Raw genomic sequence first — 72,089 nt, forward strand, 5'->3', positions numbered from 1 at the left:
TAAGAAGAAGGTAATAGATGCAAAATTGGGAACAGCACTAGAAATTGAAAATTCCTGTGTCCCACCAAAAACTATATCATTTCTAGAGTTTTGTCTCAGCAAGCTTTTAGGTCAAAATGTCTGAATGTTCTTTATTTCATGATAAATATGTCTTCATAATTCTTTACGTGATTTAAAGGGATACAAACATTAGAAAGATAGAGAACTAGTAGAATCAGATGATTTTGTCTTCTGTAGTATCTTGAAGTACAGGAGTCATAAAGCAGGATGGCAAAAAGACATTTTTCTACTCTTAATAGCAGCTGGCTTTTCTGGAGGCAATCCCCGGTGGATCCTTAACCCCTATCTTTCCCGACAATTTTTAAAAAGCTTAGTAAAGGGTTGCTTTAAGTTTCTCGGAGTACGAACCACAAAGTAACACAGCCAGATTGTTAAGAGACACCTCATTTACCCCGTTTACAACATATGCATCCATCTCATTTCTTAGCACAATTTGTCAGAAGCATTTACAATGCTGTAGAAAAGCCTTACTGTGCTTTACGTTGGCATAGGCTGCTTCCCTCCCTTGTTTCTGTGGCAACATCACCCCTTGTATACATGGGAAAAGTCACGTTCTCACATTATTTGCTGTACTTTCAGCCAGTATCTGAACACACTTCACTCACTGGCTGGAAACATGGAGGAGAGACTCAGCATCAGGTCAACAGCCAGATCTCCACAGGCCATGATGTCTCTACCATTGAAAGTCTGCCTTCAAACACAAGCAAAGCTGGAGAGGGGCACCACAGCCAGCACCAGCTGTCCTACAGCAGGTTCTCTCATTTCCACAGATGTAAGGCCAGGGAGCTACTTGGATACAGTTCTTTCAGTAATTATAGATGAGATGTTTTATCTCCAGAAAAGTGATTCACAGTGTAGGCAATACTGATGGCCAACCACATCAGCCTTTTCCTGGCAGGCAGCAACCTACTGGGAGAATCAAGGGCCAAAGGCAAATCCAGCCAGGCCCCAACTGTTAGGAGACGTCCATCGCAGACATCATAAATGTCACTACAAATCAAGACAAATTATTTGCTGAAAAATTTTACCATAATTGCTGTCTTATCCCATTTCTTTCCCTTTATGTTTTTCTAAGTCATCTCCTAGCTACTAAAGATTGACCTAGTAATCGCTGACAAAACAAAGCACAGTCCACATACTGTAATACAGATTAAATTTTCAGCCTGCCATGCAGTTACTATCCTTCTCTTGGACGACAGCAGTTTTCAGTATCAAGGCTTTAGTGTGCCATCTGGTGGATTTTCAGCATCTGGTACATTTTGTTTGTGTACAAACCCAGTCATACAGCGATGCCTGATATACTGACAGGAGTATCTACCTTCTTTGGCCAATGCCTTTGTTAAAGAAAAAACAATATTCATCTTATCATCCCATATTTGCTCAAAATAGGTTTTTGCCTGAGCGTAATAACTTAATTCCTCTCATATTTCCAGTCAAATAAGTTTTTTACTTTACCTTTAGCTAGTCTTTTACATTGATTGATTTTATAGGTAATTGAATGGTGGCACTCTTAAAAAAATTCCACAAAACTAGCCTAACAGAATTCCATATTTAGGGCCACAAGTTGAGACCCTCAGTGACATTCAGATGTTTAATTCTCACTGACCAAACGTGCTAGCATTAGACTATTTGGGATGAGGGTCAAAGATACTGAAGCAAACCTATTACCATACAACTTCAACCAAAACTGAGAGTTTGAGTACTGATTCTTCATCCTAAGTACCACAGCAACAACTGCCATTAAAAATCCTGCAGGTTTTTAAGATGCCACATGAAAAATGTGAAGTCAGCTGAAATATCTGGAAAAAAATCAGAGCACGAGTTTTCTACTGTAGCCACCTTTTCTTTGTAACTGTGAGGCATTTCTTCATTTCTCTTTTTTTATAGAGCACGAGTTGTGTGATGGGGAACCTGGGATGGATTCAATTTCAAAATGCACAAAGTCCTTTGAGCGCATGGCCCTAAGAGGGAGCGTAACCTCTACTCCAGCACAGCACCACAGGCACTGTTCCACTCTGCACGAGACGCAGTGTATTCCATTGCAGCTAAGGCTTCCAGGATTTCAATGCTGGATGGAGGCTGCCCTCTGAATGAATGAGTTGCAAGTGCCACAAAAGAGCATGAATGGGCAGTTGGACAAGGCTTCTACCCAACATATGATGTCAATTCAGAAACCTGGATTGAAGACGGCAATGACTGTGTGGGAATAAAAGAAAAGACCAGCTGAGAGGTGCTGGATATGTGGCTGTTAAGGAATCTGCTTACAGGAGTCTGGCCTTCTTTCCATAAAGAGAAAACAAGACAAACACAGATAAAACAGAAAGGAAAAGAACAGCAGTGATTGAAAATGCAGCTTTTGTTTTTGGTCCCAATTGTTACTGGCAACCTGACCGCTAGAGGAAAACAGGCTCAGCACAGATTTATCAGCCACTGTGAGACCTGGCAAACATACCAACGCTGTGCTGTTTTAGACATTGATTTTAGCTGCCTTTTTGGACACAGGCTCGCTGTAGTGCTGCTAAAAGGTCAGCTGAGACAGACTGTTTCTAAAATGAAAGCTAACATCAAGAAGTGAAAAGAAGATATACAACTAGGGAAGAAAAAGAAGACAAGAAATGAATGTGAGGATATCAGGATTTAAGTGTTACAGCCAGGTGGTTTTCAGAACTGAACTGCAACTGGGGGAGGTGGCAGTTGGACTGAGATTCCTGTCTTTGGTCAGGACATCTTTTACAATCAGGGAATGAATGAAAGCCCAAGTCATACGATGGGGCTGAAGTCTCCAGGAGAATGCAAAACAATGCCACTTTTGGTACAGACGGGTTATGTTGCATCAGCAAGCAGTGTGACCTGACAGATGTAGATTTGCAGAGAAAAACGGCTGTGCTGGGATCAGGTATCTATACTACAAGTTTAAAGGAGGTTATTCTGAATTAGCTCTGGCCTGACCCTACAGGCTTAATGACCATTAGGATTTAAAGTTCATTCTCCAGATCACTTTAGCCTGAGAGGAAACCTGGAAGTCCCAAGAGCACTTGCAATGATAATCAAAGCAGAGTATCAGGGATAAATGGAGATTCAATCAGAAAGTGCAGACCTGATCCCAGCTGAAGTACCTACACAAGGCCATAGCCCCATCTGCCTTGGGGAACAATTCTTGGCTTCAATTCAGGCCAAGTGGTGGCACAGCTGCTAAAACACAACTTTCTTTAAAGACTACTGGCCTTGTCCATGTAGTTTAGGGTTTAGCCCAGCCCAGTGTAGGTCCCATAGAGTATCTCTAGGCTTTAAGACATTATTATTTTGCTGTAGGTTTTCAATTTAGAGTGCCTGATATAAAGCAAAAAAAATTTTGCAGCCTGCCAGAGTGAGATTTTCGCTAGGCTGCGAAAAAGTGCATGTGCTGCAGGCTCCGGGGCACAGCACACACGAGTAGGCAGTCTTCTGGGGACAGAATTCCGCGGGGATAACCCCAGACTGCTGCAGGAGCAGAGGGAGGGAGCCCTTCTGGCACCATCTTGTCCAACATGCCTACAGGGAGAAAGAGAAAAGTCCACATTTTTGTTCATGCTGCCTTTCCACCTTACTCTGTGCTCTTAAAGGGGCAGAGTTAGGTTTTTATTACCCCGGTTAATGCTGGGCGCATTCCTCTGTCCGTTATATGTTCTCACTGCAAACAAAATCCAATCATAAATAAAAGTTATAAAATGTATGTTTCATTTAGGAATAGAAGTAGATGTAGTTATTGTCTACAATAATTATTGTCTACAATGTCTATTGGTTAAGGTCTTTAACCAAGACTGAAAGCACACTGCTAGAATTAAATATGATCTGAATTGATGAAACAAAAAATAGAGATATTTCATCCAGAAAGCTGAGAGCATATAACATACAATTAATTTCAACAGACATTAAATACCTCACAGAATTAAAGCCACAAGAGAATACAGATTACAGTAGTCCAAGACATTTTCTCTTTCAATATTGCAAGTTCAGTCTGACATCTGAAAGCCGTTTTTATGTCCGTTCTTTCACACTAATCCGACTTTACTTGCAGTAAAGTACTGCAAATTATACCATTTGTTTTACCTGTGAAAACTTACAACATTCTGCTTTAGCAGTACGTTCAGACAAAGAAAAAATTCTGGTGATGTAACAGTTTAGTAGCTTTGAAGGCTTTTGCATCATGGGAGTTCAAGGATTTCTGATACATGATGTAAGGTTGTTTTCATAAAAGAACAGCGTTTCTGAGGCCCCACAGCATAAACAGAATTTCAATACCTTTAATGAAATTGAGATCTCAAAAATTTATTTTTACAACTCTCCGTGTGGATTCAATCAGTTTGAAAGTGTACATTTACTAAAACAAGTTAAGCTGATATAAATTATATTTAAATCAAAGAAGGAATACTTTTTTCAAGGTTTTGCACCAGCTCAGTTAAATCAGTTTAAAATCAGCTCTTAAGGCAATACTACGCAACTTTGTGCTCATTGGAAGTCTGACTTTTCTGAACAAAGTCTTTACTAACAGCCACAAGTTCCACTGGTTGCAACAAAATAAGCCTTTTTTTTTTTTTTTTTTTTGCTATTACTGAGTCTCACTTTGTAGGTGATTTGCAATGTACAGTGCACCCGCATCCCTTCTAATGATTTTTGTAATTTTATCTTTCTTTTTAACTTTTAACATGTGCTTAATGAAGTGTTACGAAATTTCTCATGTACAAAATAGACTCAGGCCCTAGCAACAGAAAACAAATTCAAGTCTTATCGTTGCCATACAGAGGGAACACCATTCAAGGTAATTTGACACCATAACGGTATCTTTTGTCTAAATGACGAAATGTTCGATTTAAGTTCACGATGACATCGTAACACAGCGCTTTATGTAAACTACCAGATGTTTGGTTTAGGTTCACGGGGCAACTGGAGGCAGGAGGGGGACATTCCATGCAAAACCAGTTGGAAAGCGAAAATGAATCATGCCGGTATCATCTGAAGAGGAAGGAAACGGTGCGCCTGAGCGGCGGACACGACGGGTTACGGAGACAAACCGCTGCTCGCAGGTGCTGCCACAGGCCGCCCCATCCGCCCAGGGCTGCCGCCAGAGGGGAGAAAGGCGCCGCTGGGCGGCGGGAACCCGGGGGGCCGCAACCCCGGCCCGCGGGCCCTGGGACACGGGGATACCCCGGCACCCGCACGGCCCCCCGCTACTGGCGTACTGGACCAGCCAACGCGCTCCGCCGCCGGGGCACCCGCCATGACGGCCCCTCACGCCGCACTCGGAAGCGCGTCACTCCCGGCGGCCGCGACCCCGCCACTCCGCGCCCCCGCCCCACCGGATGGTGCGTGACGCCATCGCGCCGCGCCGCGCGCTGCCGCCGCCGCCCGCAACATGGCCGTGGCGGGGGAGCTGCCGCCGCCGCTCGCCGCGCCGCTGCCGGCGGCCGCCGCCATCCCCTCCTTCGCCGTGGCCCGCGGCCTGGTGGGGCGCCGCTACTCGTGCCTGGTGGTGGCGCCGCACCGCAGGCACGTCGCGCTGGCGCCGCGCTACCTGGGCCGCAAGCGCACCGGCATCCGCGCCCAGCTGGACGCCGAGCTCCTGCGCTACTCGGAGAGGTGCGGCCGGGGAGGGGGCGCGGCCCGGCTCGGGGACGCCTCAGCCCGCCCGGGGCCCCGCCTGGGCCCGCCGCGGCCGGCGGGAGCGACCCCCGCCCCGCCGGTGGCCCTCCCCGGCCTGGCAGCTAACGGGGGCGGTGTGGGGTTGTGTGTGTCCTTTCTCCTCCTTCCAGCCTTCAGGGAGTGCCGGTGGCGTACGACAACATCAAAGTGGTGGGCGAGCTCGGGGACATCTATGACGACCAAGGGTTCATCCACCTGAACATCGAGGCGGACTTCGTCATCTTCAGCCCCAAGAAAGGGAAAAAACTGAAGGTATGTGAACGCGCTGACGCCTCACGGCGCGGCTTTCTCATGAAGTAATCACGGCTTGTCTTATCTCCGTCATCAGCGGGGGTCTGGGACTTAGGTGTAGTTATATTTTAGTTTATATTAGTAGTTTGCTCCTGTAGGAGTAGTTTAGTAGCGGTTTGTAGCAGTAGTTTTTATTTTCATTTATCTGTTCTCTCCGTCCTTATGTTTGTTAAATTTATATATAACGTTTGCTTATTAAAACATTGCATTATAAGTGTTACATATTGTTAAATACTATATCATAATTTTGTATATCATATATATTGATGCTTCTTTCTGAAGAGCAGATAATTCTCAAACAGGAGTGTTTGTTCTTCTTTAATAGTGGCAGAAATGTTTAGGATGTTCACGTGAGTTTATTTCCTTCCAGTACAAGAGCAGTACATCGAGTTGAAGCCTGCCTTTTAGTCAAAGGAAATGTCTGACAGACAAAACACCTCGGAGCTTGTTAACACCCTTGCATCATACTTGCGGGAAAAATAAGTTGAGAGTTGGCTTACATTCGTTGTTGTGCCATACCTTTTGCAGTGTAGCTTGTGTCTTTCTAAATGTGATTAGGAAATGGGTGGCTCCTCTTGCTAGGAAGAGAATGGAAAAGCGCTCAGTATCTTTCAATCATCATTGGGAAAAACAAAGGTGAATAACGTTTGGCGTGCGAATGTGTCAGAACCGGACTGAGTGGAGTACTTAAGAGCTTTTTATGTGTCATCTGTCTCTGTAGCAGCTAAGTAGTGCTGTGCCAGCATGAAGGCCGTTTTAGGCAAGTGAATCAGACTTAAAATGGCTTTAAAGCAAAGTTGATGGCTGTAATGTGAGGTAAGAGTTACCCGTTCTATTCAGGTACTCACTGTGGCTAAAAATCATGTTTTGACACTCTTTCTCTTGCAGATAGAGGTTCATTTCTATTTTGGGAGGAACTGTAGGAAGAATGGCTTAGATTGTAGTGAAGAAGAGTTAATTTATTTGCTAGATAAACTGACCTTTTAAGTCTTGTCGAAAAGTGTCCATATATGAAATCAAATATATATCATGTATGCATATAAAGGAATGATCTCTCCTGTACTTAATATAACATTCTTTTTCCTTTTTAGGGTATAATTAATAAAGTGGCCCCTAGTCATATTGGCTGCCTGATACATGGATGCTTCAATGCTTCTATCCCTAAACCTGAACAAATGTCGATTGTACAGTGGCAAGAACTGGGTTTAAAAATAGGGGATGAACTGAAATTTCAAGTATTGCACTTGGATTCTGATGCAGCTGGGGTGTTCTTCATTCGAGGAGGACTCACTAAAAGCAGGTGCTGTGCCATACTAGAGAATATTTTAACTGTTTTAATGGGCTTGTTACAAGCTAAATGATTTGAATTAACATCTTAATCTTTCAGCTTTCTCTGTCTATATATAGGCTTTGTTAGTTATCTTAAGCTAAACTTTCTGGTGTTAAGGACTTGCATGGAGATTTTTTCTGGAAGAATAAAAATAGTTTGGTTTTTCTTAGCTTTAAAAATCTAAGTGTGCTGACCTGTAAATTGGTGATTGCATGAATAGTACATGTTCACGAAATGTATAGAATGGTTGTGTTTATGAATGTGCGTAGGCTTTTCAAGTGAAAAACACTCAATTCCTGAACACAAAGTTTATATTTGTATTTACACACAGACGTGTTATATAACCACAAAGGGCTCTATGAGGATGGCATAAATGCTTGCTGAAACATGAGGATATACTTGGTCTCAACAATGATACAAGAAAATGCATCACCTTCCTTTCGCTTATACCTCTAAATTTTTAGAGCAGCTTTCTAAAAATCTTAATAGTGATATCTTTAAAAAAGTTCATTCAGATTTTTTTTTAAATGGTCATTTTCTGAGCAACTTTTTTTTGTCAACATGGCTATGTTTGTAATTAAACGTGAAATATTACTACTGCTGACAAAATCATAAGATTTTGGGTGTTGTTTGGTTTTTGGTGGTTTTTTTCTTTTTTTTTTTTTAATCTGGAAGGATGCCCTGGATTGTTTCAGTGAACTTACAATGAAACTTAACGATTTTGTCCTCAGTGCCTCTGGAGTCATCTCCTCCTCCATGATTTTTAACTGCATTATTTCCACATTTGTCTTCCTAGACATTTTCTCCAGCAGTCTCAGTTGCAAGGTACCTGCTGGGTTTTTGGATTTTGTTTGCTTTTCTTTTTTTTTCCTTCTTTTTTTTTGGCTCTTCTGGCATCACCTTTGTTTTAACTGTATAGACTTCAACAAGGCAGATGCTTGGTAAAAACAGCAGTGTGTCTCATGTGTGATTAAACAAGCTGTTGGCTGTGCGTCCTTGTGAATAACTTAAAAAAAAGGTTTACTACACAATGTGCAATTGTGAGTTAGTGGATGAAGGAGTACCAGAACAGAGGAAGTATCAGAATGGTCTGTAGAGCATTTTAGAGAAGAAATTTAGGCTAAGATTTGAAAGATAATATTGATTCTGTGGTAAGAAGGAAGCTAGTCAGGTAATAGAAATAACTCGAAAGTATTAAATTGGCTTTATGACTTTCTGAAACTTCAGTATCATGTTCTCTATTTTTTTTGTTTTTAGCAAATGCTTATCTTTTACCTACTTGGTATAAATACTGTGTTTTAGCCAATTTTGACATTTCACTGTGTGAGATGCACTTCAGTGTCTCCACTTCAGCTTAGTTAGTATATTTCTTTACAGCATGCAGCCCAGACAATCTGAGACCATCACTGACAGTACAAATGGAGGTGAAATTCAAAACCTTGACCACCAGGAAAATGGCTTCAATGACTCTGGGGGAAATAATGTCACAGAGGAGCCTCAAGGTGAGATGGATAACGCTGGGGGGGAAAATGCAGAAGAGCAAAGTGTTGATGCTGTGAATGGAGTATGTGATGATAAAAACAAGAAGAAGAAGAAAAAGAAAAAACATAAGCAAGAAGAACAGGAGCATGTATTGCCTACCAGTGACTCCAGTGGTTACCAAAGTGACCATAAAAAGTCAAAGAAAAAGAAGAGAAAGCATTCTGATGAAACTGAAGAAAGTGAATTATCTCAGCCGTCACAAAAACCCAAAGCTAAAAAGAAAAGGGTCTAAAGTTTGAAGTACCTTTTCTGAATAAGATTTCAGACATTTTTTATGAGCTTCCAATAAAATCCCATTTTCAAAATGTATATGTATATTTCTTTACTAAACAGTCTGCTGTGCTAGGTGGGATGATGTTTGTGTGTGTATGCACACCAACAGCTTTAAAGGCAGGAGCTTTTAAAAAAGTGATAGAAGAAACAGGATAGAAGCAATACGTGCCTGTTTTATTTAGTGGAAAATAAAGCACAGAGGAGCAGTGGAATGTAATTACAGGAACACATGCATCATCTCTGTGTCTGCTTCCCCGGTTCCATGCAGTAACCAGTAGCTAGTTGTGATCTTTGCTACTCTAATTCCATCTTTGCTGCTCAGTGTCTTGATTTTATAAGAGTAGATTGGGCTTACCTTTGGGGTTCTGGGAAATAAACCTTAATTCCCAGGGGATGAGAAGAAGGTTCTTTTTGTTTTTAAATTGTACTAAGGGCTCATGAATGCCTGTGAATGAAACTCTGCAGCCTGAGTTAAAGGTTAAGCAAACTTTTGAGTGTCTTGGATCTTTCAAAACACTTTTTGCAGTACTGTGGGAAAAGCAGTATGATCAGTTGATTTAGAGCAAGCAGGGAAGACAGGAGATTAATGTAATCTACTGTAATGAAGTACCGCTTACGGGTTAGAATACCACTTAGATATAGGCTCATAAAGCAGTTGGTAATGGGACATACTTTGTTAAAGTTCATTTGTATGCATCAAGGTCATTGAATTCAGTTTTCTTTAAAAAAAAAGTGCAACTCCAGACCTTTTGTGCTAATTGTAACTTTGAAGCACTGCTGTGGAATAGCAGGTACCTGCTGTCAGTATTTTCCAAGCTGTTGGAATTAATGTTAGTGGAAATTTCTGACAATGGAAGGATGACAGACAAATGCTAACAAGCATGCCTTTATTAAGTAATTTTCCTGTATGATAATTTTTTATCAGTATTTTTGGTTGCAGCTCTTTTTTATTGTGGGGGGGTTCTGGGGACAGCTCCAAACTTGCCAAGACAAATCTAAGTTTCTGCTTTCCAGGCTTGATGGCATGGCAGTACATCATAGGCATTTTAAAGTTATTGTAACACCATAAAGAGCCAAGTTAAAGAGTTTTTGAAGACCTATAAGGTGAGCAGAAGACCTATAAGGGCAGCAGAAACTTCCGTATATCCTCTCTTGCATTCTCTTCAGCATACTTGATCTTGAAACCAGTTTCTGGACAGTCCTGAGATGAAGATGAATTGTCCCTGTTGTGTTTCTACATGTGACAATGCTGACACATGAATTACATACAATTTCATGGATGCTGTCGGTCTGTCCGTTCTTTGTGTACTGAGTGTTGCAGAGATTAAACACAACAAGTTCCACCCTAACGTGCTTAAAATTTAACTACAAGGGACAGGCTGAAGGTTGGGGTATAATTTATAGTCAGAAATTATCTGTTAGCTCCCCCTCCTCCCTGTTTTTTTTTTAATGGATTGATGTAGAGGGAAGAAGGAAGATAGCTAGGTATGGATGATATATCAGAGAGGAGGATGGCAAGTGCAGGTATATTTTGTTGATGCCCATGGGAATAGAAGGATGGAGGAAGTTGTTACTGCATATGAACCGAAGACTGAGAGTCGTGACTTCATCTGTTAGTCCTTAATAATCATTGTAGCTCACTTTCCCATTTAGGGAAGGGAAGCACATCTCCAGCAGATGTGCTGTTGGTGACTGCGGCATGAGCCAAGCCCCACCAATTCACAGAACCAGCTTGTAGCACCAAGATTTTGTCTTGCTCTGTTCTAGCTTTTCCTCAGTGTGAAGAGAAGGGAGATGTTCAGGGAGGAAAAACTGAAGTTGCAGCTAACGAACGTCCCTGCCCATTGCAGGGGGGGTTGGACTAGATGACCTTTGAAGGTCCCTTCCAGCCCAAACTGTTCTTTGATTCTGTGAATCAATTAACATATAGTATAAATGCTTTCAGCGCTTTGCAAGCTCTTTTTTTGACTTTTGCTGCTTTACCATTCTCATACTGAAAGAGAATTGCCTACTGTAATTCAACAAACTATGCAAGCTAGCTTTTTGAGGATATTAAGCAGCTTTTCTGAAAGCCTAATGTAATCTGTCTCAGTTCTGGGCCTTATTTAGAGGCAGGATTTTTTTGGCACACAAGTGTGGCCAGCACCCTCTTGTACCATATTTTTTGGGTTTCTTCCTTGACTTACAACAGAAGAGAGCAATTAAAAAATAAATTAAATGCAGAAGCTGGCAACTTATGATTGTTGAACAAGTTGTTGCTCCAATGTTGCAAATGCTATAACATGTTACATTAAATTCTTGCTAGGTTAATATGGCAATAGCAACTGTGGTACAAAAGAAAATTGTAGATTCCTTTGCCTGACAATTGTACAAAGCAGTTGACTTTCTGCTGCTTTGTGTCTCTGGAAGGGGAGAAGTGAAGAAAAGACTTGAAAAGGGAAAAAAAATGCTTTTCGGAGTTGGAGCCAGCATTGGCAGCCTCACAGCTGCACTTTTGATGTTGCTGTGGACACTGTTTCAGCATTAACTAAATATGGCAAGAAAACTTGGATTTTCAGAAGTGAATTATCTCTCTGTTTGTGACTGTAAATCACTTGTCTTTGTTTTTTGTCCACTTAAAAAAACCCTAAGATTTTCCAGTGCTTGAAATTAACAAAGGGAAGAAGCTGAACCTGACACTTTCCATAAAAGTTTCTCTGAAGTTTGATCATTATAAATGTTTAGCTTTCTGCGGTCCCTTGGACTACAGAGGAAGAGTTGTATTGAATTTTGAGTTGAGCCAAGATTTTTGAGTATCGAGAACAAACATTTGTAAAGCTTCCAGTGAGGCCAGGTGACTTCGTATTTGTTTGCACAGCCCTTCTGTTCCTTTTTTTCAGAGTGCATTCTAGTACAACTCACTTCTGTCACACAGCGAAGAGAAGGTTAGAAGGTAAAATTGTATTTTGTTCTGTAACTATATTGAGAGTTACACCAAGGTAATTATCAGGTGATCTAGAGAAAACATACACTGTTTTTCCTGTTGTAACATTGAGTTGGCAACAAAGCTAGTATTCACTGCTGCCTGTGGTTGATATTCTTTTGTCTGTATTATGAAAAATGTAGTTCCAACTTAACCAGCTATAATAAGTTTCTAAAGCAGGGACTGCTTCTTTGTAGTATTATAAATATTTTGATTCTGCAGACATGTTTCTCAGTGTATTGCGTGTCTTTGGCAGAAGAGCAAGCGGTCTTAGAAGAAAGTATTTTTAGCTCTCTTTACAACAATTGTTTTGTAGTCTCCGAAACTTGCAATGATCTGCAGTGTTAACTTTTGCTCTTTGTCTTTTCCTTGTGTCTCTTAGAAACAAGATCTGTGCTTTTGACTTGGCAGTTTTCTGCTGCTTAAAATACGCAGCCCAGACAGCCCAGTGGATGAGCTCTAGGGAAAGGATTTTTAAAAGGGCCTAAGTAAGCTAGCTGCCTTTTGGAAAACATAAGCCCTGATCAAATCTGCCTCTGAATAAACAGCTTGTCTTTGGAAGCATCCCAACTTTTGGTAGCCCTCAGACAGTGCAGACCTTTCCTGTAAAAAGCAAGAGGGTAGTTAAATACCCAGACTGTTGGTGCTGTATTTTTTCCCATATACCTACGAATAAGTTATGTGATCTGATGCTCTCGGGATTATTAGGGTTGACTATGAAAAGTCTGAAACAGTTTCATTCTAATAAGGCATATATTTTTCTTACCATATTGTTGATTCTATTCTGCTATTTAGCTTTCAGAAGTTCTGTAATTTCAATAAAGCCTGAAGAACTTCAGTAACCAGTAGACTTAGTCTGTTTATAGGGAGAAGATACTTAGTCTTCTGGATTCATGTGAACAAAAATAGGGCTGAAAATCAAGCTTTGCGCTTCTCCAACATGGTCAGTAAAGATTTTTCTGTCCTTTATCATGACTAAGTTAGAGGGTTATCATTTTTTCATAACTAAGTTAGAGGGTTAAATTCAGCTCTTAAGTCTTGTAGCAAGCTGATCTGATGTTAAGCAATTAGGAGCAATTTCAGCCTGGCAATGGCTTCAAGTTCCCTGAAGCCAACTGTCCCAGGCAGAGAGTAGAGATGGGTAAGAAGGAATGAGTTTTCCCACATTAAGGATCCCTGCTCCGAGTCATTGAATACATAGATGATCTCCTCCCATTTCCCAAACTGATACGTCTATAGTGTATCATTGCTGCTGGAACTTTTCTGTTTTGGCCAAAGACAGTTCAACTCGACAAATACTTCTTTGAGAAATCTACCTACAGAAACAGCTAACCTGAACTTTCTGTACAGAAGGTGAGTGAACTGCAGCATTTCTTAGTACCTAGCAAAGAAACCTTATGAATAGAGGAAAGAATTTGGGTACAAGGCTCATTATCAATACCTTCCTCTTCTGTGGGTTATGTTAGTGTATTTTGTATGACTAGAAGGTTGAGCTGTGACCTTTGATCTCTGAAGCTATATGATATTTATTAAGAATGGAAGTACCAAGATATGACTGACTATTGCACTTCAGAGCTTCCTTGCTCCTTACGCCCTGTGCTGCTGCTTCCTTTGTGCTTTCTTTCACTGGTGCCTTTGGTGTATGGGAACTTCTCTAAGAATATTTGTACTACACCTGAAATATGATTCCCCATTCAAGAGCAGGATTTCATTGTGCTGCATAAACTGATTGAGGAGAACCGTGTGTTTAAGAAGCTTTGCTAAGAGCCAGTCTGTAAGTACTGTGTTGCTTAGAAGTTCACATTAGGTATGGTCGATCCACTAGAAGTTTGGGCACTGAAAGAAGCAGATCTTTGTCAAATGCCTTGACTTGAGTTGCAATTAAGGTTGCATTCAGAAATGATATTGCAGTTCTGTCTGCAGTGACCAGTGGGCATGACCTCATTGCGATACATACAAACACAGCGCGCACAACTTCTGCTGAAGACTTGGGACCGCAGCGATTAGTGGAATGCAGGCTGTGCAAGTATGGTCCCAGATTTCATTGGAAGCATTTTGTCAAAAGTGATGTGGAATAACTCCCAGTAATTCAGGAACATGGCTGAAGTCAGTCTCGTCTTGTTTTCAAGGAGAGTTGGACTGAGCTACAGTTGGCCTTGATAAAGTCAACCGGTTAGGCTTGTTTATTACTGTGTATGAAGACACAGTCTGTGCTTTTATTTTCTCACAATAAAAGCGTTAGTGTATGGATAAATTAAAAATTTTTTATGGATCAGTCAAACCAACATTTAAAAGCTGAACTAAAAAGAAAGGCAAATTTATGCTGCAAGAGTAATCATTAATACCAACGTCAGGAGAAATAAAACAGAGTCTTAGAGGACTATTAAGGTTTTGCATCAGCTCCTTTCGTGTTTCAGATAACAAACCAGTGCCATCTGACCCTCTTTTATGACAATGCCACTTTATTACATTTGTGCTTGAGGACTTGTTTGTTCTCCAGGGATTTGGTCAGCTCTCCATGGACTCAAAGATGACCAGTATTTTGAAGCACTTTCCTAGAAGGGCAGCTATTTGTCTCCCTGCTGGAATAAAAAAAACAACCACCCCAAGAACAAAACAAAAAGTGCACAGATGGTGTAGGTATTTGTAGTTTCTTCATGGACCTTGTTGACGTTAGCTTGTGGCTTTGTGAAGGGGGCACACCTTTGCCTCTGGTGTGTCTGCATTCTACACAGAGAAGCAGTTGAGGACCTCTGCCTTTCAAAGAAATTCCATATATTGCGGCTAAAAATACATATATGGAACATCTGCACTGGTGATGAATGGGATGTGCTGATAACTTGTTTTGTTGTGATTTTCTCATTTTTAAGCTGAATTTAGCATAAGCTTTATGTCTGTTATTCCTAAATCCCATGTTTTCCAAGTTTTCTCAGAGAGAGGATAATTCCCATTTCATATGCATGATTTCAAAATTAATCTTTTCATTTAGGATAGACATCAGTTAAACTTGAACTCTTAGTTTCCTTGGGCAAAGTGAATGATATTATGGACACTTGTAAGGTTTCTGAAGTAAAGTGTAAATGTATTATAGATTTAAGTGCTTTTGCAAATTCATATTTTACTTACCAAAATATGCAGATGCTCACAGATTAGTTCTGTAGTCATTTGTATTGTGGTTATTTCTACCTCATTTCAATGCCTCGTTTGCAAAAACTTTGTCAGAAATTATCCCGAAATAGAGCCCAGCATCATCATTGTTCACTGCTGATTTATATTTTTCCTGTAAATCTGTGGTTGTGCAATATTATGATGACAAATGTAAGGACAAGCTGTTGCAAATAACTTTATATCTTCCTATTAACTAAGTGTAGCAAATGTCTTTTTTCAGGCAAAACAAATTTCCCAAAGGCTGTTTTCTCGTTTTATGAACAAGTGTTAGAAATAGAAGAGTAATTATTGTATTTGTGGGACAGGTGTTCAAATTTCTGAATTGTACGTGAAAGAAGAGGTAGTTGAAAGATGTTGACAAACTGGATTGAATTCAAATACCAATATCAGCAATAGGAGAGAGCTCTGTTGCATAAAGGAAGAATAAAAAGATTGCCAATTTTTAGCCAAATAGTAGCTGTGGATGTAAAGTGGAAAAAAAAAAAAGACTGAATACCTCTGCAGTGTCTTGCCGCGAGAGTTCTTACTGGGCTTGAGGTAGGTGGCAGTCTGAAACACTGTCCGGCTGCAGTGCAGCAAGGCACTTCAACATCATCAGTGAGGGACCATAGACACCAGCAGCGTTTCTTCATATCATAAGGATTATGTGAAAACTTGTGAAGGATTCTTTCTCTCAGTATTTTTACATTGAAAGCTTCTAATACTATAATGACAAATGCAAGAAAGGAAAAAAACCATTTTCACTTCCTGTAGCATTTTTAGTTTGGTGATGTTGTTTTTTTTTCTTGCCTCTGAGCAGAAACTGTTCTGTAAATAATTTTTGTAGTGGTTAGGAAAACTTGAGTACAGAGAGTTCTGATACTTCAGGTTTTGTTTGGGTTTTATTACTATTACGTCTATTTATGGCTACCCTTTCTTTGTTTCTTTACTGCAGCACACTTTGGAAAATGGTCTTAGAAAATTAAATGAATTTATGGAAAACTGACTAGGCAAGCAGGATTTAAAAAAAGAGCAGACACTCAGGATTTCTTCATAAACCCAAAGTACAAAGGGTAAAATTTCAGTTCAAGAAAGTTTTTAAAATTTCAGAATCTGTCCTGAGAATAGAAGGAAACTTGAAGACTTCTCTTTAAAGGCATTTCTCTCTCCTCTCCACTAAGCATTTTCAGTCCATTCAAATGCTTCTGTAGTTTTTGGAAATGTAACATGACGTATTTAAAATGTGTGAATAGTCATTTCAAATAGAGAACTGTACCATTCTGGGCATATGAATTACATTGTTAGGTAGGGAACCAAATGGGTTTTTTCCTCCCAATTAATATTCTGGTGAAATTGGCTGAATTTGTTGTTTGGGTTTTTTTTTTAATGTGTCAGAATATGATTCCAAGAAAACTACTCTGATCCACTATGAAATTGCACTGGGTACATCAAATCAATGTAGGACGTGGAGAAGTCTGGCTTGCAGAAGGGTTCTGCTTGTTCTCATGCAATGCCACATGGTGGAGTATTGCTTTTTCTGTCGGGCTTTTTCTCCGCATCTGTCATCTAAAGGACTCAAAACTTCTGTGAACTGGTATTTGATGAGAGGAAGTTTCTGGTGAACGTTTTACCTTCAGAGCATGACTCTCTATTAGTGCTGTGCTACTGGAGCAATTACAAAGCCCCTTGTCAAAAACGCTAAATGTTCTGAATGATGAAGGACGCCTCTGCACTTTGTTGTACTTTCTGATTGCTACTGTTCCATCCTTGGACTACATTCATAAAGCCTCTTTTAAATTAATAAAGTCAGTGAGAGCCTGCAGACCTGTTCCATTCCCTCCTTTGTGACTTAGCAGAGTACTTCTGTATTACAGTTGACTGTAAAGAAAACTTGTTTGTTTGGGTGGAAAGTGAACTAATATGTAAAGCTGCATTTTCTTATCTATATGATATTTCAGCAGGATAAAATATAATACAGCCACAACAGAGAGAGCTAGTGAGCTAATTGAAATAAGACTGGAAGAAACAAACAGAATTTGTATGCGTTCTGTGTTTCAGCATCAAAACCTTTGCATCTACCTTAGCTGCTGCGACCATGTTAGTGTAGTTAATTTTCTAGTTTTCATTTATCTTGAAGTGCATATTTCATATTTCAGATTCTTTACTTAATTTGGTTGTACAGGAAAAGAGACTTAGGTGACCATGCTGTGAATACAAGCTCATGCAAATATGATGATCTGTAGGTGCATTTCTTTGTCCTTCCTTAGTAAACTTGTAGTTATTGGCCAGTTTACAGACTTCTGTCTACTTAGCTGAAATACTGAATTCCTATAAGTTTAATGGAAATGAGTTGTTGCGCAGAGGACAGAAACCATATTAGTTCCCCTGTTTGAAGAAAAAGCAACCTGAGTTCAGCTGTGGTGAGCCCTAATCATCTGGACTCCATGGCAGTGGGAAAAGCTTCTGGCAGAATTTTGCACGTTATTAGGCATGAGGGGATGGGGAGGGAGGCATCCTTAGCTCTGGTGCTGAGGAAACAACTTGGTTTTTGTCTTTACTGCACTTGGGTTTTTTTAAAACTTGTAATTATTTTGTGTTTATTCACACCTCTGTTCTGGGTTTGCTGGACAGTAATCTGTTCTCCTTTGCTTACGTGGGACAAAGAGGCTGAAAAGTCCGTGTTAGTTCATCAGGGCACTTTAATTTTCATGTAAGGCTGCTGTTAACCAGCAAAAGCTCAGTATTGATCATGTAAAGTCTCAGTGGCTGAATGTAAGACCTGGACTTAATATTTTAAAGAGTTAATTGAAGGTGGGGGAATTTTTCTGTGTACTGCCAACCTACATAGGCTGCTGTGCTGTAACAATGCCACCTGTAGGCACATTTGAATTAAATTAATGTAAAAAGGGTGACATGAGATTACACATTTAGCCCTGTGCACTATACCAATCACAAAGTTCTGGCAGTTGAGATCATAACCCATTTGACTGCACTGAACTACATTAATGTGCTTAGTTATGCTTTTTCTTGTTCTGGGTAAGGGCGTCTTAAGTGCATCTCTGTAGAGCTTCACTGGGAAGGTTAAAAGGCATCTTAATCCTGCTTGGCATGTTGAGTGGTGTTCCCACTATACCTGAACGTAAACCCATGTGTTTTACATGTAAGCAACGTACCCGTTACAGTCTTGCGGAAAAGGTGAATAATGAAATCTTTACCTCTAGTAAAGAATGACATTTTGAGAGCAAAGTGAGTTCTGCTTATGGAATGGTTGTGGGGATTTGTCTTTGGGGGAGATTTCAGGCTTGCATCCTTTCTTCATGTGGGGACTCAAAAGCATCATAGACTCTGCCATGTGTGTGGATCTTGGGGATAGAAAATGCCTCTATGCTTATGGTATGTCTGTACTCTGGAGTGGATGTTTATTGCTACATCTGGCTCGGATTGCTTCAGACTTAGTAATGAAAAGTATCCATTGACTTAATTTGGGAATTGCATGATTTTTAAGGTTAACTATAGAGTGGAATTAAGGGGATTTTCTAAAATTTCAAATATAAAAAGGCTAATTTATAACTTTAGAGGCAGCATTGAAATAATAGCTTTCCGCTATGAAAGAGAGCTAATGGCAAGTAATGGAACTGTGCACTAGACTATGGAAGGCATTCACAGTGCTTTCTATTTGGATGGGATATTAAAATTAGTGTAGGACTCTATGAAGAAAGGCAGTCTGTGTGGGACCAGTGTTCATGCAAATCTATTTATTAAAACCCTAAAAAATAGCAGCTTTTCTTTGACAGATACCATTCGGGCTTAAAGACTTTGATTGTGTTGGTCTCTTAAAAAGTGCCTTTTACCACTGAGCCATTTCATCTGCTCTTAGTTTTGTAAATAGTCTTTAGTGCTAGCAAATTGGCAGTGTTCATTTATTTTCAGGTACAAAATTTAATCCAAACCACTTCTTTTTCCCTTTGTCTGAGTTGGCAGATATTGTGTTTGGAAAAGCTTTGCACACAAATTAAAAGGAGAGTAGTATCTTCACTATTTCAATATAAAATTAATAGACCATTTGTGAGATCAGTATGAAAATATTGTTTAAGTGTCAAAAAAAGCAATTTCTTAGCTTTGCGTGTCTGTGCAATTCATGTAGTATGATTCATAGGACTATGCAGCAAGGCCAAGATGGGGAATAGCAGAGCTTCTCATGAAGGCCTGAAGCTTAAGACAGGAGGGTATGGTTAGGAGGTCACAGGAGAGTAAAACTTTGATCTCAGTCTGCTCTTTTTACCATAACAGATCAATCTTATCAGTTTTGGAAGAAAAAGAAATGGTGTCATCTTAATATTTTCTGCTAATTTAGACTGAATGTCCTACAGCATTATTTTGGCACTGTGCTAGTGGTGTGTCAGCTGTCTCCAGGGGCCCTCGTCAAAAGCAGAGGAAAGTCTCCTGCTGTGCCAATACTGTAAAATAAATAACATTCTCAGAAGATTCATACAGAGCTGGAGCACGGAGTGTTACTAGTTGTCATAAAACAGACAGAAAAAGGGTTGCATTCTGAAAGGCAAGACTTAGGCAATGACTGATCCCAGGGAAGGATAAGTTTGTTGATCTGGAAACATCATTTGAGAAAGAAATGATGAGCAAGTGTCCAACAGTTTGGAAGTTATGAAGGGACGCGTGTCCAAAATGCAGAATTTCCAAGCACATTTAACCTTGTTTGGTCTGGAAATCTCATTAATCTGAATTGTGTTTCGAACTTACACTTACCAGTATTGGTTTTGCTTAGGCTGGATAGTAAATAAATGCTCTCTGAAGAGCCTTTTCCCCCTGTATAGAAATTCTCATTTGTAGCTGAAACTAGTAAAAGAAGTAGTGCATTACTTTCAAAAATAAATAAAGGCAAACCCCACATGTACGCATTCAGGGGCGACAACTAAAGTCCTATCTAGTTTCCCTGTAAGTTAATTTTTGCTACCCATTTCCGAACTGTCATGTCTCCCTCCATCCCTCTCCACCACCCCTCGTAAATCAGAGTGCAATCAGCAGCTCCAAACTGCTTACTGTGTGCCCACAGATATTGTAAGTGTTGCTCAACAAGAAGTCAAACAGCTAATCGTAGTCACACACACTGTAAGTAATTTATGGCTATGCCGGGGGCTTTGCCACATGCTCCACCAGCTGGATCCCACTGTGGAGGATCCGGGGAGAGTCGGGCTTTGCTGCTGCCCCTGTCCAGCCTGCACCCCAGCTTTCCTCTCCCTGGGATAGAAGTGTACACCTAATCCCATCACAATTCAATGAATGATTTTAGCTGGAGGAATGTACACTATCCAAGAACTGAGTATATTCTGAAGTAATTAAAATTCTGGAATAATTTAACAAAACAAAGAAAGAAAAACTTAGAACTGTCATGAATTGGGCTGGCTCTTTCATGTCCTTCTTCATATCATGCTAAACGTGTATGTCTCAGTAACTCCATGTCTCAGTAACTTAAATGGTATTTCGTCATGTTGCAGACATTAACAGCCATTCCTGAGATAGGAGTTGGATGAGGCAAAACACATTTTTGAGAATTTTGAGAATTTTAAGGAAGGTTCTTACGTAGGCCAGGCCAAGGGCAGGCTATCAGGGCAAGCCAGAGGGTCACAGACATACAAGCATCTTGTGTGCAAGAAAATCACATCTTGGACTCTGCCCCACCTTTGTGAGTCTCATGCAGGTTTTGGTCAGTGAGTGTTAGCTTTAGGAGGATTTGACAGTGATACATATTATACTTTTTTCTTCTCTTATTCAGTTTTAAAATTGCTGTTTACAGCACAGTATGTTATAATTGATTTATTGTATTAGTATTATGGCTTTTTTCTAGAACTGTTTCTTAGCTTTCTGTGTATTGGTTTGTCTGTGCTTCAGGAGTTAGCACCACACCCAACTCTCATTTTTGGTCCTATTCACTCTGTGCTCTTTCTGTCACTATTTTTCTCAACATGACCCCAACAAATTAATCCTAGCCCTTGCAGTCATCAAAGAATCACAGATTTCCTTTACTTTTCTAATCACAAACGCCTGGTTTCTGCAGCTGAAACAGAAGTTAAATGGAAATCCCTTTTATTGTATTTAATGTGCACTTGGTACAATGCCTCTGTGATTTCTTAAAAATTATTTCTCCCTTTCAAAAGCCAACATTGAAAGTCCGGCCTTGATCGAGTCAATAGGATTTTTGCCATAAAGTAGTGGGGCTACAGAAATCCACCCCAGAATCCCAGCAGGTTCATTTTTATTGTGCATTTTCATCTATGAACACCAGGTTGCCTCTTCTCCTTGATTCCTTCATTTTTGTTTCCTTAACAGTACTGAATTTTAATCTTAGAAAATAGGCTTAAGGTGTTCGGTCAGTTACCAGAGGTGGAAATAAAGCTCATGGAAGCCAGCTTATTTTAATTTCTTCTTTTTAGGCTTAAAGAGTTTTTTATCTTTCTGCGTAACTGAGAAAATGCCTCTTCTACATCCTCCATTTTTTTCCCTCTAGATCTCAGTATCAACTTTTTGTAAGAGAAGCCTTTCCAATTTTCTATATTTACAGTGTAGATCTATCAGTCTCATTCTGCATGCTTTTTCTGTTCCTTTTCATAATTAACAAATGTGTTTACGTAAGAAAGTTGTTTTTCACATTCTCTAATCCTTGTAGCTGATTGTGCCTGAATGACAGTGATGCTGTCTGAGGTAATAAGAACCTAAATAGCAGATTTTGAGGTGAAAAGCAAGCTTATGAACCTGAGGATCCAGCAAATAGAGGAAAATGGCCATAATCTTCATTAGAAAGTATCAAGAGAGTCAACTGCTCTGTAACAGGGAGTGTCATTTTCATTGTGGGCAACTGGAGACAGTAAAAGGTCAGTCTATTATGATTCCCTATTTGAAGATGTTGGCTGGGTAGAAGAATGAAATCAATTCTTCTCTTTCTCCTGAGTAGTAGAAAGTATCTCCATTCCCCTTTATGAACATGTAATCAGTAGCATCAAGCTGCTAAAATGCTCAGCACAAAAAAGACTCTGCATCCCTATTCTGGTGTAACATGACATCCTTTATTCCTACGCGGTAACAGATGGCATGTTACTTGTCTTTTGCTGAAGTTCTTGCTCTTGGAGAAGGTTGGATGTTGGTAAAGGGAACTTTCTTCCCACAAAATGATGTAATTTTATTTAAAATTACTTCAAGTACACATCAGAAAAAAGATGCATATTTTTCCTGCCTGTATCACCAAGTGGTACACTTTGACAGGCATTTCTGATGCTCAGCTTTCTCTCACAGTAACCTTCTCATTATTTCCATGTACTGAATGCAAAGGAAGTTACCGTTTAATCTCTGGCTGACTTCTCAACATCATGTCTCATACAGCTTTCCCATCCCCAGGGATCTGTTCTGAACCAGAACATCGTCGCTCTAATAAAAACAGCCCTGTCCCCCCTCCCACCCCCCTCCCCCCTCTATTTTGGTCTTGATTTTTCATTCATACTTGAGTTCGGTGTGATTTTGACCATGCAGAATCAAGCCAGTTGTTTGTACACCACACAATAAAACCCACTGAGCTCTGCATCTTCATGTAACCCTGGCTACTATGAAGGAAGGACTAGGCAATGGAAGTACTCCAAATTCAGTGCCAGCGTTCAAACAGGGCATGTGCCAGAAAAGGTGACCATGAACCTGAGAGCCCATAGCAGGCTCCCGTGCAGCTCATGGTCTTGTCTCTAAGGCAGTTTGAGCATCTTGGCAAGCTTGCTGAGAAACCTGCCAGTCCTGCTGTGAGGTTAGCAAGCACATCAGACACCAGTTCTGTTTTTTGAAAAAGTGAGGCAAATGCTCAAGAGCTCAGTTGCATGAATTATCTCAGAGGAGCATGGGGTAAGAAAAGAAAAGCAGATGAATACAAAATACTCAACCTAGAAAAAAACCTGACACTAAACTCACCTTCAATATTTTTTCCTTACAGCTTGATTTGTTATATCGTTCTTGTACCAGCTTTCTCTTTTAATTCCATTTCCCCCTTCAAATTTTGAGGTTTGTTCCTTATTTTCTATCACATTTTTCTTTTTTTTTTTCCTTTTCTTTCTTTTTTTCTTCTCATTTTCTGTCTTTCTGGGGATCTGGAGAAAGTCAGTTGTGAATACCTACAGAGCTCCTAGGTATGATGGTGACTTATATTAGCACTGAGTTAAATTAAGGAGGAAGCTTAATAACACTTGTGGGATGCCAGCTGCTGTAGCAGAGAGGAGATCATACTGGCCTCTCCCTTATATCATCCTCTCTCTTTGATCATACGTGTCATTTAGGAGGCCACTACACTATCAAAAGTTCTTTTTAATGTGACATTTTGTGCCTCTTTTAAACAGAAGGGCTTCTGGGAGCAAAGTGTAGAAGAGGAAGAAGTAGGAGAAAAAGGATTTCATTGCAGACATCTGGACTTCTAACATTTCTATTCCATGTTCCTAAAGAAGATGTAAATAACAATACCTGAAAGCTTTCTTTATCTGAAAGATAACCCTAATCTTAATGTAGAAACACTGTGAGCTTTGACCAGCTCTTCAATTTGCTCCACAGCAGGTATTTAGTACCTATATGCTAGTAAAAATCTAGTGTATTTTAATGGTCCTCCAGGCTGCCTTTTGTGCCTGCACAGCATTTGTAATTGAATTTGATCCAGAAAACTGGCATCTTCTTGTCACTGAGTTCTCCAAAATATATAGCAAACAGAGGAATTCCCAAGTGATTATAACTGAAATATTTTTTGCTAAATGTCAGCATGGTCTCTCATGAAACCAACAATTTGATGTGGTTTTCCATACTTGCAGGCTTCAGCCATTTGGTGTGGTAATAAACATCCCCAAATCTTATGTCATTGATTGTTTGGCTTCAGCAATGATGAAATATAGAAAACAAAATGAAGGAACATAAACCTTGTCTGAGATTTATTTGGAGACCATGTGTGAAGCATACCTGGCTTTTCATACTTATCATAGCACCTGACAGAAGGGACACATTCAGCCTTAGCCATGTCTAGTTTATCTTGTCAGTGTCTGAAACAGACAGGGGAAACCTTTCAAGGTTGTACTCCATAAAATTGTAACCAGACTGATAAATCTGTTTATTTTTCCTTTAAATGTGCCCTGGTTTCCATAACAGAGACAGCTTGCATGTATGCTGATGAATGGTTACTCTCCCATCACAGACCTTTATGGACACTTTGCCAAGAAACTTGTTTTGTGAATTCCTCAGCTGGTTTCCACCCCCACCCCCCCCCCGCCTTTTCCAGCACCTGAAAACTTGCAACTGGCCTGGCTTGAAAGCTGCCTTGGCAATTTTACTAAGGCACTTACTTTGATAGCTAAAAATGACCTTGAAGAATGATTAATACTGTGTGGGGGTTGATGACATAAATCTGTTAAAGTGTGCCTGATGTACAGCTTCACAGGCAAGAATGTTATAGCCACATTCCTGTACTAACACAGTGACATTGAACAGACTGTAGCAGATATAAAATCTGCAAAAAATGCCCCCCAACCTAAAGGGCTTGAATTATTTTTATGAATTTGTTACTAACAAAATGCTTCTGGTAAAAGAATATAAACTTAATGAAAAGTAACAAACAGCAGTCTTAGGGTACATTGGGACTTATTCTCTAACTCGTGTAATTCCAGTGCTTGTTACTGAGAATGTAGGTACTTGCCTCAGGAATGAGAGTCCACTCTTTCTGTACTGTACTGTTTTTAATGGAAAACAACAAGATACAGTTAAAAAGGGAACGCAAGCCCAATTCAGACACACCAAGAAGTAAGTCCATCCTTTGTCTTAAAAGTATCAGTGCAAATCTGTCAGTTGCTAGTCATTTTAGATAGACTTATTTAGAAGACATAGGTTAATTCCTTCCTAACCTAAAAAAAAAAATAAATAAATTTAAAATCATAAGGAGATAGAAGGAAGGATATAGTTTGTACTGGACTGGTAAGAAAGGAACTAAAGTTGCTACCCCTAACCAGAGAAAATGCATGTCTTACTATTTTGACTTTGTGACTATGGGAAATTAGATGAATAATTAGATTTGCAGAGGAGCAACTGGGGACAGTTTCCAGCTAAGAGGTCTCAACAGTAGCTCACACTGTGCGTAATCATGGGAAATTATGTTGATGATCTTTTTGCTGTATATTGGCAATGAGTCTCTATAAAACACTGTTTTAGCCCAGCGTGATTTCCATTGCCTTCAGAAAAATTTTGGATAGGCTGATGAGGCAGAGATGAGTATCCTAGATCCTAGAAGTTCTTAAAATACAGTGCTCTGTGCCAGGTCATCTTTTCCATTGCACAGATCAGCCAGCACACTTCCATTTACAGCCTCATCCCTTTCACCAGCTCCCATGGCTGCCAATGTTACAGGTCTTCATGGCTGCACAAAGCTGGAGAAGCCTCCAACTGCAATTTGAACAATAAAATAAAATAAACATTCTCAGCACAAATAGTCTATTTTAGTTTCCATGTCTGACAGTTTGGCACCTTTCATAGCACTAAATTAACTTGAAACATTCATCACTACACATGCTTTGAAAGAAGCAAAACAAGTACTAAGTAGGATGTGAGACTTGGTAAACTTTCTATTTAAGATGAAACAATCATTTAAACTGACAAGAAAAGACTGTGAAAACAACTCAGAAAAATAGCTTATTTCTACTTAAGACTCGGCAAATATTAAGAGAACAAAAAATGGTACTAAAACGGGTGTTATGCCCTTCTGTAGAAATAATAAAAAATTACAAGGCTGATTTACATGAAACTTTGTAAAACCATTCTGCATCCCAGCCTTTCCCAAACTAGAACTTTATATGCCAAGTTTCAGCTTGAACCATTTTTTAAGGAAATAATTCCTTAAAGTATGAGAATTATATAATGAAGCAGTCGTATCTTAATCCTAAGTACAGTTTCATGTGTCATTTTTTAATAGAAAAAAATATAATACAAAAAACATTTGAATGTAGAAAGAATGTACACATTCTATTACAATTGCAGCATGTGCAGGAACTTAAAGAACCTTGATATGGTAAAGCTTTAAATCATGCTACTGTATCTATATCCCAGGAGATAGATTCCTACAATACAAAACTAACGTTAATATTTTTGCTAATGCTTACTAGCCTGGCAAAAAGCTTCATATGATTTTATGGGAGGAGAAGGTAAAAAGCCACTTGTTGTATATTTTTGTGAGAAGCAATAGTTCATAAATTAAAACGAAACTTAGCAGTTTCTCCTAAAACATGAATTTGTGTGGCTTGTGACAATCCACACATAGTTTGGCCCTGTTTAAGGCTTTTCAAGTGATTCAGGCTAGGTGGAGATACTCCAGTAATTTTGGTTTTAGTTCATCAACATCAATTTTTTGAGACCTTTTTGGCTTTCTGTGACCTGAGAGTCTCTGCTCAGTTACACCTTGCTGAAACTGCATAATGATTTTCCTCTAAGGGATAGATAAATAGCATGATTTTTCTGACTACAAAGAAAAAAGAAAATCCCCCAAAAGCAAAACACATTTTATTTGTGTTCTAACTCGAGAGGGTTTCCTAAGTGGAAACTTCTTATAAGCCCATGTATTTATCACAGAAGTTAGTGTAACTCAAGTTTGAAAAAAGTTTTGTCATATTCATGTTCATGAAAACACAGGTGTTTTGCTAGGATTTTTAATTCTCACTATCTACTTGATCTCTAGGCTTATATTAGAAAATGACACAAAGGTGACTAGCAATACTTTTATTTAGTGTAGAATTCTTTAGGGGTGTACTGCAACGAGCAGTGGATTTGGATTTTATTCTAAACTCTGGAACGTGACAAACATACTTGGAACAAAGAGCTAAAAAATCTAATGTAAAAATGTCTGTTTTGATTTTTCAAGTTCAGATATGAAAAAAGCAGGCAAACAGGATGAACAGTAAAAAGTGTAGCTAAGTTGTTTCTTCAGCATTAGTAATGTAAAGTTTTACCCATAGTTCAGACAAACTAGCATTCTCTTCAACAATATAATTGTCTTTTATACTGTCAGTTGCACAGAAATATGTGGAATGGCCCAGGGTTTTTGACATGACCTTTGCTTTTGACATCTCTGAATCCTTACTTGCCTTTCCTATTATTCATGTTTTAATCAACATAAAATAGCCAAATATGTGGATGGTCTAGTTCATCCATACCAGAACGTAAAAATCAATTCAAGGACCAGATAGAAATCCATCTCAAAATTTTTTTCCAAAATGTGGCTAAAGAGAGTTCACTACTCTGACAGCCTCACTCATTTAAAGCACCAGAGCCACATGGGAGCTTTAATTCCATCTTGGAGTAATGTTGAATAGAGAATTTAAGTGGGGTTATATTCTGTTTTATCTGATGCTTCTGTCCAACCTTGCTGTAATCCTGTTCTTCCCTAATCAGCTCAAAAAGAGATCATTTATTATAATCATAGGGAAGCAGAGAGAGAAATAAAAATAAACAGTGACATCTGTTCCTAAGTTTTCCTTTTCTCTAAATTTCTCTATTACTTCACTTTCCTGTGTGTTTCTCTTTCAGCCTAAACGAAATACAAGACCCTTTTTTCCCCTCTTTCTATATAATTTTATATTTTTGGAACCAAGAAACAGAAATATATGTTGGCACTGTTTTTTCAGGAAAACAAAGTAATAAGACTGTGTGGTGCCATGCAAGATAGACTGAAATACCACTTGTCATTCTTTGACTACATCCCTGCAAACATCACTAGGGTAATACTGCCACTTCTTGTGTGCATCTATCATCTACCTAAAATGCTGTGCAATCTCAATTTTGTGTCACTTCTTTCAATGTCACCTCTCTTTAAGCTACCTGGGAAATAAGTATTCAATTTACCTTGCCAAATTTGTGCTAAATCGAGTGCTCTCAGATACTTTGTGAGGTTCATTAGGATTATCCAGATCCAAATAGGATACATGAGTCAAAAAGAAATATAATATAACTTTAAAACCACACGTTTTTCGAGCCAGGAGTTTGGTTTTGATCCTCTCACTTTCAGTTGTGTTTCCCCATGGTATTACATTTAACAATGCCAACTACAAACTGAAGATCCTCTGCCTCCACGTTCTTTGGCATTAGGTGTTGGGAGGACTGCTTTGTGCACAAAACCTCAACTTTGTACACATATTCTGGTCTCCCACCTGTCAGTACACTGTGTCGTGCCACTGTGATCTAGGCCACTCTTGACTTAGACTGTGACCCCATCAAAAAGTGTCTTTTGTCCACTGTAGGTCAGTAAGAGAAAGCAAGAGCTGGTAGGAGCCAAACAACAAACCCCATGCTTTAGCCGAGAGTGGACTCTGCTCTAGGTCGAGGGCAGCACTAGTACCGGTATAATATAAATTAACCATAAAGGACTATTCTATAGGCTTACCAAATGCGTTAACCAGCCCCTTATAAATCAAAAACAATGATAAAAAAACAGCCTAGAGAGGGACTTCTGAATGCATTCGCAAAAGGCACCTCTTGTCACAGTGGCCGAATAAGAGCACGGGCTCCACCCAAGAGCTATTTTTAATTATAAAGGCCTGGTTTTGTGAGCACCCAGAAAGGTGAGATTAGTAACACAGGTTAGGAGGAAGTCACCAGCAGCAGAGATCTTTAAATTATAACAGTGTTAAATAAATGTCCTGGTCAAAGTGGTTGTAGTGCTGTGGGCGTCTAACATCTGCACACTGTTCAATCAGCTTTAACCCTATCAAACAGGGACATTAACTTCTACTCTTAGGAACAGCAGGAGTCTTTCAGTATTGTCCTTTTTATGGCTTTACATCGGTAATTATCTTGTCAAAGTTTGGTTTGCTCTGGAGTTCCCATCTTCTTTAATACTGATTAAACGCCACTGCACCCTAGTATGTGTTTCAGCACCACAGCTGTGAAATTAGAGAAGGATTTCCAGATGCAGGTTTAAATGGCTAGGAAGTAAAAATGGACTAAGTCAATTACAACTATTCCGTCAGGCCATCTTGGAGGCCTACTACTATTATCTACACAAGTAGTGTTCGGCAAACTATCTATCCACTTAACTGGCTATAATTTTAAAATCTCCTTCCCCATGAGACTAGCTGTAAAATCAACATGTGCCAAAGCACTGGGGTTTAGTTCCAAAAGTACATGAGAACCTCAGTGAAAATTCTATCTCTAAGTTTCATTTTGAATATGAAAATCGAATGTTTCTGCTTCATCACAATACCTTGGTACCAGTTAATTTTGTACTGCATGTGTCATCTGGAAGCATGGCGGTATCCACGTACCACAACCAAGGGACTGTAGACCAGGACTCCACAACTTGTCCCTGCGCGGGGTAACAGCAGGCGGCTCTCGGCGTCCCTCCATGCCAGGCACTTGTAGCTGTGGCAAACGGCATTTTCTCATTGCTCTCATTTTTCCATTCCTATTTTTTAAAGAAAAACCATTGCTTTAAGAAGGCAAAGTTGCCATTTCTCTGGACAATCCTGGGTTTCTAATTGCTTAAACACATGCAGTCTCGCAGGTCTCTAACCAATATAACTGACAAGCAACCTTATGCATGTATATAACAAACTCACCAGGTTTTAAGTTGAAGTAAAGTGAGAAAAACTAATTGGCTGAAGGGTAAGCATAATAAATTCTGGGGAAAAAGTGTAGCTGATCCCATCATAAAACAACTAGAATGAGAATGTGCTACATAATAAACTAAGTGTTACTGTTTTGTACAATCACTCAGGCCCTGCATTTTGATTAATTGCAGATTCCGAATTACTGAGAAAATGGCAGTTAATTACCCCTAACACCTTTGCAGGAACAGCTTGGAGGGGACTATGAAATTTGCACTCTGAAGTCTGAGTTAAATATATCATTTTAGCTTAATGGAATTTAATAATATTGTAATTCAAATGTATGTTGCACAAAATTAATAGCTTTTATACTGAAATACCTATATTTGATCTGTCTCATATTTTATGCACACTGACATTTATCAATTTCTTCTGAAATAACCATCGTTTCCAAAAACTGGAGGAGAAACTTAGGAGTGCATATTTCAGGTGGGGTATTATTCCGAAACCAGCAGTCACGACAGAGGTTTGATGTGCTTATCCTGATAGCTTGGCTGACTTTTTCTTCCCTGTCTTTAACTATCCCAGGTTGATTGTAACCAGTTATAATTCCAAAGGGTTGAGCTGTGCTTTTCCATCAGACCCCTTGGAGGAGGGGAGCAGAGGGGGACCCCGGCGGGAGCCCCGAGCCTGCCGGCCACTCGGACAGAGCTCTGCCGCAGCCACACCAGCTCCTGTGAGCTGGAAGAGCAGCCGGTGCAATCCTGTCATCTCAAAGTACCGTGAGCAGCCTTAGAGTTGCTTTATAATTTAACATGGTGAGCTGTTTAGACAGTAAGTAGAAATCCTCCGGAGATTAAGAAAAGGAGGCTGCAGTAAATCCCACTCATTCCACAGCTGTATCTGTGGTGAGCTTGGAGTCACAGCTGGCCATGGAAAGTTTTATGTAGATTTTTGGAAACGTGGGTTACGCTGAAATTTCATCTTTTTAACAAAACCCACTGGGTGGCGCTAGGCCGTGTTTACGGCAGCTATAAAATCTGATCCTCAGTTCTTCTCCAGTCCGATTAAAACCCGCACGTTATTCATTAAATTATAATTTGTTTGGACATAGGGGAATAGAAAAATAATATCTGATGTCTATTTACAGTTTGATAGACTCTATGAAAATTAGAAAGGAATAACTAGGCTAATAGAAAACATATGCCTAAGAATTATCAAATATGTCAGTTTGAATAACAAAAAATCCTCAAGGTAGTCAAGTTGTCTGAAAAATATTGAACTAGATTTTACACTTAGAAAAATACATTTAAATACTAAGGATAAAAATAGAATACTGTGTTACAGTGCATCCCCACACCCAAATCAGAATCACCACATTCACACAGTGTTCGATGCTGTTCAAATTCGGAAGATAACATGATTCTTGCTTACATCATGGCAGCAGAAGCTTTGCAGAGTCATCTCAAACGCAGATCCCCATCATTTATGAGTCCTATGTTGTTCTTTCTGTTCAAAATTCAAGAATACTTTGAGAGTCTTTAAAATAAAATCTCTTCTATGTATGAAATATCTGAACATGTAAAATATCAGAGAAGGCCTGGATTTAGGTCCTTGACAGAAATAGTATCTGTACTGTGTAATTAATTTGAGGGAAGAAAGGATTAGTAATTAATTTAGAAGTAAATTATACAATGTATTAACCCAGGAAAATCTGTATACATAATTCAGTAGGGACAATGGGACAGTATGAGCAAGTGTGCAAGCTCAAATATAAGGGTTACTTCCACACATATGTCTTAAAAAAAGAGGTAGAAAAAAATCACTGAGGGCTAAAAGAGGACCAAGAAATATAAGGGATATTTTATAGTTGAAAACAAGCACATACACAAAAAAATGCCAAAGTACAAAAATGCTCTCTTACTTGCCAGGCGTAAGAGTGTCTCGGAAAGTTATTTTTAAAGATATTTGCACAAAGGGTACCAGATACAGAGGCTGTATTTTATAGATATTTACATTTGCAAAAAAAAACTGTGGAAAAAAAAAAGGTGGGGATGACCAAATGTATTCAGTTTCATTCCCAGACTTACTACTTCTTATGTAGAATAGTGTTAGTGGAAGAAAACTCATCTGTGTGTCCAAATTCACAGGACCACATCAGACTCACTTAATTTCATAATCTCCTTAGGTTTTGTCAACCATAAGAGCCTTTTCTACAAATAAATGATAACTTTCTAAGGAAAAACCCACTCCCTGAATAGACTTGGTTAAATTTTATTAACACTTTTGCTTGGCATTGACTCCTGACTATGCTATTGTTTTTCTTTGAATTCAACAGAATGGTTTACACAGTATTATATGAAAGGCAGAACAAATGTAAGACAGGTAAATCAATTGAACTTCTAGTAGTATAAAACATTAAAGGTCCGCTATTTGGGAATCTGTAATATCTACTGTGGATGATAACCATTTTTCACTGTCATTTTTTATACTAGTTTAGAAATTGCATTGTGACATGATTTGCACAATTGGGAGCTGATGCTTCCCAAACACTCAGTGCAACAGAAAGTATTGTTTAAAATACAGTAAGCGTCATTACCCAGACCCGCCTGAAACTCTGGGTTAGAGATTCACGCATTGCTATATCTCTAATGCCCCGAAGGAATAACTGTGACCCAGCCCTGAGCTGACGAATGGTCCATCCAGGTCAGCGACACTATCACAGACAGACATCTGTCCCAACCACTGATTCTGCCCTGGGCCTGGCTACAGTCTCTCCTGTTGCTTTTCCACTGACATCTACCAGTTCAAGCCAATAACATTTTGATCCACTATTTATCCATTGCTTTGTTTTGCTGGGCCACTCCCTCAACAGAAACTTTTGTAAAAATTTTTTTCCAAGTTTTTACTTTCCTCTCAAAGAATATGTCTGTAATGCTCCCTGTAAGAATAGGAATAGTGTCGAGCTGGAACGGAAACATTAAATGCAAAACACCAAAGAAATAGGTATTTTTCTGCTGATTATGTTCGATCTTTGCTGTACACTTTGTCCTTTTCAAGTACTTTTCCTGAATTGTTTTTTGTTTTTAAATTTGTGCACATTATATTCAAGCTAAATGCTACCTTGTGTGGCAGGTGAGGATACAAATAAAAATATTGGATCAAGAAATGAAGTATTCCTTAGCAAGCCATAAAAACAACATCAATGAGCAGTTGGTAAAGCAATCAGGGTCCCAGGCTAAAGCGTACAGCAAACACAGTGACCTTAGCCTTTCTCTTTTGATTTACAGCAGCGTTGGAAAGTAACTTAACTAGGTGCCATGGGGCTCCAAGAACAGCTGAGTCAATGTATTGTTTAAATTGTTATGGATGTTAATTAGATTAGCAATTTGATGTTGAGACCTGTAGAGGGAAGTGGGTGTGCTCTTTGAAACTCATTCTTCTGCCCTGAAAATTCGGGAAAGATGAAGCCCTACACTGGAGAAATCAGTGAGGTCCTACAGAGTCCCAGAATCCTTATCATGACATCTATGGAACAGCAAAGGAACTATCTGGTTTTATCATTAACAGACACCAGCATTCATTAACTGTTCAGTATAGGCACGACTGGGGCATGAATGTCATACACACTGGTATATTCCAGTATCAGGTCTCTTACCAGGTGCTAATAATTTTTTATTAATGGAGTGGTGTCAAATCGGAAGCATTCATTAGAAAAATGCAGTTGCTCTTAGCTCCTAATCTACCTACTGCTCATTACCAACGTAGCTGAGTACTTTCCACATAAATTAGAACGATTTAGAAGATTTCAAGGAGTCCCTGCTACTCTGCCATAGTCTAGGCTGAAAAGTGAGAAAATAAGCACAAAAATTCCTGTAAGAAGTCTTTTTAATCCTGTGGAACTACAGTTCTCTTGCGCTTTTGGCAAATACTACAACTGACTGCTTTAATAATATAATGGCAAGGTACTAGGCTTTCTCCTCATAATCCAGTTTATACTTTTTTTTTTCAAATTCAAAGCAATTATATTCCTAAAATCTTCAATCAAATCTATAATCTTTGTCATCCAGTATCCACAAATTACTGTTTGAAGTGCTCATATATACACTTATTTTGCTGAACTAGGGCTATAGAAAGGAGAGAGCGATCTGCTGAATCTGCTCTTCTCATTGCCACATGGGTTTCTGCAGAGGTCTGGCAGGCCTGATCTTGTTTAATCTTTCAGAGGCCAGAATAGGTCTTCTACACGTCGCTACTGCAATTATAAAGCAGGACATCAAATGAAGCTGAACCTTTAAACCAATCCAGCAGCTGGAACTTCAGACTTGCAATTTTTTGTGGGAAAAAGTAAATGGAATTCTAAATTATGGAAGACCTTACTGAAACCTCCCAAGTAGTCCTGAGTTCACATCATATAAAAGCAATGTGAATCCCCTGATTCGTCAGTACACGAGTGTCTTCTCACTCCAGCCAGCTGTCTGGTAGAAAATTCCCTGATGTCAAAACACCCAACTTTTGCAGACAGGAAGATGATATGATAAATTCCCTCAGATTCTGGAGGGAAATTCTGGTTCCAGAGAATTATCTGTTGCAGAAGAGCCTTGATAATAAGCTCTTCAGGCACTTGCATTTCTTTCTTACACATCCCAGCTGAGTTCCTTGACTGAGACTCATGGCTATTTTGGAGGGAAAAGTTATTTTGTTTCGGTTTTTACTGGGAGTGGGAACCAAAAACCCCCAAAATGTTAAAAGCTTCTGTTCTTCAAATAGAGTAGGGCAGGAAAGCTTCTTTCCCCATACTTGTGCTCCCGTGTGCTCACAATGCACTACGGAGCCCCCGTGTTCACACGAGCGTTACAAAAGCTCATAATTTTATCTATGTGACTTCCATCAAACAGATGAAAATGATACAGTACATCTCATTCCCGCTTCTCATCCACAGGCCCCTTCATCCACGTCTCTGACTCTCATTACCATCCTGAATGTCTTGAGCCACCTGTATCTGTAGAAAGATCATGTACATTTTTTAACATGTGCCCAGTTTGGAAATTCTGCTGAAAAAAATCAATGCCCTAGGCTGTCTTCTGAGAAGATTAGCAAGTGCAAAATACTGAAATGAGAAACAGTCACATCAATACCATCAGGATTAGTCCCAACAGCAAGAAAAGGATGTTACTGTCCCTGTGCCAGGTTTAATTGCCGTGAAGACTGTGGATAGCTTAGCTTTGGCATTTTCTCATCAAACCAGAATAGAGCAGGCTATATCCACAGCATCTCAGTCTGCCTCTGTAGCAGTGGAAAAATATTCCTGCAATGAAAAATGAACACAGAATCACACAGAATCACAGAATGGCAGGGGTTGGAAGGGACCTCTGGAGATCATCTTGTCCAACCCCCCTGCTTGAGCAGGGACACCCACTGCAGGGGGCACAAGAACGCGTCCAGGTGGGTTTTGAATGTCTCCAAGGAAGGAGACTCCACACCCTCCCTGGGCAGCCTGTTCCACTGCTCTGGCACCCTCACAGGAAAGAATTTTTTTCTCATATTTAAGTGGAACTTCCTGTGTTCCAACTTGTGCCCATTGCCCCTTGTCACATGGATAAAATTATGAGCTTTTGTAACACTCATGAACAGTGTTTCACATAACATGGGTAACGTTGCTATGTAACCGGTAAAAGGTGTAAGAGTGTGTGCGTGTATGCCCATGACTGGTTACAGTTAGCACTAAATCCTCACTGGTGTCTCTCTTACCACAGGATAATTACTGCAGTTTATACCAGCCAAAAAGCTCTCCTTTATACACTACTTATTTTGACACTTCTCAAAGCAGCTGGACTAGAATTCACATTTTAATGCATCTTTTCTGTTTAGGCAGATTCAAAACCAAACAAAAAAACAGCCTTGTTTTGAAAAAAAGGCATTACAACCACTGTAATCAAAAAAAGTTCCATTAATAGATTTCCTATTTTTATAAATTTATAAACTGATACCTATTAATGGAAAGCCACTCTTCAAATGCTAAGCAACAGCGATCGTAGGTCATTTATATTAAGTGTTTTGTGTCTGTGTTACCTCCTGCTGAGACCTGTGGCACCTAGAAGCCAAAGAGAATCTCAAGGATTAATTGCCATTAGTTAAAAATGGTTTTTGCTTTAAATTTTTATGTTGTGTGCAAGGGTGTGTTAAACAGAGGTTTTAGTTAATGTTTTACTTGGTAGCAATGACAAGATTTAGCTAGCTACTCCTACATGTAATTCTTTTTTAATTGCAAAAATTGAAATTCTTGTCGTCAGGAAACCACATCATTTTGACTGGCTGTACATCAAAATTGAGAATCTGAGAGAGCACCCGGGAGTGAGCATCAAGGAGCAGCACAGCATCCCCCCAGGGTGGGATCAGCCTCAGAGCTAGCTCATGGACAGGGAAGTATATGAGACTTAAAATAGGTTCTCGGCTTGAACTATTAATAAACTTAGGAAAAGTCTTATGAGGTATTGCACCACGAGAGACAACAGGAGAAAAATCATGGTTTATATAATTATCTAAGGTACATCCAGAACCTAGCAGCTCCTTAACATGGAGAGAAGTTACCTGCCTGTGGGCTAAGGAGCACAGGACGTTCTGGTGCACAACCCCAGCAGGGAGCTAAGGGTTGTCAACCCACTGCACACAGACTAAGGAAAAGTAGACTGAGCGTGTGGTACATGCTGACTGCCCCATACCTTGGCTGGGGGAAGTTAGGTGAGTGTGATGGCATCAGTCAACTGGGGATTTTTCCCTTCGATTACCTGGTTTTAGATTTTAAAATATTCCTTGGCTAAACTTTTCTCCTCCCTTTCTTTGACTGCCTGGTGGAAGCAGAAGTGATTTAGTGAGAGGGAAAATGCACTCATTTCCTACCACAGGACTTATACCTCCTGCACATTATCCTGTGTATACGGGGCAGGCACAAGACCATAATCCTGAAAGAGCGCAGAGTGCATGGCGTGTTGAAGGCTGCTTGCCGCAAAGAAAGTTGAAGCCTTACCCAAGTGGACAAAGAGGGTAGGAGGGGTGGGTAGGGAGTTAAACCTCTTTCACAGAGTTGTTTAACATTTCAGAATACACTACTGGATTTGCAATCAGTTTGGCAGTGGAGTCTTATAACCAAACAGACGTCTCTTTTAAGAAAATCTTTGTATGTCTGAACAGAAAGAGGTTTGTCCTCAAGCAGGAAGCCTAACACAGAGCTTACACAGCGATATATTTTCAGTCATGTGGCCAAGACAATAAACATGCATCTTTTGATCTGTGTGGCAACAGCATACGAGTCGTAGTTTATGCCGGGGTAGAATGAGACGCAAATCTGCCAAGAGTGAGTCAGTGCTCTGGCATGTTTCTGCACATCCTAAATTTCACCAGCCTGAGACTAGGGGACTTCAAATAAATGTCTAAGGAACCCATAAAAGTATTCCAGCAAGCATGATGGTTTAAGCCCTAATGTCAAAACACAGGAACATGCAGTCTATTTTGTAGAAAATATTTTCTGGTCTTCTAACTATAAATTAAGTCTCTTTAAAACATGTGCTTCTGTAGGCATACATTTACCAGCAGTCTTTTCCTCTTTATATGATGCAAAGAGGGCAGTAATACCTCTCCCGGGACTACAGAGGGCACGGGTAGGATTTTAAAATACCATTAAACATTATCTCTTATTAATTGCTGTCACGTTCAAATTTGAGCAATATCCTCTGGCCGTTTAATAGCAGCACTGCCATTATACCTTGTTGTCTTACGGCATTATACAGCTAACCACACTGGTACATTATTTCCTAGACCGCCTCTGTTTACAAATCAAAGTGCTTCACTTAAGCACAGCCTGCTGAAATGCAGCGCTGTTATTAGGAAATGTGAGTGGGCTGAAGTGGGGATCCCTGTAGAGTTAACTTGGCAGCCTTCAAGATCCTGGCTCAACCTGATATTAAAAGTGAGTCATCAGTTTACCCACACAGCAGGACCTCACTTTGTACTTTTCTGTGAGCAGCTCAGCAGAGGGCCAGGAGATCCAGCGTTTGCTTCTCTAATTAATAAACAGCTGAAAGGAACTTCTTGTTAAGGAAGACTTGGGGTTTTTTTTGTTGTTGTTTCTTTGGTTTGGGTTTTGGGTTTTTTTTGTTCTTTAGTGTTAAATGCTGATAAATAAAAGCACGAGTCAGGTCTATCACCTGGAAGGCTACTGTGCCGTGCCTGTTAGTGGCCCAATACGGGCTGCTTTGTTTCCACTCCAGGTCTGGGGCTCTGCAACTGCCTCAGCTCCCTCAAAGTTATTTTTGCATCTGCCAGAAGCTGTTTGCAGATCAAATCTTTCATTCACATTAATTTGGGACTAGCCTGTTTTCCGAAGAATATCCATAAACTGCCTTGTGCTCCTGGAGGGCCTCGGGCAGAAGGTATGCCAGTGCTCATGCCTCTTTGAGAAGTAGAGGAATCACAATACTATAAAGGCTGCAGAGTGAATATACTTTCTGGGTTAATTGATCAAGGCCAGGTTTTTCTTCTGGTATACATTTTAAATATCTAACTAATTGGTCTTTCATGCAGTATTTTCTTGTTCTAGCAGTTTTGTAGCAGCACCAGGTGTCATGTGAACGTAGCATGAAAAGCTAGGATGGACAGACTGTTTCCTACACTCTGAAGCTGTCTTGATACCGATCTTGCTTTTCCCTTGCCTTTACCTCAGTTCATCAATCACATTTATATGCTTCTCTGTAATTGAGGCAACCCTTCTGTCTCTTTTACAGCCTCAACCAAAAGTTCGTGATTTACATGCTCATTTCCCTGATTTATAGGTGCATTTTATTGAAAGATATCTCCTTCAGACTGTACTTTTTGTTCTTCTTTTGCCCCCAACTTAAGGTAACATCTATATGAGCTAAAGTTAAAGCCTGTGGATTTCGGTGGGATTTGGGCATCTAAATATAGGTGCTTTCTTGAAGGAAAGCCTGCTTTTTTTCCAACGTTTCCTGGTTCTGAGGAGAACAGAAATCAGCACGATATTTCACTAGTGGTCCTAGTGTAGCTGCATAGCCATGTGGAAAAAAATATCTTTTGGGTGCACCAAAAAGTCAATGCCACGGTTACTTTGACTGCAGATTTTGCATTTACCAAATTCTATGTTCCCTAAATATATATTTTTCCAGTGTCTCTTTATTTTCTTTTGATTTAGCTCAAGATACATTAGTTTTATGTACCTTTCTCAGTTTGGTCTTTTCCTATTTATGCCTGTAACAGACAAAATCATTGCTATTCATTTCATGGTATTAATTTCATGACAATGCTACACTCTTGTTTCATACAGCTGCCAAGGGTTTTTTTTCTGTTTGTTTAGATCCTCCCAAAGGCAAGGTACCAAAATAGGAGGAAAATAAAAATTATGTTATATATGAAAATGGTAGAAGAAGGGAGGGGAAGAGGCTGAAGAGAATGTAAATCTTCCTAAACAACCAAACGATTTGGATTATGAAAACGAGAGTGTCTTATGTCAAGTGCCTCTTCACCCTTTAAGTGTGCTATGAAATATGATCACTTGTCTTGAATACACTCCATCCTAGCAGCAACATTCTTGAACTTATAAACACTATTAATTGTGTCAAACTTGGAATCTGAATCCTGCAAACCCTTCCTATGTTAAACTGAATAAGCCTCATTCATAGCTGGGGTAGGTTTGAATGAGTTCAGCATGGTTATGTTAGGCAGGACAATTTTTTATGAATAATTCTGCATTCTTTTCCCAACAAATCTTTGAGTTAGGTGTTTTGAAGTAGTCTGGATGGCACCAGAACCCCTTTTCTATATACCACAGTTAGGCTGAGAAAGTAATGTGTCATTAGAGACAATTAACGATACTGAATTTTCCAAAAGAAAGACTAATAGCTATGCGAAGTTATCAGAATCCTTTCCACTGTTCTCCATTTGCGCTGCAGGTAGGACCTCTGTTATTAGGTGCAATATATCTTTTATTCCTGCAGAAGAGATCAGTATCTCTTTTACATCTCACCTTAAGCATATTTAAAAAGTGGTTGTTTTATACAAAAGTATAATTATAGGAAAAGAGAGGAATATGATGAAAATGGCCTTTCTCTAAGTTTGCTTTCAGTGAACAAGCTAACATATAAATAGCAACCAAACTGGAACAAAAAGTCTATTCCATGCTGCACTACATGTACTGCTTCTTAAACTGGTCCCTCAGCTTCACTGGCTCGGGTGTCCCACACGGCAATTCTCCATAGCAGCACACTGACAGTGTGAACCCTTCAGCCTGAGACAGAGAGGGACACCCCAGGAAAGACCAGTGTGGGCACCTAGAGATGGAACTAAAATTTTAAACAAAGTTTGATGTTACATACATCTTATACTTCTATCTTTGTTTCTAGAGTTTTAATAAATTAGTTAACCTTTTATTTTGATGTCAGTGTCTGTAAAGTTTGCCTGGTTCTAGTAGCCTGGTTCTAAGCTGTTTTGCTCTATTATTCATAAGCTGTTCCCATAGGCAGAAAGATGCTGCACACAAGCACAGACTGGCATTCCTCAGAGATGCCACTGTTCAGTATCTGTTCTGGGGTTTGGTTGGGTAACTAGCTTAATGGCCTGATAAAATTGCATCTTATACAAGAAGGAGACTTTTCCTTTATCTGGTGAACTTTGCTGTGTTTGAAAATATACCTGCTTTTTTTTTTATTATTCCTTTAGATGCAAACGGACATTGACCACCCAGACTGAGTCATGCAGTACGTGATGCCAAGAAATCCTACTTAAGTTGTGATCTGAGGCTATGTATGATGTATGTTTGAGGGCAGTGAGGCTTGTAAGGAGGAGATGCCAAACCTGCTTCGCTGTTGCACTCAGGAGGAGAGGAAACGTGATGGGAAAGCATTTGCTGAGATCCTGGATCACTAAGTGCAGTGAGGGTGGGCTGGAGGTGCACCAGGGCTTTCCCGAAGGGGAGCGGGGAGGAGGGAAAGCCTGTCCTCTGCAGTAACATGTCACTTTGTGCTTCTCCTGAGTGACAAGGGACCCAGGGACTGCTGAAATCTCTGTCCAAGTGGTAAAAGGTTTGTGCCATCATTACTCAGCTCTCTTCTGCTTCCTTTGGGCTACAAAGTCCCTGCCCGCTGACTTGCCAAGAACACAGTGCAGTCAGTACAGTCTCCAGAAAGCTCTGCAACAAACCTCAGCAGGATGATCAATAACAGCACATCTCAGAGAAACAATAAATCAGCATTTATGTACTTCTTTACATTTGTAAAGTGCTTCTCAAGCATGAATTAATGAATACACAAAAGCACTCCTATCAGAGTAGGTGGTTCACAGGCTGTAATGATGATGAACAGGCACCTTTAATCCAAACCACATTGTTCAAAATAGGCACTTGGTTCAGGATTACTTATAAAACTCAAGGGTAAATCAGTGATCAGCCAAAAGCAGATAGATAATGCTAAAAGGTGAGTTAACAGGAATTTCCCAGACTTTGTCTGAGTGACAAACCGAAAGCTGACACTATTACAGAACGCAGAGGCAAAGTCTGGCTCCCGAGTCACTTTTAGCAGTCATTTTTATCCAGACATCTTATTTAAAGTAGTATCGCTGAACACAGCAAGGTGTTAGCAAATGTAGCACAATTTCCCCCTTTTGCTCTTAGTACATGGTATATAAGGTCTCATATATGTGTGATAACAAAGGCGAAAAGTTCATTACAGAAAGTGAGATGGAGTAATAATCTTAGAACACGTGGGACTAAACGGGAAAAGGATCGCTCCAGGCAATTGCCTAGTACAAGAGATGACAAGAGGAAAAGATGAAACTGTAAGGAAAGCTCTGCCAGAAGCACAGAGCAGCCAGAGGAAGAGTGATCCCTGCATCCATGGACAGGAGAGGCTTTGGACAGTTTTGGTCCTGACTGTGTTGCAATTCAGTAAGTGCACTTTCTGTAAGACAAGACCATTAAAGCTTATTCCTAAAGTTTAATGTTTAGAGCTAAGTGGATTGTTGCACTACAGCCATCTGAGGGAACTGCAAGGAGTGCAAGTCAAGATTGTTGTATCAAAAGCCTGGCTAAAGAATAGCAGAGTTGGAGTAGGTGAAATAAAGTGCTGAAGGAGTTTAATAGACTAACCTGAACACCAGGCTGTGACAGAACAAAAACCAGATCACTTTGATATTTCTGAATTAGCAATTCTGTTTCACATAAGAAGGAATATTCAATCATCATTTTTCTTGAAAAGTATAACCAGATGGGCAGCCACCCTAACAGCCAAAAAACATGTCTTTTGAGAGTCATTCTGGGGCATTCCATAGAATAAAACACCCTTTTCTGTTTGTTTCTAGCAGCTTTAGTTTCAGGTTCTGACAAAGGCATACAGGACTAACTGTTACACATGGAAAATGGTGCAATGGGAATACTAGCATAGTGAACCAGCTCCTGTAAGCAGCTGAGTTACTCCATTCTTACTCAGGCGCAGATCCTGTTAACAGGGTTTTGACCTTTGTAAGAATTTTAGAATCAGGGCATCGATATCATCGGGGGAATTGACATTTTCTGGGCTTTTTTCTCCACTCTTTTCCTCACAGTGTAGTTTAGGGCAAGGAACAGTTCAATTTCAGATGCTAAATGAGAATAACTGGGAAAATCTGAGGATTAAATTCTCCCTCCCTCCACTTGTCCTTCCCATCAGGCTACCCTATACATGTTTTTCAGGTGATACTGGTGTTTAAATTTACAAGATCTCTTTCAGGGAGGTGGAATCGATTACTCTTCCCTCCCTGTCACAGTTCTTGGTTTGAGTTTAGAACATGCCATCCATTTCATGAACCTCAGACATCCCCAGTCCTGCCCTGGACAGATTTTTATAAATTTTGCATGGAGAAGTAGGAACAGTTCTGCTTCACCACCACTGACTCTCTCTCATTTCAAGCTCTGCAGGACAGGGGGAATGACATACAAATGTGGTTTTGATACTATGAGGAACCAAAGTGCTCATCCTTCATAATGCACGGTTTTATCAAGGCAGGTCCAATCGTAAAGTTTACGTACTAAGTCATTATTCTGAAGAAATAAGCAGCTACTGGAGGGGTAAGTCACTTCTAGAGAGATCGTTTCCAGATTGTAATAGAACATTGAAGAAAAAGAAAACAACGGAAAGGTTTTATAAAATGAAAGCAAATTCTCACATAAAAGTCACAAAATGGCAGGACAGGGACAGAAGTGTCTTTGAGGAGGTTGGCAGTCTCTATTTGTACAGTTAGAGAAACAGTAAAAATACTTCAGTGTTCATTCCTTTATTCTTGTATCATAACAGTGATAAGAGTCGTAAGATTTACTACTGTGACTCTAGCAATCACTAAGGGGAAACCTCTGACAAAGGGAACTAATGGATGGTAAAAATATTTACTAGTAACTGTACAGTGAATAAACTGTTCTAAGCACAGTAAAACTCAGCAGATCTACAACCGTAAAAGTTGTGCTGAAACTAGCAGCCTGATGTTCACTAACAGAGGATTATATGTTGTGTCTCTCTAATATATATGTGTATTCACATACAGGCATCAATACATATTGCACAACAGATACTGCATGCATGTGTGTGCGTGACAGTTAGTGAGAATAACTTTGCTGGTGCGGTGCCTGATGCCTTTTTTGGGTTGGTTTTGATCAAGAAAAATGCCTGAAGGAACACCAAACCCCTGCACAGATCTCTTCTGGAATTCCCCTGCTGCCTGTTAAGAGGGTGGCTTTGCCTAGGGCAACATTTATGTAAGACACAATGATTTTTTTTCACTGTCACTTCACTCATTCTGGAAGAGGACCACTAACTCTAGTTAGCAGATGCAAGTCTGCAGGTTAAAATTAGGGCTTTGCTTTTAAATACTCTGAAATGCAAAAAGAAAAATGTCTTAGGAGTGCATGTTTTTCAGGGAGGTATAATGTAGGCAGCTATATATAATAAGTAATCCTTCCTTTCTCTGCAGTATAGCTTTTTACAAGCAATTCCATGATGGAGAAGCCACTGTCTACCCCTGCTTTGGTGATAATCTGGACATCATGAATACATTTCCTACTCTGTTGGATGATTTCTCCCTGAAGTTCTGTGTGTAGGGGACAATGCTACATTATTTTCCTTCAACTTCCCAGGCTCAGCACATAGTAAAATCCTTGTCTGCAGATTTCAGACTTTCTTTTGCATGGTTAAGTTATCAGCTTTCTGTCGGGATTGCATTATGTTTTTTGAAGGAGGTGGAAGAGGTGGGGGAGAAGGTTTATTTTACAAGCAGCCAGTTAAGATGTGTCCTAATGAATTGAATCTGGCTAACTCTCTGTCCTCTATCAAGCTTTCCAGACTTGCAAAGCTTTGAACCTTGCACATGAAAGGGGGAGGTATTTATTGGAATCTGCTATGACTGAAACTTTGCTGCTCATCTGAAGGTATCGTTTGTATTCCACTTCATAAAATAATGAACACTGGAGCTGTCTCTTGTGAACTAGACCAGCGGTCTTGTCCAATTTTAGTGGTAAAGGTCATAAAAGTTAAGTGTTCCAGCAGTGAGACCAGCTCTGTGGTAGTCTTCAAAGGACATGCTTCTGTCCTGGCCAGAAACTAGGGTATAAGCATATCAAAGACCTAATATCTAAGAAGGCCTAAATTTAACTGCATTTTCATGTTATAGATGTCAACTGAATCTTTATCCAGTATTTAGGAGGCTTGAGTGACAGTATTGTGACAGGAATAATAGGTATGAAAATAGATCGTCAGACAACTTTTTTTTTATTATTTTAACAATTTAACTTCTTGCATTTTTGTCTTGTGTGAGTTTTTAGTTTCTTTTAGCGAAACATTAATCTCACTTCATTTGCAACCTATACAATCTGTTTAAATGCATTTTATGAAAAATATTAAATGTCACAGAAAAGGTCTATACTCAAATCAAATAACATTTGTATATCAATTGCTTGTTCAAATAGGTAAGCCAGGTATTTTCTCCCATGAACTATTTTTCCCTCATTTAATTTTGCTGTCATTCTTTCAGCCTTCTACCCTGATCTTGCCAACTCTCACAAAATGAATGGTCTGCTATGTATTTCAAGCAATGAAAGTCCTCCAAAAAGAAATCAACATCCATGGATGAAGTAGAGCTGGTCTTTCATTTAGTAGCAAGCCTGGGCCACAAGATTCAGTGAAGATTTAGTTTACATCTACCAAGCAGTTTTTTGAGCAGACAATGATATTAACTCCACTGCCAGCCCTGATACACATTTTAGTAACAATCAATTATATCTAAATAAATTGTTTTAAATGAATGGCTTGTTTTCATGACCATTTTTTCCTTCCTCACAATGTACATGCATTTATCAGATTTTTAAAACCTGATTTCTATAACTAATTGAAAATTTATCACCTGCTCTCAGGCCATTTCTAGGAAATATGTATTCGAGTGAAGTCAGTTACCAGTGATTAATTATCTGGTTATTTCTGAAGGACACAACTGTAGTAACATGACTGATACATAAAAATCCATTTTAAGGCAAGTTGTTTAATACTCAGTGGAAAATACTTGTGCCAGTTAAACAAACGTGTTTAAAAAGCTTAACAGTATAAAAACTGTATTATTAGGCCAGACTGAAGACTGAGATAGACCCATATGTTGAAAGAAATCAAACACAACATGATCCTGCAGCGGGTGTGATTGCTAGCATCCAGCAATTATCAGCTTAGGGTTTTCTTCAGCAAAGAAACAGAATTTGTGAGCACTTAGAAAGATAATTTTAAACAGAATTCAGGCAATACTTGCTGCACTTATCATTCCTGGTCTTTTTGCCAGGAGATACAGTAATGCATAGTGGCTCTGCAGACCTGTTGTGCACTGTTAAACGCATGCCATGTCCCACCCCAGAACTGGCTGCAGCTCACCAGGAGGAAGGATTTCTCCCCGCCCCGTTGCCCTGGGGGACCTGGCAGTGGAGAACCGGGTGGGTGGCGATGGTGTGCCACTGCTCAGCGCTTTCTGTGGCAATTCCCCTTTTGACTAACAAAATCACTGTTAAATAAAACCCAAGCTTCTAAAAAAAAACAACCAAACAAGTTAATGAGAAACCATCAACTATATGGTCTCTGTCAGAGTTGCCAGAGTCTCATGAACAGGGCGCTGGCACCTGGGGACAGGGTTGGACCCCAACAGGAGGACTGATAAGAGAGCTTCGATGAATCTTTGAGCAGCATAGAGTTTCTAGCAGAGATTAAAAGCTGATGTGGAATTTTTGTTATCCCTTAATGACACTCTAGTTCCTATGGAAAATGAATATTAGACCAATATGATGACAAATACTGATGCATATTTTCCACTGTCCTGAGAGTTAATCTTCCTTTCTCACATTCACTTCTTTGGTTTAATCATATGATATAATAAAATAGTAGTTAACTTTCAAAAACATCAGTCAAATATTGAAAGCAGTATGTAACCCGCAGCACAGTATATCTTTCCATAGTTACAATAAGTCCTATGCAATCCTACAATTAATGTCAGATTTGATTTCTCTTGTGCTTTTCTGTCCTTATTACAGCAATCATTTCTGTTTTTCCTCTCTCTAGTCTTTTCTCAGGCTCTCACAGTGATATTTTTCATGATCACTTACTTCACTTTTGTATATTATTCTAGTTTTCACTTCACTTTGGTATTATTGTTTCAATATTACATTAAATTGATTTTTTTCCTCTGTTCTACCTCCCACACTCCCATATTGATATCACTTATTCCACCCTCATTTCCTCAATATTCTTGGATAGTGGTTTATGGATAGAGTCTTCAGCTGAGTGGTGTTTGAACATGGTCACTGGTTTGTTTGTGAGGTGTCTACACCATGTCTGCTTCAACCACTTGATAGAGATTTTTTACAGCCGTATTGGTTTGGCAGAACCCATACATATTTCAGCATCATTTTTACATGGAATGTTGATCTGCTTTTTCTAGTTTGTTCCTAACACTCAAAGTGGACTAAAGAGTGCATTGATCACTGAATAAGCCTGAGAAGGGTGATTTTAAGGAAGACTTAAGTCCAAAAGTTAGTACCTTGGGAAACATATAAAACAAATAGAAATGAAACAAAAATATTTTCAGTTCCTGAGTCTATTTAGGGAACTGAAATGAGGATTCTTTGAATTCTGTTACAAGCTAATTACTTCTTGCTCTGATCTCAGGATATTTTTTTTCCCAGACCTATTTGGCTATATTGGCTTTTCCCCCAAAACTGGACAATATTCTTGAATGAGCATTTTATCCTAAATTATTCCAAACATTTTCAGTTTATTATTACAGTCGATATTTTTTGTCTCAGGTTGGCATTCTCTCTGCCCCCAAACATAGTTGTTTTTCCTTCCCACTGAAAAACCAATATAATAATTTAGAAGCTGAATAACTGTTCAGTAGACTTGTCACTGATGTTCCGATTACAGTTTTACTGCTACATAAACATAAACCCACATTTAAAGGGAAGTGCTGCGTGGAGGCAGTGTAGGTGCTGTTCCAAATGCTGGTGGCTAGAGGGAACCCTTTTTCCTTGTTGGAGAGAGTGGCTCTAAAAAGGCGATGAATTTTTTGCTGCAACAAAGCAGTCCATTAAAAGAAAAAGAAGATTGGAAAATCCTTGAAACAAAAATATTAGCATGAATCGAGAAGTGATCCCAGTCGAGCATAGGGATCAGGAGATGTGTCAATGAAATTTATCATTTCTACAGAATTAAGGAGAGCATTTGGATGTCCCAGTCCAGGGACAGTGGTAGGTCACGCACGGTTAAATGCTGTCCCAGTAGCCAGCTCCTTGGAATCTGTTAGACTAGTTATGGCAGCCTAAGTTACATTGGCTGCAGGGGTGGATGTTTTGGTTTCGTGCATGGGGGAAAAGAAGACCCAGACCACAAAAAAAGAGCAGGGAATTCACAGAGCAGCAGTAGGTAAGGCATTTAGGTAACAGCTACTGTACTTTTAGGCCCCTAGCCAGCAAATTAATTAAGCACGTGCTTAACTTTAAACATATAAGTCATAGCTTTAGCTGAGCTATTTGGATGTTTGAAGTTAAGCAGCTTTAAAGCATACAGGCATCAGGTTGCTTAAGCTTTGGTGTTTTGGCTCCAGCTGCACCCTTGGGTACCACCTGGGAATGGGGCACAGGCAGGGTGGGGAGACCTTTTGTTTGGAGAGTGTGTTGGGGTGGTGCTTGGCAAAAGCCGAGGCGTGGGGAAGCCTGACATGTGCGCAATCTCACTCTCATATGAAACTGGGCTGTGGCCAGCTTGTGTACCTTACCTAGGAATTTGGAAGCACTCCTAGCACTGTAGTGTGGTCCGAGAGACCTATTTTTCTTCTTGCCTGTTATTCACAATCTTGGGTAATGCCCTGAAAGATCATGTAGTAGAGCAAATAATGTGAGGGGGAAGCAATGCAAGGATGGAAGATTTGGAGAGGAGATTACATTGATTAATGCTGACAATTAGCATAACCTTAATGTCTGGTTTATGCTACCTTACTCCAGTTCTGCTTAACTCCACTGAGAGCAATGAGGATGGTAAGAAGGTAGTATAAATCTTAGCATACTCCTCCCTGTTAATTGAGTAAATCTGAAGTAATGGATACCCCACAAGCCTCAACGGTCCTTATATGGACTAGCTACTAGAAGCCAAAGCCCACAGCCTTTTTATGGGGTCACCCTTACAAACACAGTAGGACCCAGGTGTAAGCGTTTCAGCAAATGTTCTTGCAGATGCACTCCAAATGTTCTCAGCTGTGCTCCAACAGAACAATTTGCCAAGAGCTGTTGAACGTAGCTTGAGTATGGCAGCTGTGGCTATATTGCTCAAAAAACACCATATTTGACAGCTCCTGCTTGCCCTCTGTCTACACAGCCAGTTGGCCTGGGTATACTTGGCCCTGAGATAATGTGTGGGGTGTATTCAGGCAGGTGTGGCCCAAGATGTCTGTCCTGTGTGATCGTGCCAGGACTGTGTTTGCCAACTGCACAGCACGCAGGGCTGATCCTGAACGTGATCTCTATTCTTTCCATGGCATGCTGTTGAAGTACTTAATGGTTCAGAACTGTTCAGTTGTGGCAAATGAGACCAAAAGTCCATCTAACTCCGGCATCTTGCCTCTGGCAGAGGCATGCAGAAGTTGGTAGTGGACAGTATAATACTTCTTCCCAGAAATACTTTCACATCCTGCAGCAATTCATGTTTCAGCAGCTTAGGCAGATGCAATACCTTTTAATTTAAAGGATTTGTCCTGTCAGATCCACATCACCCTGCAGCAGGGAGCTCCATAACACCCATCTTGTGCTTTTCAAAGCTGCTGCCGGATGGTTCCTTTTGACATCCTCTGGTTCCGCTCACAGAGACTACACGCTCCCTGTGCAACCACTCTGTCCTGTGCATGATTTTGTAGACCTCTGTAATGTATCTGTCCTCAACCATCTCTCTAGAAGTTGAAGAGTCCTAGTGCAGTTAATTGTTCTTCACCTGGAAGTTGTTCCATACCTTTGATCAGCCCTGTCACTCCCCTATCTACTTTTTTTTCAGTTCTACTATGTCTTTTTTAAGATGTGTGTGCCGGGGGAGGGAACCATAACTGCTGAACTAGGTCATATAAAACATTGGATGAATTCCTGGGTTTCTATTTTAATGTCTCTGAAGCTTTGGCAAAGGTTCAGAACTGTTCCATTTTCTTCCTCTCTCTCCCTGTAGTAGAGCTACTCCTATGATTAAGGCAAACCTCCCAACCTCCCAGCTCGCTAGTGCGAAGCTGGAAGAGAGTAGTGCAGCTAGAAACACACTGATGGAAGGATGACTACATTTGGTCCTCTTCAGTCTCAGGCATCCTTACCATATAATCTCACTCACAAACTGATCAAGTCCCATTTGAAAGTAGGACAGTCTTTTTGCCCCCACTACTCCTACCCTCACACCCTTGATCATAGGAAGTCTCCTTTTCCAGTCTACCTTTCTCTATGACCATTTTATACACATTTATTTTTGTTCTTCTTCTCTCTTTCATTAATGTTTATGTCCCTGATACATTTATGGACCACAAACATGCTCAGGATCATTTTTCATATTGGTGATTGCCATGATCCTGATATGATCAGTTAATGAGCCCAAATACATCTCCTTGTCTGTAGGTATCCTTCAGTTTATGCAGAGATTCCTGTTAATAATTCCTAAGTATATAGGCTTTCATTTACGTTGTTGAAATTTATCTTACGTCTATTGCTCCAACACTTCGTTCTGCCTCTGTGATGCTCTGAACTTCCTCTGTGCTGATGGAAATATTGACGACTGGTGCCGACGCAACTCCTTGAAGAATTCAACTAGCAGTCTCTCACCAGCCCAACACCTCCTCTTTGAGAGCAATCTGACCATCATTTCTCTTTCTGCCAGTCCTTTACTTATACCATACTTCTTTAGTATTAATTCCCCTTTTCTCCAGATGAATTGATAACTTCAGTGGTATATTACAGAGTACTTGACTGAGGCTGAATTCTTCTTGTCTGCAAAATGTGGTAATTTTATAAAACAATGTTATCAGATTAGACTGATATCATCACCCGAACTAAAGCCATATTGCATTTTATGCATTTTTTGGGGGTGTATCCATGAATTTAATTATTTTGTCTGTTAAATTTTGTTCTATAGTCTGCCACTCCTATTGAGCTCCAGATGATAGGTCTAGCCAAGTTTCTCACTTTCTTCAATCTTGGTCAAAGAGGAGAATGTAAGCACCTAACTGCCACTGTCAAATGTCATATATTTTCAAAATTCCTTGCCACAGGATTTTTAATTTCATGTATGAGTTCTTTCACTGTTCTGAGGCAGACATTAGTATTTATTTGCACTCGCTACGATTTATCTTCATTTGGATGTCATCGTTTTTATTTGTGTCCCCTCAATTCTCTGTAGCTCTTCTGCCTTACGTCCTCAGTCCTAAATAATTAATTAAATTCAAGGGCATCCCTAGAATATTTTTTATATTGCCCTCTCTTCAGTGGGGCCCTGCTTCTTTCTTGTTTGTTTTTATGGCCAAGACAGTGTTTATTGTGTAAATTCTTTTGCAAGTCCTCGTTCAAGTTGTCTTTCACCAAAAAGTGAGTCAAATAATGGAGATGTTGAACTAAAGCGTTTTGTGGGACTTCTTGCTGTAATGGGCATATTATTTAGAATTTTTGATGACAGTACATATTTTAAGAACAAGTTATCACTCAGTAAAGCATGCTAACTTTTTGCTCTGGTTTTGTTTTCTCTCATGATTTGAACTTGATCTCTGCTGATTCCCAATGCAGGTAACTCACTGAGTGAAAAAAAAACCCCAAAGGTTCTTATAGTGTTTTAGAGTGTCATAGCTGCGAGGTGGAGAAAAGTGATACGTGCATTTCCGCTGGTGTCTTAGACACATCTCACAGCAGGGAAATGCTGGGAGGTGGCAATACCTTTGCCCTCTGTGTACTGGAGAGAAGGGTAGAGTAGTGTTAGAGCAGCCCTTGCCGCTAAGATAGGCTTTGTGCCAAACAGTGGCACAAATATTGTGATGAGCAATGCAGCCCAGTAAAGGCATCTTACTCTGTTTTAATAACAACCTTACCTTCACCGCTGGGTTTGCAGAACCTCTTCATTAGGATGTTTTTAAAAAATGTGGGTATGCTGAAGTGCCTCCTGACTTCAGCAAAGAGCCTATATTCACTTAGGGCTTTGAGGCGCCCAGATTTATGAACAGGAGAGTTGAAGATAGGTTTAATAATAACCTGAAGCCTACCCTAGAGCACAGAGGCAGGACTCTGTTTCATTCATAACTAGAGCAATGGTAATTTGGAGCATCAGTGGAACAGAACTGGTCATCACAAAGTGGAGGCAGAGGCTGTAAAATCTGACATGCTTGAGACCTCTGGCTTACAAGGTTTTAGGTTAAGCACATGTGTCAGTATTTACATGCTCTGCACCTAAATCCTGTAGCTGCTGTTATAGCTCATGGATTACAAAAGCTGAGTTATCAAAGTGCTGAGTTGCTGGGACAAGTGCTACCAGCAGCTTTTTTTTTCTTCTACAGCATTTTGCTCCATCACCCTAGTTAATTCCCAGGTTTATTAGTACAACACAATCCTGCTTGAGGAAGAGATAAATAGCAAAATAGGTCTTTCTTTGCTAATACTAAATATGCCATTTTCATTCACTGTGCATCACTCTTATTTTATACTGTGGCTACCTTAAGCACACCTATACATTCACTTAAAATAAGTTTTCAGACAATAAGAAAGCAATCAAATGTAGCTGTGTCATGAAGCAGTCTCAATCCCCAGGAACCAAGTGACATTTACAACTTCTTTCCTTCCGAAGAGTGATTGTTGTGTATTTTCATACTCCAGAAAGTTCTTTTAAATATTTTTAGTCTCAGGATTGTGGGAGGGGATTGAAATATTTCATGCCAAGTTTTTCAGAAGGTGTGTTGCCAAAAAATATCTGTGTAGGAAGCAGAGAAAGTACTTAAAAAATAAAGATATTCTGTTCCTTTAACCAAAATTTCAACTGTTACATGCATGCTTTCCCTCATTCACAGAACAAAATGCCGTGCACCAACACACACACACTTTTTAATTTTCCTGATCCAGATGCTTTTCCAAACATATGGCTGTTGACAGTAAAAATTTAGAGAGAACGAATCTGCTTTTTCTCTACTTGCTTTTCCTTTATACTCACTCTTTTCCTGTTCCAAACTATGACAGGCATTTATAGAAGTGTATCTCAGAAAACAAGAATTTCCCAATATTTCTCACCTCTTAGCATTCTCACCACCTGCAATTATACAAAACAATACAACCCTGGATTCCTTTTCTCAGAAAAAAAAAACAAAACAAACTACATTAAGCAAAAGATTTGTGACTGTGATTGATTACAGACTACAGAAGAATGAGATTATTCTGAAGGAAAAGTCTTACAGATAAATGGATTAGAATTACTTACACTTGTTGACATGGGATTGAAATACTCCATTTCTGCCTTTGTGACCACTGGGTTCACTCATGAGAGATAGGTGAAACTGAGTAGAAAGAGATTAGAAATGTAAATAAAGTCCGTTTTTCACTGTCCAAAGAGTGCATGCGCAATGCAAAAGGAAAAATTAAATGAGATATTAAAATGTCTTTCTGTTTTTGAGCTTGACCCTGCATTCCCTTATTCCCTTACACTGGAGTTAATGGGGCTGCTCAACTCCCACAAGGACGATTTAAGCTATTATTAGTAAGAAACTGTTCTCTTCCTTACATGCTGATCGTCTGAGGAGTGCAGAGGAAGGCATGCAGAGGAAAACTCCCGAGGACCGTGCGGCGGGGCTCAGCGTACCCGCAGCCCTGGGATGATGCTGAAGCCCCTCGCCGTGCCCCGGGCAGAGCGCAGCTCGTCACTGCCGCCCCGCACACCTCGCCCCAGGGCAACGCCAGCGCGGGCGGCTGGAGCCGCAGACCAGCTTTGTGGGAAGGAGGATACAAGACCACTGTTCCCAGCAGAAACGTGCCTCCAGTTCATGCACTTGGAGGCACCCAGAGAAGGATTCAGTGTTGACCCACTGAAGTCTCTTGCCTGAAGGATAGCCGCTTTTCACTTTCCAGGGTGGGAGCGGTATGACTTTGCTAGAAATTGGGAACTCTACCTTTTTTTGTTTGTTTGTTTCAGAGCTTTTCTTATTTTTCTAAGCCTTTCCCCTTTCCCTCTGCAATAAAGTGGCTGTTGTATTTACTCATGCTGTGCTGGAATGTTTTTTTATTTACAATTAAATACAAATGATACTAAATCTTTCAGTGTTAGTTTATTACCTTTATTTTCCACCACTTTTTGTTTGTTTGCTTTTGTACACCTAATTTTTGTTTTCATTCTGTTCCAATTTGTTTGCAGTCATTCTGCAGACAAACGTCTGATGTAGTTTGGACCACAAGTGACTCGCAGATCACAGTCTGAGTAACAAACATTTATTTATGTTCATACTCCTTTGGTAGATTTTTACTTCCTCTGCATTTTGCTTAAGATTTACACTGGACATCTGCACAACTTGAAGGAAAATCAAAGATAAAAGAGCTTCTATTTTGATTTATATTAGCATCTGTTCTCACACAGGAAAAAAAGAAAAAGAAAATCAGAGAAAAAAAAATCCTACTTTGTTGATATAGGAGTCTTTAAAATTACATTGCTTATTTCAGGTCCCACTTCAGTTGAACATGTGAAAAATAAAGTCTTGGTGAACCTCTTTTTATTCAGATAGGTGGATAGTCTGTGTGCTCTTAACATGGGGTGTGTGTCAGATGATATATGTGTGAACTGATCTTGAATGTAGCCGAGCAGCTAAAAAACACAGATTCCAACAGATTAGGACTCAACTCTCAAACAGCCATACTCTATTCTCAATGACCAGGGGTGAAAAAAAAAAATTATTTAGAAAATATACCTCATTGGCGAAAGAGATTTATATTGCATGAGTGACTTCTTTTTAAATTAAATGGCAGGCATCCTTAAACTGTAATTTACTGGCACAGCTGAATTCCCCAAGGTAACAAAACAAACTCCAGGGCTGCATCGAGGAATGCTCAGTAACCCGCCACCACCGGACAGCAACAAGCCTGCAGTGTCTGCAATGTGGGCAGGCGCTGGAGCTCAGACCTGCAGCAAACTGCTCTCTGGAGCTGCTGATGGAGAGGTGATAAAACTCCCTTTTCTCCTTCAGCTTGCTGATATGTGGGGAAGGTCACTCCTTGCATACACTGGGTTTACATGACATGATAATTTTTGTCCTCATGATGCTGATATAGCAAAAAACAACATTGTAATTTGAAGCCCTGGAAGAGCTGGGCAGGGGAGACCATGAAATCCTCAGTCTTTGTTTGGCCTCTGCAATAAATTTAGTGGCACTGAAGGGCAGGTGCTTCCGTGGTTTTTCCTTCCATTTCTGATGCTGCTGGGCTCTTTGCAGGAACTTTTACCTTTCTGCAGAAATGTTTGCTTTTATTAAGGCCTGGTTTTATAAGGTACTTGGAAACATTTTTAATTTCAGATCATTGGTAATCTCATAGACCAGAAGTTTTGTATCTGCTCTACTGAAACAAAGTCGCAGCAACTCATTTCACTTAAGCACTGAGAGGGAAATAGAACAGCATTTCCCGCTCTGTTTCTAAATGTATGAACATCCTATCTTTCCCACATGCTATAAATGTCCCTTTCAGCAGATCTGAAATATTCCTACCACATTAATTAAAACTTATCATTTTGTACAATCCCCTTTTCTCCCTAAGTCTCATTAACTGCTTCCTCTTCATCCTTACCTTAAGCCAAACTTTTCTTGCCTTCAGGACTCCCTGCTGCTCTTGGCAGCACCTTGCTCTCCATTCTTCATCATTACTGCTAATGATCTTGCAGAAAGCCACCAGGTTTTTGCAACAGACTCAGATACTGCGGTCAAGATATCTGATTCGGCAGCTTTTAGACATGTGAGGTTTGGTGAGGTGAATCCCCACCCTTCTTATCCTTCCATCCTTGATTACTGTTATTATTTCTCTCAGAATAATAGGGAAATAATGTTCCATCCATCCTCAATTACTGTCATTATTTCTCTAGGAATTTCATTCATCTAATTTGATGAGACTACCTCCTAAGCCATGTAACGTTGTTGCTTCTCCTTTGGCTGACCTAGGATTTTTATGCGCTATGAAGTACTGTATGTGATTACAAACTGCATTTCTTTCAGCATTTAAATGACTCTCCACTCTAAGATCCAGAGTTTGCTTTTGCATGTACCTATGAGAAAACTGGATGAAACAGGAGCATATACACAAATTAGGTTTAGAAGTCATGAAAATTATTTTTCCTCACTATTCATTCTGTCCTAAAAAATGGTAAGAGGACTCCAAGACAGTGAGAAAGTCTGAGGGCCAAATTCAACACTTGCTTAAAAGGCTACTGAGTTTATGCATGTAGGGTGTTAAAAGATAAAGGAGGGGTATTTATCACATGGGCGAGATGTGATTCTCATTTTCATGCTTAGAAAGCTTGTTATACCCACTCAAAGTCTGTCTGCACTGCCAAAGATTTATTAAGAGACTGAAGTGCAGATGAGAAGTGGCCCCAAATTAAGGCAAGAAAGACCAGCAAGGAGCTCTACAGCTTTGTGCTATACTTTATTTCAAGCATCTACAGATAAAAAGTTCAGGGACAGGAGGCTGGCACAAAGCATGGACTAACATATTCACAATGCAAACCTCAGAACCACAAATAAGTTATTATTTCATAATTTGATTTCTTTGAGTGCTGCTAGCCCCCAAAGGCCAGCTCTTAACTGCTCAATTTTCTCCATTGGTTCTAATTAAGGTTTTCCTTGGCTCATGATCCTGGTGAACTTGGAGAACTTTAATTTTCTTTTTTTTTTTTTAAATCTGCTTTTCTCACCAGGTGGAGTGTTCCCTGCATACACTGAAACTTATGAACTTTCCAGTACATTTTACAAGATACTTTTGTCTACATGTTTGACTAAAGATGGAGGCATTCCACAAATCCCCAAGTAGAAATCATTTTATTAGCCAGTTTGTGCACTGTATACAGGAGAATATGGGATTATTTGTTAAGAAATTTACTGCCAAAAAATTTATGGCAGTAATATAAACTCACAAGTGTCCCTTTCTGCTGAGGGGGAGTCAACTTCAGTAGCTGTATGACTGATGATGTGACAAAGTGTGATAGGGAATGCAGCTGCTGCTGGACCAGAAAAAAATAGTTACTAAAAAACAGAGATAGAGCAGAGAAATACCTTTAAAAGGAAATAATTTATTATTATTGTTGTGCTGATTAATAATCCCTTCAAAAAACCTGAAGATGACTTACCTGTTTTTCTTGTCTTTATTAGTTTAGAACAGGTAGAAACATGGAAGTGCTTTTTACTATTATATCCATGATCTCAACCTCTTTGAAAATTATTTTTCCAAAATATATTTTTTTACTCTGTAGCTATACTTAATTCATTTAATTTGTCTTTAATTAAAAATCATTCCCTCCTATGCAGTTTTCAAGGCACTGCATGATTTTTTGTGTTTGAAATTCTGTGTTTGACAATGTAAGCTTTATCAGTGATTTCTACTGCCCACGTAAGGTAACGCTAATGAAATTCTGTGCTAACATGTTTCTCCTTTAAATCAGATTGGTTATGTTTGGCTTTTACTCTTTGTCATTTCTAGTTTTTTCCAGCACCTTCTCTCTCCCTTGCTTCCTCCTGTCTTCTCTCCTTCTACTCCCCAGAGCATGGAGAATTTCCATTTTGGGTTTGAACTCTGCAGCTGGCTACTCTGTCAAAAACCGGCTGAACCAAAACTCCAGATTAAGGCTGAGTGAATAGTTAATGGATGTTTCTTTTCTTTTTTGATCTGAAAAACCAACCCCTCCTCATAAAACTTTATCTGAAGTCAAATGAACCATTCCATTCAGTCTCCAAAAAATGCTTTAGTTTAGAGTTGGTTAATTTCATTTTGTTTTTATTGTATTTTTGTATTCAATTTAGGAATCTTTGATCTCAAATCACTGTTTTGGAACAAAACATTTTGTTTTGAAGTAAGCTGAAATGAAGTATTGTAACATAAAAAGAAAAAGCCTCCACCTTTTTTGGCCAAAACTACTCACTGCACTTGGAAAAAATTTGTGAATAGTTTTGATCAACCTGGAATTCTTTGTCAAATAAACAATTTGCTTGGAAGAGAAAAAAAATTCCATACTTACTCCATATACAATATGCAAATATAGAACATTTGCATATGAATAATGGTTATCTATAAATGTAAGCCTACCTCAATGTAATTCCCTTTGAATACAATTATCCTAGTCCAACTGCCATGCGCAAGATACAAATGCTCGTGTTTCCCTGTTTAATAGAAGACAAAACTCAAGGATCAGAGTGGGGTAAGGAGAACTGAATATATGTGCATGTCTGCTTGATCCTCCCTGCCTGCAGAGGAAAGGGGACATGGGGTGCCTGCTAATGGTGGGGCAGGTTTCCCCTTTCCCAATACCTCTCCTGACAGCAAAAGCCAGCCTGGCTTTTGACAGCTTAAGCAAAGTAGGCAGCTGGGGCAGTTTTGCTTCCCCCAGCATTTTGCTGAGCCTAGGCAGCTGCCTGTGCTTGCCAGGAGCAGAGCGGGCCCGAAGCGCGTCCCAGGGGGATGTGGCTGCGCGAGGGGGACTCAGCTCACCCGGCTGCGGCAGTCTGGCGTTGGCGTTCAGCCTTGCCAGCCCAGGCTCTCCTCAACACCACTGAAGAGAAACAGGCCCTGTTACCAAATGAGTCATGGGACCAATTTCAAAAGGCTCTTGGATGAGATGGCCACCATCCTCCACTGACTTTAAAGAGGCAAGCTAGGCTTTGAGTGGTATAAAATGACCTACTTTTTGTCTGTAAAAAAGGGAGCCAAGAAACTACCATTCACCTTTCTTCTTTTAATAGCTGTGTTAAAATAAACTCTCCCTAGTTGTGGCTGATAGGAGGGGAAAGCTTCAGTTTAAACTGGGCAATGCTTTAAGGAGCCGGGGCGATGGCTGGATTTGCAATACCGCAACAACCCGTTTGTCACCCGGCACACTCTAAGGCAGCTCTCCTAACATCTGTACAAAGAAAAATATTGCTTATCGTATCTTTCAGCATTTATATTTCTTCTCAAAGGTAAATTAAGATGTTGCTTTTAGAGTTAGTTCTGTATAATGTTATTCAGATTTCAGTTTCAGCTATTTCACACCTTTCAAATTCATAAACATGCAAATGTTTTGAAGGATATTGTTTGGATTCCTTTTGGCTTTGTGGTATCTGGCTCTGGTTTTGTTTATGGCTTGGCTTCTATGTTTTTGAATTTGACTCCTGATTACTTTTATAATATTTGCCTTTTTTTAACATCTGTATTCTCTAGCTGAAAGCCTGGTGCATTAGAAATGCTTTGGAAAGGGTATGTGCCATTCTGTAGCTGTGGTTGGGAGTTATGTGAGCTTGAAGCTAAAAAAGAAAACACAGAGGATTTGATAAAAGCATGCATATAAAACAGCAGAAAAGCTTTTGATTTCATTCTATATTGCAGAGAACAGAAAGATTTTCTGCAAAATACTGTGGAGAAAATTACTCCATAGTAAAAATAGTTTGAGATACCATTCACTGAAGTTTGAATCAAATAAAGCAGGGACTTGGTCTCTGGTCTTCTCACAGGGCACTGGCAGGAGAGGAGCACGTTTTTGGGGTTTTTTTTGTGAGAAATTTCATCTTTGACATGAAATCTTTTTTGGGATGTGGGGATCTCATCCAAGCTGCTGCTGTTAGTGTCCTTGCAGCTGCGGTTCTGTTGAGACTTGTTTGAAGGCCACATCTTTTTTTCTTTTTGACAAGAGGAAGTTTAGACCACACTCTTTAGACCAGTTTTGCTTGTGACTTACCAAGTAAATACAATAAATAGTTAATATTTGGAATTCACAGATGGAGAAGATGAAAGCACAGAAAAATTAAATGGCTTGCTAAAAGACGAAGAGTGAGCCAATGGCAGAGCCAAGAAAGGCACCTTAGACTCTCATTTTAGTGTATAGCTCCAGCCAAGACAATTCAACCTTCAAAAGGGAAAACTGTATTTTGTAAAACTGATTATTATTTTGAAGATTGTGGCTAAAGTATGGTGCTCTTTTTGTCGAATTTTGGAATAAACTGTAGTTCCTTACCAAGACAGCCCTGTTTCAAATCATCTCTGGGGACTGATATATTTCAACCCTAGGGATAAAAATGTTACAGACTTTGGACGTACGTGCCAGACACAGGATCACAAAAATGTGAAAGCTGGGTCCTGTTTCCAGTCAGAAAGGCTAGATATGGGAAGTCTTTTCTTGTCTGCTCTTGAAAGAGAGAAGTATGTTTTTATTGGAATCCAGTGGCCCCTTTACATTTAGTTTAAACTCTTTCCACTATCTGCACGTCAACTGTAAAATATAGTACTTGGATTTCAGGGACTGAACATGGTAAAAACTCATGAAAACAGAAAGACAGAGGGCTGTGGCTCCCAACCATTCCCGATACATGTCGCCACTTAGCAATATTCCAATAGAGGTGCAGATACCAGTATAGAGACTTTTAGCTTACTGACAAGTGTCTTTCTTCTCCTGGTTGCTTCTCTTCAGCTCCTTAGATGTAGCTCTGTGACCAGTGGTTGTCTGCATACCACAGGCTAAAGGTACAGGGCTAAGGTGTGTAATGTTTACACCCTGGCAGCAATATTACTTCCAGGACAGGATATCTTTCCTTACCATAGAGAAATTGGGTCCAAAAGAAGATAGACTGAGATGCAATTTTTTTTAGTGAACCTATAGCTAATTAACCATTGCCTGACTTAATCCATTACTATTTAGCTCCTTTAAATCACATGAGGTGCTTTCATCCTAAAACAGCCTCTAGAAAATTTCTCATTAAAACACAGCAGACATTAGGTTGAATCACAGGCTGTTAAATAATTTTCACTGAAATGAAAGAGGAAAATCATCCTTACAGCAGGAAGAACAGCAAATGAGGTCAGGCCAGTGACCAGAGAGCTTCATTCTGGTCTGGGGGACATGGGCCATCTCTGCCTGAGTTGGGTTCATGCAGCACCTCTGACCTACTGCATCATGGCTTAAGCTGAGGTGCCATGTCCCAGTTCCCATTTCAGTCTCCATAGATACCCCTGGGAGAATTCTTCCAGGTTAGTCAGTCTCACAAGCAACAAGAGAAATAATTGGAGTACTTTATCAAGTGCTTACTGATAGGAAACTGCAGCTGTCCCACAAACAGTCCTGTCTCAGGGGTGCTATGTGACCCCAGTGCCAGTGCAAAGGGACGCTCACAGCAACCTCTACATATGTCACACGAGCAGCCCTATACTGGGATGTCTGGCAAAGAAGGTGAAACAAAGGTGTAAAGAGAAATCTATTGAAAAGCGACAGCAGAAATAGGTACAAGACTCAGAAAATAGAAAGCAAAAGATAGCTGATGAGTTGCTTTTATTTTATTTTAAGAAAATGTTTCTACATTGAAATCCTTAATCATTTTTCCTAATGTTATTTCTCCAAATAAGTGTAGCTTCTTTAGCTTTGTATACAAAAATAAATAAAATAGTCCAAACATCATACCAGGTTCCCAGCTATGCTTCACAGGACTTGGTAGTTCTTGAGAAAGTCATGGTAGTCAGTGAGGAAAGAGAGGCTCCTCCGCAAAGAGGCTGAGGTCACCCAGATTAATCTCTCTAGGACTTTGTAAAAGCATCTATTTCTCACCAAAAGCAAAGACTGTCCTTTGAAGTGGGCAACCAAGTTCCTGAAATTAAGCAGTGTGACTATCCTCCTAACTGAATGCAAACATGATATGTCTGCTTCCACTCAGAAGCTGCTTTGACTGGTTTCCTGTGGCTTTACAGCACTGGAGAATGGCAAACCCTGGTAGGGGAATCACATTAGCCTGGCCCTAGATACAATAAGAAACTATTGCTGCAGGTGTCAGAGAAGCATTATTTGGTCAGAAATGAACACAAATATAGTAGGGGTTTTATTTCCTTATTAAAAAAACAAACTATAATATTTTTACAGTTAGAGAGCCTGCTTTTTATAATGCATAATTCAGTATAATACTGACAGTTCCTTTTGCCCCATAGGGCACCCTAAACATGTTACACTCTTTTTCTGTGGCACCCCTGTTCATTCTTGCATGGATAATTATGACCAGACATGTCAACACACACTTAATCTTTGCTCTTTCCATTGATGTACTTAAAGTATTGCCCTGTCTACTTTAGGAACTCCCCTTCCTCAGCCACCAGTAACATTGCAGGCTATACTGTTTGTTCTGTGATTGCATTGAAGACCTGAAATAAATCATTTGCTACTGGCCTGAGCAGTACCACCTTTTAGGTGTACATCACCTGATTTTGGCATAATGAAGATGTTCCTGTAGGTGTTTTGTTGGCGCATTGCCTCCTGCTCCTCACCCTTGTATCTCAGAAAGTGTCACTGAAGTGCCCATGCCACAGTCACGTCCCAGACAAATGACACTTCCCAGCTTGTCCATGGCCTTGGAAAATCTCTGCTTCCTTCACCATACAGGTACTTTTACACTGTGACCTCCTAATTAGCCATCACCTTCTGGGAGATTGTTTGATTCATTAGGTGTGAATGAAAAGAAGCAAAACAACAGTTGTGAGTTGACTAGGGGGAAGGTGGATTTCGTTTTGGAAAACCTGAATTTTGTTTATTTTTTCTTGGCTTGTGTTTCTCTATGTCTGATGGGGCTCTTAGTCACCTTCAGCTTGTGCTCTACTGAGAGCAGCCCTGCTGCAAGCACTCAGCTTTTTTACATTGAGCAAGAGGAAGCACAGTTTTGGGGATGATTTCTGTACACTGCAGAAAGGGAGTGCCTTTCTGTAACCACAAAATAAGCTCTTGCCTGCAATATGGCATTGCTGTGCCTTCCTGTGTTCCTGTACAATTTATCATTCACTATGCCATGCATTAACACACACACTAGTTCTGTCTACATCTAAGTAGGATTCTCACTACAGCTGACGTAACAGGCGACCCCACTATCTAGGGAGCCAGTGTGCCTGGCTGTTAGTTGTGCACTTGGTAGGTTTTCTGCTTTTTTCTGTTATTCTTTTTCTTTTTTTATTTTTTTAAATATGAATCTTTTAAGGCTTACTTTATGTATAGAACCATTGCCAATATTTTCTATAACCATCAAGTATTTTCCACATGCCTAGAACTGAAGCCATTTTTTAAGAACTAAAGAGTCACTGGAGTGAAATTTAAGAACATTATCAATGATTTGGAAGCTCATTTAAAAATTCATTTTCAAGGCAGGATTAAAGAGAAATCTCTGTGGATATATTCACATTTTCATTAAGCATGTTCCCTTGCTAGACTGTTGGTTAACAGTTATTACACTGTCAAGTTGTTATTTTAAGAATCCATTCAGGGATCTTGACCTCCAGTACAAAACCATATGGTCTATCAACACATGCCTTTACACTCCTCCACAAACTACATCTTTACCAGCAAATCACCTCAAAATCTAATGGCTATATGTAGGTGCAAACCATACCACCAGTCCTTAAGTATTACTGAATGTTGCTGGTTGTATTGGAGGGCACTTGGGTGGCATGGATGAACAATTTCTACAACAATTATGGTGCCTTGATTGTTTGGTTTTGGTTTGGGTTTTTTGTCTTGTCTTTCCACTGAAATAGGAAGAAGAACTTTTGAACTTTTTTACAAGAACATGTGTATGCTTATGCTGTAGCTGAGGGGGTAGCTGACCACCTTAAGATGTCAGGCACAGCGATTCAAGTATCTGCTCTCCCTCTTTTAAGGCACAGCTCCTTGGCTTCCCTCCTCCTCATTCAGGAAGTCTTTTTTTTTTCCTGGGTACACTGCACACAGCAGCTCTGCATAGCTCTTGAGCTATACCGTGTTTGTGTGGTAGCTGTGAGTGCTTCTCTATCTCCTAGCTGACAACCAGCCAGCATTTCTGACAGACTCTCTTCAACCACAAAACATTTTTGTAAAAATATTTTGGTTTCTACTAAACGTATTTTGCCAAAGCTAGACCTCATCAAAGCTGCCTGACTGATCTTATTTAGCATTCTAAAGAAGTGCTGACCATCTTACAGGGTATGCTCCACGTTTTCTGTGATTGCACAGTACATGGGTCCTGGAAGAAATGGCCAAATCCTTCTTGGAATCTCTGATTTCAAACACGGGAAGTCCATACAGTGAATGAGTCCAGTTTTGCTAATTTGGCGTGTGGAGAGTATGGTTCAATATTTTACTACACAACACTTTCACATCAGCTTGGCTTTCAGCAGGATAGTTAATGCAAGGCTTTTTTTATGAGTGAATACTGATGTTTGATTCTATGTTTAGAAAATAAACCCACAGTAATATCTATTTTCTGATCTGAGTGGAAAAACTTGCTCCATCTTTTTTCTCAAAGTGGATGGGTAACCTAGAAGCCATTTTGTGCCATCCATACCCATGGAGTCGGCCAACTGTTAAGATTTTTAATATGAGAAGGATTTTATATAGTCATTTATGTGGCCTTGTTATCCTTCATCTGTCTTGAAGTACACACTTTAAAACCTAATTCTTCAAAAATTATGTGTGTGAATAGTCCCACTGAGGTTAACAGGAGCTGATTTGTACGATGTTAGTAAAGTACATAGAATTCTTTGCAGACTCACTGCTTTAATTGGTGTTGCATGGGGAACATAATTCTTAAGTAATCAGGGACCAAAGCAAAAACTAATGTAATCAAGGCACTTATATTAAAGTACTTCTAGGGCCTTTGAATGAAAGAATACTATTCCTGTCTGTATTTTCACAATATTTCCACAACAGAATTTTGCATAGCCAGCCCATTGGAAGCACCTGTGAATTGTAGCCAACCATCAAGGCTGCTTTTTGAAGAAAATGGGAAATAGGAGAATTGACTAGCCCTGCACCACAGGGACCGGCGTAGGGATGGAGCAGTAGCAGAAGTGGAAAAAAGAGAGAATAAAAATGGCTAGAAATGCTGGGAATGGTATGGGCTTTTTTTCTGAACATGTCTAAGCATAATATTACAGCACGTTTCACAGCCAGCCAGTGATTGCACGCACTAGTTGTAGTCTCTAGGCAGGGATTACTCATTTCATACATCATTTAGAATTAATTGTAGTGATTCTGCAAAGTCAGTACATACCCTGGACGCAAGATTAGGAGAAACTGTTTTTGTTTCAAAGTCTTTTGATGTTTCTGTTTTGAAGTATTTTATTTTTCCTTAAACAGCACCCAGACTGGCCAAGGATACGCAGTACACTCTCTTCTCTTTTGGAAAATAAAACTTTGTCAAATAAAACTAAATCTTTGGCAATCTCATGACAATATGCACACATGCCTACCCACTTCATACTGCAAGGCTAAACGAAGTTCAAGGTTTGTAGGGATCATTGAATCAGACTTGTAGAGGAAGGCAAGCATATACATTTGAAATGTGAGTATTCAGAACTCCCAGAAATACATCAGCCATTTATGTTTGGAGAGGGTTATGTAACAGAGAAGTTCTCCTAATGTTCTGGATAATGAGAAATACTGTATGTTCCCTGAGTAGAAAGTAGTAACTAAAAGACTTTGCCACATGTCCCTCTCAGGTGGGCATCCCGTACTGCGACATCAGGCACCAGCACAGCAATATGGTCTGGTTTTCTGGGCATTCTGAATACAGCTAACATTTGTAGTTCAAAGAACATTTACAATATTTTGGAGGAGTCTAAGACAGGCTTGTGGCTTGTTTGACATCTGTAGAGAAATTACATTGCACATAGACCAATTTTGACTAACTGCTTATGACGTTTCAAAATATTTATGAGCAGTCATATATTATTTTCATTAAAAATATCAGTATTATGATTCAGAATCGTTGTTTAAGATTTTATAATTACATGTTCATAGTCATGGTATTTCAGTACAGGGGAAAAGTCTTTAAAGTGTTTCATCAGTGTTTAATTGAACTGAAGTAATCCTATGCTTTCCATTTGCCTCTCAACACTTTTCAGACTTAAGGTAATTTCGTATCACATTAAACTGTTCATTAAAAAGTCTAACACAATTTTGAAGGATCTGATTACAACAGTTTTCCATTTGTTTCTGGCATGCTCTGGTCTCATAATTGGAAATACTAACATGTGGATTGTCTCCCAAATATAGTTCATGCTTCATAGTTCATGATGTATTATTAAGTGTGCCAAGCAGAATATTTTAATAACATTCATTATGTCAATGCCAGTGGAAAACAACAGTAGAAAACTTTGAAATCAATAGTAGAAAAGTTTGACATTTAGATAAAGTATTATTTAAATTGCAAAGAATTTTCTATTTGAGCATGGATTTTTTTGATTGTTTCTTTGCTGTCATGCATTTAAACAGTCCATCAGTTAATCCTGTTGTTGCTTAAAACCAGATCATTTCAGCCTTTCTTGTAATATTTAGTGCATTAAAGCCAGGCATGAGTATGTGGCCTTTAGGGTATCTCCATGTCTTATAAGTGTGTATAAGGAAATTTGCAAGTGATATATTACTCTCCTCATGTTAGAAATGGGAAAACGAAGGCAATGAGAAATGAAAAGGCTTGTTCAGAGACACCCATCATGCCAAGGGCAGAACTAGGACTGGACATCAGGCCTCCAACTTTTCGCCACACCAGTGCTGTAGCACTAGAGAAAACTCTCTGTACTTCCATATGCGTCCCTGGGCAGCACACAGGTAAAGGGAGACGCAAACACAAGTAAAATTTCATCAGCAAACTCCCCCTCCCTTGCATATCTTAGCAAAGTTTTTGTAAAATAAAAACTAATCCCTGCTTTTGCATTAGGTTGGAAAGAGCCAGGACATACATGCCCAAAGACAGAGCATGTACTCTGTCACGCACCAGACTTAAAGGAGGAATTTTGCCTACACGCTCTTCCAGTTATGTTTAAAGCTGCTCTACCTTTACCAACACAGGTATCAATCTCAGAAAGAGAGAAATGTCAGTACTTTAATTATTGACTCCTCACTCCTTCTTTCTCCTCACCTTTAGATATGTGATAAGATATGGCCTTCTAAGGCACAATTATTCCTTTTGCATCACAACGATTCTTTCTAAGCTACGGAAGATGAATGACATTCAGGAAACCAGTCATGGGTTTTATGATCAGTACAGATGTTTATGAGACCTTCCTTTCAGACAGTTAAAGTTGGAAGTGAAGAAGCAGATTAAAGATAAGTACAAACAGCAGCAGTTCAATGTGTCTTTTAGTAGCTGCAAGGATATTTTTGAGGGAAGGAAGGATCCTTTTTCTCAGCATCTGAAGTGACGAGATGATATGTGTGGTTTGTTGATCAAAGATTTTGAGAAGGCTGCTGGGTGCACAGGAAATGTTGAGCAATTTGAGCATAGCAGAAGGATACTGGAGATTTCCAGTGCTCAGAACTCAGCCCAGCCCAGCATCTTGTGCAACCTGAGCACTAGCAAAAGGCAGACCCCAGCCCCAGACTCAGCTCTGCCAAGTTTCAAAGACCAGTTGTAAGCTACTGAAACACAGGAATAGTAAAAAAATTGGCCTTATCCTTCCTTGTTACCTATGTCTGTTTACTGATCCAGCTATGACCTTCCTGCTTTTAAGCAATCTTGGTGTGTAGTCTGAGGCACTGACTTATGAACAGTATTTAGTTCATGTGTTTGCACTCTCACCACCTGTGTGACTGAAGATACAGAGCTTCTTTCTTTGTTGTGGTTACCATATTTCAATTGTGATTGCAATAACATATATTTCTGGAGGGTTTTTCTACACTTACTTCTCTTAGGCTCTCAAACCTCAACATCTTTTTCTATCAATATGGGGGAGAGAGAATCAAAAGGCTAGAACTGTGTTTGTGTGTGTGTATATGGGCAGGGAGGATGACTTAAGATTTACAGGTAGTTAACAAGGAAAATGATTATTTTAACAATCTGTAGCGACTAACTTCTGGCTATACACTGCACTTATGGCTTAACACTATATATATCTTTCTCTTTCTCATACTTTACTACATATTTTTATATGTGATAACTGCTGGATGGTCTGGTTAAAAATGCTAAGTATGTTTTGTATGATTCCTAAAGTAGCTGTTATCCATAAAGATACACACCTGAACCACAAACTGTTGGAAGCTATGAGCAGATCCCAGTGAATATACTTTCTCTCCTCTTACATGCTTTACTAAACATCCATTTTGGCTGCTGTGAAAGACAGGCAACTGAACTAAATGGACCTGTAGCCTGATCAAACATGGCTGGTCTTATATTCTTATGAATGTGTCAAAAGAGCTTGAAGTTTCTGTTTAAAGGATTTGAAATGTACTGCCCAGAAATTACAAACAGCCCAAGAGTTGTGTAAATTGCTCGTCAACAAGCTCTCAACAGCCCCATTAGGATATCTGTTATCTGCCTACACAGATGAGTTGTGGGAATTAAAATAAAGTGTTATTCAACATAGAAGTGATTCATTATAAATTATTTGCTTATGCTAATCATGCATTTTCCACTCTGAGAAGAGTACAGCAAATTGCTGAGCTCCTTCAAAACCAAGTTTACTTTAAAGAGCAAAGAAGGTGTTTTTTTCTCTTCTGTTGTGGTATATTTCCCAGAGGCTATGAAATCCATATTGGTTCTTGTTAATAATTCTAATAATTGTACAATGAATAGCAAAAATAAATTAAGGAAACTTGAAAAATACTAATTACAATCTCTTAATTACATATATGAGCCAATAGAGGATCACCAGACTCTTGAAGAGTGGAGATATAATATTAATTTAATTTTATCAAGGCAAAACTCTCTTTCAAGACCACACAGCAAGTTAGTGGTAGATCTGAGACAGAATCTGTGAGTGTTGGCTCCTAGCTGTGTTCAGACTAAGGTGTCTGACTTCCCTTTACCCTAACAGTGGCAGGACATCACTGTCCCAGCCACAAAGAGCTGTTGCATCTTCTCTACAGGATTCCAGTATATTTTTCTCACCTTTGGCACTACAGTAACAAACAGATATGTTAAACTGAACACAGCAAAGCTCAACAGCAAGCAGAGTTTCTGGCAGGAGATCATAATGTAAGCATCTGATTTATAAATAGCTGAGAAAGTTTATCTTTTTGGATTTACAAAAACATGCTGTCATGAAAACAGACTGCTGCTATTGTAAATACCATGGAGCACAACATACGTGAAGTTAAAACTGAATTTGCCTTGTGATGATCTATCTGCTTGCAGGCTCCCCTCCCAAAGCCTCTATGTCTGAACAGCACCCAGGATTTATAAAACAAAATAACAAAAGGTCCTGAGAACAATTGTGCAGAGTTATACTGTAGGCTTTCACTAGACCCAGTGGAGTAACAAATGTCTCTGCATCCTGCTTTATTGTTATGAATCCTTTGGTATCTATTTTCCTTCCCCTCTGGCTGTTGGATGCAATTAGTTCATCTGAAATTGCATGCCAAAAGGGCCTGTTTAATGGCTTGCAGTATATAATCTTATATTATCTGGTTTTGAAATTTCTCCTTCACATATGCAGCATAAAGTAATGGAGATGGTATCATTCTTTGTCATCTGATAAGCCTCAGACTCTGTATAAGGATTTTTAAGTCATAAACATAATTCTATCTAGAGAAATGCAAACTCAGAGCTGTCTTGCAGTTTTCCTGTGCACAGAAGGTACATTTTGTTTTAGGAATCACTTTCTAGAACATAACAGAGAGGTGGTTTTCCTGCTATCCAACCCTTCACCTTTAATTAACCAAAGAGTACTGGGAATTTGCATCTCCAATTCCAGTAACTTTTCAGTTCCTATAACCATGAGGCCAGGATTCACCTAATAAAACCTGGAAACAGAGATTATTAAATCCAGTGTTTTGAATGCCTTTTACAAACACTCCAGGCAAAATGAGGATGTGAAAAATATCAAAATGTTAAATGGCACAGATAAAGAGAATGGTGGTCCTTTACCCTGCTCTCTTTCTCTGCTTCATGTCATTTCCTTCCCTGAAAATTTGCAGTCCTAAATTCTGATCTGCCCGGCTGATATGTAAGGTAAGAACTTCATGCCATATTTGAAACCCAGACTTCTTTATTCTTTCAGAAGGACTTGGGAAAACTGACTAATATCTTCTTTCTTTGATCACAGCCTTGCCCAAGAAAACGACAAGACCAGAAGGTTTCCTCTTCCTCCTGAGCCCGAGGCTAGAGCAAATAGTTCTGCTTTGCTAGTAACAGATATTCCGATTGGAGAGTGATTTCAAGACTTCATATCTTTTTGCTAGTTTATTTGCTGATTAAAGAGTTTTAGAACGTGGTTTTAGTCTCTTCTGTTATCTAACAGGTGCTGGCTAGAATTCAGATTAAAAAAAAAAAGAAAAAAAAAAGGCAAAAAATTACTGAGAGTCTTTGGCCAAAATCAGAGCTTAATCAGAACCAGATTCCCTTCTGACTCCTCCACTGCTGATTCATACAGTAGTAAAGGATACTGCCTTCAATTAACTGCAATCATCATTTATATCATATAATTTACAATTGACTTAACTCATTAGAAGTAATGGATTACAGCATGAACTTCACAACAGGATAAATATCTCATATCATGTAAAAATACAGAGGTAAAGTCAAAGCCTTTGGTTCAACAATGCAGATGCCAAACAGCTAACTGTCTGTGGAGGAGATGTGCACTGCACATACCCATTCATGGTCTCTGTGAAATGTGCTTCTCTAAGAGTGACCAGAGCATGGGGATGTCTTTTCACAACCACAGCACCTTGCGTGGCTCTGCTCGACATTGCTCAACATCATCTCAGGAAAGGAAATTGCCTGAACTTTTTTGAGTCTATTGATTGAGCTGTTTATTTCCTAAACATTATCAGATTTTGAAAGATTTGTTTTGGCAAATAATGACTTTTCCTGTTTTCCTGCTGAGTAAAGTTACACTGGCTCAAATTACTTGTCAAAGATTTATTTTTCAGTAGATGTTAACTATCAAGTCCTTTTTTCTTTTTTCTTTCACTCTGCATTCAACAAAATCAGCTGACGCTGAAGGCTTACACCAGCTCTGCATACTGCAGTATCGTGTTTCTAATTTATTTTCAAAACTCTTTGAGTAGGTCCTATTGAAGAATAGAAGCAGTCTTTGGAATCAGTTCCCTGCTACAAGGGTCCTGGCAGGCAGCACTAAATCCCCTTTCCTGGAGAAATCACACCTTGGTACCTTGATTCACCCTCCATCTGGTCTGTTGGCTGCCTCCTTCACATCCCTTTCTTACAGCATATACCTTCCAGGGGCAAGGCCTGCAAGGTTGTTTGTGTCTCATATGGGTTAGGTAGGATGCAAAATCACCAGCTTCAGTATTCTGGCTAACTTTAGGTTAACATAGAGAACACCAGACTTTCAGGACACATGCAAAACTAAGTGCTTTTTCATAAATCTGAGCTATGGCCTCTATGCTGCCCTGGTAGAATGTAAAGAATCTCAGAACTGGGGTAAGGACAGTGCCAGTTCTTGGAGGTTGCCCTGTCCTGGCAATGTTAATGTGAAGGAGCCTGGATGGAGAAAGCTACATCTCTCTTGTACCAGACAGTGCTTGCCATAAAGCTCTGGGTGCCTGCTGGGGCAGAGACACAGAGTTGTCTGCCCCTACCCTGCATCCAGAGAAAGAAAGAAAGACTGCAGTCCAGAGGAACTCCAGACCACAGGAAGCCTGAAGTTGTACTTGCCCCAGCTCTGGCACTGCAGGAGTTGCTGGGATGGGTGGAGGCTTAAAGCCCTCTATGCTGCAGGTGAGCATGTTTTGTAGAGTTGCTTTAAGTGTAAACTGAAGGTGGTCCCTGAGCTAGCAGCAAGGGCACTTTTACAGCAAAAGAATTGCAGCTGTTTTAGCTTTAGGTCTTCAGGACCATCCTGCCACATATGGTAGGCACAGCTGGTGGATATTCCATTTTAAAATTATTCCTCCTTTGTCCTCCTTGTCAAACAATCCTGATGCGCATCATCTACTGAATGGACATAGATGGGTTTGGTGGTCCCATATCAGAAATCTGTCATAAACTTAGCCCTTCAAAACCAAAATACATAGTTCAACAGTGAATGTGTTTCCTCCTACAGTTTATAATCCTTATTCTGTCTCAGTAGCAAATCATTCCCATCTTAACTCAGCAGCTGTTAGTTTCACATTTGTGTCTTAGGGAATATTAATACTATTAAACTCTAGCCATGAGGTTCAAGAAGCTCAAAACACAAGAAGTGTTTTGACAGGACAAATGGCAGTGTTTATCAGTCCTAAAAAGTGCTAGAACCACTGAAAAGACTTGTAAGATTAACACACCCCCTGCCTCTCACACACCTACTATGTTTCCTGAGTTACAGCTAGGTTGTAGCTAAGGACAATTTAATCTACTCTTTCACAAAACCTTAGGCTGTGCTGGTGGTGATGATGAGTGAGTGAATCACAGAGGTAAATGCCAGGATGCCTCACTATACATTAGCATTTGCACGAAGCACCTTGCAGCAGGGAGCAGTTCACTGTAGATGATGGGC

The 72,089-nt window shown here is 39.7% G+C and overlaps 1 protein-coding gene and 1 long non-coding RNA gene across 4 annotated transcripts; one reads left to right on the plus strand and one right to left on the minus strand.

The window, feature by feature from the left end:
• The first annotated feature begins 4,992 nt into the window (after positions 1-4,992).
• Positions 4,993-9,211, plus strand: POLR1F (RNA polymerase I subunit F). Of its 2 annotated transcripts, none has more exons than XM_064444479.1 (4): positions 4,993-5,123; positions 5,850-5,991; positions 7,122-7,330; positions 8,738-9,211. In XM_064444479.1, exons 1-4 carry the CDS (start codon positions 5,008-5,010, stop codon positions 9,132-9,134), a joined length of 864 nt encoding a protein of 287 aa, XP_064300549.1. In that variant the 5' UTR covers positions 4,993-5,007; the 3' UTR covers positions 9,135-9,211. The 2 variants fall into 2 exon arrangements, with proteins under 2 accessions (XP_064300549.1, XP_064300548.1); XM_064444478.1 differs by lacking the exon at positions 4,993-5,123 and adding an exon at positions 5,181-5,676.
• Positions 9,212-24,968: 15,757 nt separating this feature from the next.
• LOC135312079 (uncharacterized) lies at positions 24,969-53,504 on the minus strand. Of its 2 annotated transcripts, XR_010371730.1 has the most exons (4): positions 53,215-53,504; positions 52,915-52,990; positions 29,609-29,748; positions 24,969-25,742 (listed from the first exon to the last, which is right to left on the minus strand). It is a non-coding gene; the product is annotated as an uncharacterized LOC135312079 (long non-coding RNA). The 2 variants fall into 2 exon arrangements; XR_010371729.1 differs by lacking the exon at positions 24,969-25,742 and having other exon boundaries at positions 25,771-29,748.
• Positions 53,505-72,089: the final 18,585 nt, after the last annotated feature.

Source organism: Phalacrocorax carbo, chromosome 2 (assembly GCF_963921805.1).
Source record: "Phalacrocorax carbo chromosome 2, bPhaCar2.1, whole genome shotgun sequence".
Classification (NCBI taxonomy): Eukaryota; Metazoa; Chordata; class Aves; order Suliformes; family Phalacrocoracidae; genus Phalacrocorax; species Phalacrocorax carbo.

Excerpts from the sequence above, each read along its gene's own strand:
- POLR1F (XM_064444478.1), top strand. The coding sequence starts at position 5,453 with ATGGCCGTGGCGGGGGAGCTGCCGCCGCCGCTCGCCGCGCCGCTGCCG. Across the intron at positions 5,992-7,121 it reads AGAAAGGGAAAAAACTGAAG|GGTATAATTAATAAAGTGGC; the intron begins GTATGTGAACGC and ends TTTCCTTTTTAG. Across the intron at positions 7,331-8,737 it reads GGAGGACTCACTAAAAGCAG|CATGCAGCCCAGACAATCTG; the intron begins GTGCTGTGCCAT and ends ATTTCTTTACAG.